Genomic DNA, 72,089 nt, shown 5'->3' on the forward strand with positions numbered 1-72,089 from the left:
GGCCGGCCGCCGTGGCCGAGCGGTTCTAGGCGTTTCAGTCTGGAACCGAGCGTCCGCTACGGTCGAAGGTTTGAATCCTGCCTCGGGCATGGATGTGTGTGATGTCCTTAGGTTAGTTAGGTTTAAATAGTTCTAAGTACCAGGGGACTGATGACCTCAGATATCTAAGTCCCATAGTGCTCAGAGCCGTTCGAACCTTTTTTTCCCCCTCGAGTAGCACCAGTATCAGAGTCCACTTGAGAGATGTTTTTCTCATTCTCGCGGCTGGAAAGGAGATTTAGGGATATATAATACTGCACTTCACATACGCACAGGAAAGTTATTTGCCACAATACTGTATCTGTAATTTTTTCGTGCTTACTGGGGAGAGAGACTGTTGTCTCTAGTCGTACTTATAGAATCAAAGCAACGTTCACATCATGATTATGTCATTTACGTCCCTCTGAAATTCGGAGAACTGCCTATTACACCCTGCAATGATATACACTCCTGGAAATTGAAATAAGAACACCGTGAATTCATTGTCCCAGGAAGGGGAAACTTTATTGACACATTCCTGGGGTCAGATACATCACATGATCACACTGACAGAACCACAGGCACATAGACACAGGCAACAGAGCATGCACAATGTCGGCACTAGTACAGTATATATCCACCTTTCGCAGCAATGCAGGCTGCAATTCTCCCATGGAGACGATCGTAGGGATGCTGGATGTAGTCCTGTGGAACGGCTTGCCATGCCATTTCCACCTGGCGCCTCAGTTGGACTAGCGTTCGTGCTGGACGTGCAGACCGCGTGAGACGACGCTTCATCCAGTCCCAAACATGCTCAATGGGGGACAGATCCGGAGATCTTGCTGGCCAGGGTAGTTGACTTACACCTTCTAGAGCACGTTGGGTGGCACGGGATACATGCGGACGTGCATTGTCCTGTTGGAACAGCAAGTTCCCTTGCCGGTCTAGGAATGGTAGAACGATGGGTTCGATGACGGTTTGGATGTACCGTGCACTATTCAGTGTCCCCTCGACGATCACCAGTGGTGTACGGCCAGTGTAGGAGATCGCTCCCCACACCATGATGCCAGGTGTTGGCCCTGTGTGCCTCGGTCGTATGCAGTCCTAATTGTGGCGCTCACCTGCACGGCGCCAAACACGCATACGACCATCATTGGCACCAAGGCAGAAGCGACTCTCATCGCTGAAGACGACACGTCTCCATTCGTCCCTCCATTCACGCCTGTCGCGACACCACTGGAGGTGGGCTGCACGATGTTGGGGCGTGAGCGGAAGACGGCCTAATGGTGTGCGGGACCGTAGCCCAGCTTCATGGAGACGGTTGCGAATGGTCCTCGCCGATACCCCAGGAGCAACAGTGTCCCTAATTTGCTGGGAAGTGGCGGTGCGGTCCCCTACGGCACTGCGTAGGATCCTACGGTCTTGGCGTGCATCCGTGCGTCGCTGCGGTCCGGTCCCAGGTCGACGGGCACGTGCACCTTCCGCCGACCACTGGTGACAACATCGATGTACTGTGGAGATCTCACGCCCCACGTGTTGAGCAATTCGGCGGTACGTCCACCCGGCCTCCCGCATGCCCGCTATACGCCCTCGCTCAAAGTCCGTCAACTGCACATACGGTTCACGTCCACGCTGTCGCGGCATGCTACCAGTGTTAAAGACTGCGATGGAGCTCCGTATGCCACGGCAAACTGGCTGACACTGACGGCGGCGGTGCACAAATGCTGCGCAGCTAGCGCCATTCGACGGCCAACACCGCGGTTCCTGGTGTGTCCGCTGTGCCGTGCGTGTGATCATTGCTTGTACAGCCCTCTCGCAATGTCCGGAGCAAGTATGGTGGGTCTGACACACCGGTGTCAATGTGTTCTTTTTTCCATTTCCAGGAGTGTAATTCTGTCTCGTAATATTCGTTTGTAGGTAGATCTTTTTTTCCGCAATGCATACGTCATTTAAGAATTATGGAAAATTTGAGGCTTGTCGTGACGTGCAACTGTCCTTCTTTTCGGACAAATATAAGAGAGTTACTTGCTAAGAGACCACTCAATTTCGCTGTTTCACAACATCCCTTTCGCGGTAAATTGTTATACACGGTGTTATAGAGAAATCTTTCAAGTTCTTAGCTGTGTTGCAGAGAACTCAGAGATAGGTTATTTCATGGAATAAACAGGAAATCGCCTTAAAACTCACTAGGGAGAAATGGCTTCTGTTATTTGTTTAGAGATCCACTTGTGTCAGAGACGTACCGTAGAATTGTTTGATTTGATCGAATTTATTTGTTTGTCGTTGAGTATGTGCTTCTTACAGGCTACCGGAAACAGTTATGTGTAACGAATGGTCCGATCAGCAGCACCAGTTTGACTGCTTCTTCGGAGTCTGCATTGGTGCTAAAAATATGTCATTCCATAAAATATCTAATACGTAGTTGACTCTATTGGCTTACAGAAGTATTACAACAGCCATTTCACCAAACATTATTCTTAAAGAGTTATCAGTCTTCCACGAAAACACGCGTCAGTGCCTGTGTCCTCTACTGAAACAGCTACAAATTACGTCTGTCACCCTGTATTACTGGAGAAAGGTTCGAGCCTCCTATACTGTTGGCACGATATATCATATTTTTTGCCTCTCCAGACATACGGTTTCTCCTCACTTAATTAATATTAGCCGGTCGCTGTGGCCGAGCAGTTCTAGGCGCTTCAGTCTGGAAGCGCGCTGCTGCTACGGTCGTAGGTTCGAATTCTGCCTCGGGCATGGATGTGTGTGATGTCCTTAGGTTAGTTAGGTTTAAATATTTCTAACTCTATGGGACTGATGCTCTCAGGCGTTAAGTTCCATAGTGCTTAGAGCCATTTGAACCATTTCAATTAATATTATTGTGATAGCGTCCAGAAACACTATACCAATGTGAATAGAATTAAATGAGGTATATTTACTCGGAACAGAGCTATTAGATTGCGGTAACATTTTTTGATACTTTCTATTACAGTGAGACCGACATTTTTCCTGCTTAGTATCTTCAAGAGAATTCTGATATTGTTTATTGACTCTCCCCAGTTAAATTTCTGGAAATGTGCTGAAGATGTTTAAATGTTTTCACGGATAAATTGGAATGCGAGGTTTATGTAGGGCAAGTGGTAATTGTAGCTAAGTGTCTGCTTACTGTTAAATCCTTACGTGTGTAAAGACGTTCCTCAGTTTTAAGCGATAATCGCAATAAATTGCTAAGATGATGTTTGTGCAATACCAGATTAAGAAAGAAATTTATATTTTAAGAACTAGGGACGATTTTTGAAGCGTTCTCTGCAACAAAATTTGAAATAACGTCCGAAACGAGTTAAGAGATACGATAACCACTATTTAAACTGACATTGGTTTCTAAGGGACTTCCAAAGTTCGCAAATGAATATTAAAGATGGTAAGGAAAGCTATACCAAAGAAGTACGGCTTACTGCATGTTGCACACGTTTCTTTCAGATTACTTTATTATTCCTCTGAATGTTTTCGTACTGGACGAAGTAAAGGTTTCTCATATTTTCTGACGTTGATTCCTATACTACTGTGTATGTTACAAGCTTCACTCTATGAATGAAATATCCAGAAAACGTACTGTTTATTCAATAGCTCTGAATATCATGTGACTCAAAAAAATCACCATTTTTAAGACAACTGTTCATCGTCGGTTTGCACTGAGTATACTTAGTTTATTCAAAGCAAATGCAAATAAGTGTATTTTCAGTGTCTGGAAACGGGTTATTTACCATCATTTTCTTAGCTCTATTGAAGCGAGAGAAACAGCAGCATAATTCCAGAATGTTTCGGGAGGTGGGTCAAGGTGGAGACGCGACACAGTGACAGAAAGGAGCTGAATTGTTTAGACTTGTTCATGTCCACGCCGTGCAAGGAGTTGCCCTATTTGTTGATATCTCGACAGCGGAAGGAACATAGCAATCACTATCTCCGCAGTTTGGTAGGTCTGATGAGTCTAAACTTCAACGATTGGCTTCAGCTGGATATGTCATACTTGAAGAAACATGTGGACTGTCTTCCTCGGCATTATCAGGGCCAGAGGGTATGTTACACAGTATTAGTGTCATGTCTTCTGGTTGAAATAATCTTTACTCCGGTGAGCTTATGATCGTGACTGGCAAACAGTAGAAATATCATAGGTTACACGAAAACGACAAGCCTCCATTTCCTAATGAATCAGCAGAATACGTTTTATTGCTGTATTACATATTAAATCATTACACTGTTACCTCTAACTCGTCACCGCTGCATTAACGTAGTCAGATATAGAGGTATCCTACCCATCAATTGTATTCCGCACTGCATTCTGGAATCGAAGAATCTAAAGCTAAATACAAAAAAAAAAAAAATAATAATAATAATAATTTAAGAACTTCTAAAAGTAAATTAAGAAATACGAGTAAAGTGTATGACTGTTGCCATGAAAGTTACGTCCACGAGTCCCTAATCTCCTAGAATCCACAAATCAGTATCAGGTGCGTCGAAAATCTGTGCACTAAAAGGTTCACAGATAGATTTTGTCATTTGGCGCAGATCTAAAGTGTATTGGGAAATGGCAAGTAAATTATTCAAATGGTTCAAATGGCTCTGAGCACTATGGGACTTAACATCTGAGGTCATCAGTCCCCTAGAACTTAGAACTGCTTAAACCTAACTAACCTAAGGACGTCACACACATCCATGCCCGAGGCAGGATTCGAACCTGCGACCTTAGCGGTCTCGCGGTTCCAAACTGCAGCGCCTAGAACCACTCGGTCACAACGGCCGGCAGTAATTTATTAAATATACTGGATGTGAGTGCTATAAGTGCAGGTATTTCCATTGATGACTGAAAACAGTGTTCTGAAGAATTTCATACGAGTGTTTACTCCACGTGCAAACTAGCTGTTACGAGTAGTATGTTTTTAGGTCGGACAGTAGCTCCAAGTATGCGTGGAACAAGCAAGGCATTAATGTTTATTATCAGGTGGTAAATTATGTGATGTGTTTGCGGGTAGACTGTTAGACGAAAAGTAAACAGAACTAACACACTGAACTGGGGAGGCTATGTATTAAGGTACAAATGATCGTAATACCTATAGCCGAACACCCCGTAGATGAAGTATATCACTACTACCACAACATTTTGGTTCATAAGTCACTAACCTCCTAGATCTACGAAAAAATGAGGCACGGCGGAAACGAGCGCACTAAAAGGTTCCCAGGATAATACATTGAGGCGTGTAACAAAGATGCAAGGTTAATTGCTCTATGGTGTCTCTCTACGGAGTACATGAGTACGGTTTGTGATGGTCTCACATGGCAACACAGGACGCACAACGATAGCCCATACGACACAGCTTTTGGTGTTGTCTACCATTTCTAGATAAGCACCGGTGTGCTGTCACCCAAGGTCCATGGTGATAGTAGGGAATTCCATGCACATTCATTATTCAGTTTCATTTCGGGGAACAGGTAGATATCTCTAGACGCATGATGACATATTGTTGCGGTTGTCAGACCATCAGGGCAGCTCTTTGCCTTGTGATATTATCATCCAAAAGACTGAACCCAGATGCATCTGCACCGCGAGAAAGGCACAATTACGGCTACAGGATGTCGTCCGTGCAGACTACAGCCGTCAGAATACTAACGGGAATCTCACAAAGTGGCGGATGTACTCTTAAAACAATGAAGCGTCGCCATATAGGTCTCTCGAAACAATACTGACGGAGGGTCAATATCTTATTGTCGGCCGGATCCGCAGCATAGAATACATCATAATATGACATTTAGTAATGAATAATTTCAGGTAAGCACCAAATAGTTCAATCAGTAAAGCTTCTTTTTAGGAAATTTGTGGTAAGTCCTATGGGACCAAACTGCTGAGGTCATCGGTCCCTAAGCTTACACACTACTTAATCTAACTTTAACTTACACTAAGGACAACACACACACCCGTGCCCGACGAAGGACTCGAACCTCCGATGGGGGCAGCCACTCCATCCGTGACAAAGCGCCTGAGACCGCGCGGCTACCCCGTGCTGCGCTTCTTTTTACCTACAAGCTTGCTTCGTCTAAAGCGCTATTGTTAAGCATACCTGCAGGTGTTACATTCGATGAGTCTACTTACATGTATAAAAGTTGCACATAAAGGTCAGTTTACATACATAATTACATCTAGTTTAATACATACCCACATTGCATCAGTGAATGAACTGTGGACGGTCTGTATGTTGCAAAATCGTTATAATCACGTGAGTTTTGTTAGTATAGAATAGTTTCGTGAAATAGTTTTACCAGCTGTATTGTCAGTTTGTTCACAATGATGCTTTATGTTTACAGTGTAAATTTTGCTAGTCAGTCAGATTAGTTGCGTTTCGTTGCTATTAGAATTTTGTTATCGTTCGTATCTACGGTAATCTTTTGTTTCCCGTTTATTTAGTTTGCCATCAGTTCTCGTTTTAAGAAAAGTTTATAAATTTTCTAGATAATTTTTGTGTTTGAGATCGTTTTGTTCATCGGTGTGTGTGTGTGTGTGTGTGTGTGTGTGTGTGTGTGTGTGTGTGTATCATTCTACTAGTTCTTCCAAGATGTTCATGGCACGTCTCTTTGGTACTCTGTGTTGAGCCTCTAATGCATTTTCAATATGTTCTGCCATGTAGTTTTGGTTTTTGATATGCCAGTTTTGATTGAATAGCGCAGTAATTTCTTGTGCGTTCTTTGAACCTTAGGCTAAAATTTCGTTCTGTTTGACTGAAACAGAACTTTTCGCAATCGTTAGATGAAATTGCAAGTGTTGACAAAAACCACACTTTTGGTTTTTCGAGATAGAATTTTCGCTCTTAGATCGCTGTTTGTTCGGAAAGCTAGTTTTACGGTTGTTTTGTTTAAGATCTGATTTTATTTTATTCGATATTTGTCTCAAGTACATCGTCGGCACATATGTTTCTTTTTGTTTCCTCTTATTAATTTTGTGTCTTTGTATATGGTTTGGGCTTCAGGTTCGTGTGTTTTTCGTACAGTTTGTGAAATATATTGGGGTTGAATTTATTTTGTTGGCCTATACATTGGACTACTGTAAGCTCATTTTTTATTGTGTGGTGTTGGAGTCGTAAATTGATTACTCTATTGATCATTGAGCTAAAGCAGGGATACTTTTGCGATTTTGGGTGACAAGAACGTCCATTGATTATGCTGTCTTTAGTAGTTGGTTTTCTGTAAATTTTAATCACGTGATGGTTGTTGTTGTTGTTGCTGATTTTGATGTTAAGAAAGTTTATAGATATGTTTGTTTCTGCTTCCGTTGTAATTTTATTTTTGGATGTATGTTGATGAGTCGTTTATGAATTGTCTAGATGTCTTCATCATTTACGTTTACTAGTACCAACGTGTCATTTACGTATCTGTGATAGTATACAATTTTGTTGGGTCGTAGCAATTTAAAGCTGAAAAGTTTTTGTTTCAGTATGTTGATAGATATGTCTGCAGATGCGCTGGCAGCTTTGTTTCCCATCGCCACTCCATCGGTGTGTGTGTAAAATTTTTGGATGAATTCCAAATAATTTTGATTTAGAGTTAGTTTTTTGAGATCTATCATTTCATATGTTCCTGTGATACAAGGTTTATCTCTGTCCTAGGTGACTGGTTTTTATAACTTCAATTTTTTCCTGTACTGTGATGTTTGTGTAGAGGATCGTAATATCAAGGGAAATAAATCTGCTATTTTGTGCTATTTGTACATCTTTTATGGCGTGTGCTAGCGTTCTTGAGTTCTTTATTGAGTATTTCTTATTGTGGGTATGTGGGTAGGTTAATTCAGTGTTAAGTTTTTTGCTTATCAGATAATCTTGTCTGTCAGCACAGGTTACAATCGGGCGAATTGCAGTTAATTGTTTATGTATTTGCGGTTGTGGATTTAGTATTGGTGTAAATGGCTTCATGATGATGGAAGCTATCTCTTCTTGGTCTGTTAGTATTATAATACAATTTTACCTGTATCTCAGAATCCAAAACCACAAAGCAGAACATTTCTAAAATGCATAACTAGTTCTATACACAATACCAAAGAGACTTGCCATGAGCATCTTGGAAGAACTGGAAGTACACTCACTAGCGCGCACGCACACACACACACACACACACACACACACACACAAATTATCCATACGATATGCATAAGTTACAAATCGATCTCAAACATAAAAATTATCTAGTAAATTTTTTTGACATTTTGGAAAACAGTCAGAGTAAACAGGAAACGAAAGACATCCATAGATACAAATGATAAAATTACAACAGCAATGAGGAGCAATTAACACAACTGTATAACAAAGATCGCTTGTAAACATAAATACAGCTGTTCAAAGTATTTAACGAAAATATTCTACACAAGCAAAACTTACGTGATTATGACGATGTAGCAAGAAATAGAGAGTCGACAGTTTATCCACAGCGGCAGTATGTACAACTTTTATACACGTAAGTAGACTCACCCAACGTAACATCTGCACGTTTACTTGAGAATGGGGCTACAGCCGAAACAGGTTTGTAGTAAAGAAGAAACATTACTAATTTACTGTTTGCGCTTTACCTGGAATTATTCATGCCAATTATTGACAGAAATGTAAAGACTCGCAGGACATAAAATGAGGTCCAAGAGGTTGGCGCGATAATTCTATCCGAGGCAGATTCCGTACTGGTTTAACGTCTTCGGTCACTTCAGGCAAGATTAAGGTCGTGCCAATGGGTCGTAGGATTTTGTTGACCTCACACGTACTGCCATTGAATGTTTCCTCCTTCTCGGAAATTCTTCACAATTGTGAAGTGAAGCTACGGATGACACTCAGCTAATGGTGCACCTTGTGAATAACTACGGTTATCTAGCAATAATCGAACGTGGCGTGATGTCTTAGAACTGATTTCGCTGTGTCATCCTGCTTCCCCACGATACTATTCTGTGTACCAAACTCATACAACATGCAGTCACAATGGTGTATATTGCGGCCCTCGCGGACTGTTGAGAGTACGTTAACAAATGAAGTGTTTCCAGTTTTAATCTGATGTCTGAAGTGAGCAAAAGTAATCGCATGCAGGTGATCTTCCACGTAACTAGACCTCATCGGAAAAACATGAAAATTTAGTGAAATTTTACTCTCGATTGATGGCTTATTGAATAAGCTACGTGTCTCGACACTGCACTATGTAACTAGCCTAACCTACAGACAAGCTGCTGATGTAGCCATTCGAGGAGCAACTCAGTGCTGGCCTCTCAAGCGGAACGTAAGGGAATGTGTAAAACAAGATAAAGTCACACAGCAATCACAGTATTTTCTTACAACGGGAAGGGAGAACGGTTATCTTTACCAAAGTGTGTAATGGAAAAGTAATATGACACCACCGTCAATAATTGATGCTGTGAGAACCATGTAAGACTTCATGTTCAGGTAATGTCACGAGTCCCGCCACAACCAAGAGAAGTAATAGGGTTTTCTACGCTACACTACATAGTCGTTTGTAGATGTCTAGTTTTGAGCTGCCAGTTCTGCTCGGGAACAGACTTTGCACCATTGTTCACGAACATCAGAATCGAGATGCCCTATCTTGGATCTGTGTCGTAGATGAGAGTGAAGCGAACAGAAGGACCATCTGCACTGTTGATAATTGAGGAGCGCCGGAACAAAACACGATACATCCACTTTTGCTGTATTCGCGTGTTTGAGCTGAAGGGGGGAGATACATACTGCCACAAAATAATTTTCAGCACAACGCGACATCACGTGTTTTATGGTATGTTTATTCTTTTTATAGCTCGTGGAGCCATTTAGAGATCACTATTTGTTACTTTCTGTATTAACAGCAAATGCAGATTTATCGGTTTTTGTTCCGGGGCTCCTCAGTTATAACCACGACCGCACTAGCCACGATTGCCTCTATCACAGTACGGCCAATGACGTTATGACGAAACACACATTTTGATTTATCAAATGAACTGTCGGTCACAGAGAGATCTACCTGGAAATGAAAACGCGCTTACCTACGACAGTTTACAAATTTAAACAATTAAACATATTTTGTTAAAAAATACTGAGAAGAAATCTGCAGACACTCTACATTTACGATCCTGTACATATGGTTACCATATTAGTACATTTCGAAAGTCGGAGACCCCATGGAAGACTCCCCAAGTAGGATGGACGTTCAAGACGTTCAATAACTAATGCACACGTTTTTGTTATGAAAAGAGGTTCGTTTTAGTGAGTATTTCAATACAGTATATTATTCCCCACTTTTTTGGCTACAAACATAGGTTTTTAACATAATTGCTGTTTAATGCGACGGCTTTACGTAACTTAAGACGGAGGGCCTGTAGACCCACTCTGCTGGTTAATCTTCGCCTTGCTGCATCAATAACCTCCCCATCGTCGACTTGCTACTTCCCCTCTTTGGGCCAAACAGATGGAAGCGATTCAGAATGGAGCAAGAAATTCTGTGAGCTCCTCTGGAGTGCGGAGACCTGAGTGAGGCTTTTGCGTTGTCACGGAGAAGGAAAATTCTTTGTGGCGAAGAACAATCTTAGTTCGTTTGAATTTTTGTCGTGAAGAACAAGCTGAAGTCGTTTCTTCAATTTCCTGGGAGTAGCCCACTACAATTTAGAGTTGATCCTTGCGCAGTGATGGAAGCCTTCATACAGAATAACCACCTCAGAGTCCCAGAGGACTGTCACCATGACTTTACGGGCTGAGAACGCGGCTTTGAAATTTTTCTTCGAGACACAAAAGTGTGCGGCGGACAGCATGTGAGAGATAAAAACAGGCCTTCGCGACCTTGTTGCGATGGTAAGACAGACATCTCATGCAACGACTCACCGTACTTCTGCTCGATGTCATGTTTCCGTAGATTTTATCAAGCGTCAATGAATATATGCGATACCCTGTTTCCCGAAGAAAAAGAAGCTATCTGACAACTCTCTACCTGGAACGCACATCCGTTGCAGAGGCCACTTTAAGGTTCAGTATAGCGCCGCCATCTATCGGAACTTCATGAAATTATAGGTGTTGAAGTAGGGCTGTTCCACGATGTCCCGCAACAAATTCCTCATTTCTTTCACCCGAAATAGCTGGGAAAAGTAGTTGCGTTACTTACTGAACGCCGCTAGTAATTCGCCATGCTCTGATGTGCTTTGAAAACAGGTGTTTCTTGTTGTGCTCCCACGGTCCTTGAGGTCCCTTAATTTGGGCCTAAATGTACCAGTCATACTAACGAAAGTGGAGACTAGAGAAGGAGAAAGGCGCCTTACTACGTCTGCCTACTTTAATCAAACAACAGTTAACTAACTATACTCCAAGATGGTACTGCTGGCAGATGGACAATGAATGTGCGCAACGGAAAATAATGAACGCTAAAGTGATGATTTGGCCGTGTATGACTACCCCCTGAAACAGACCTTAGGATCTCTTAATTCTATAAATTACAATCTAAACGTAGATGAATAATGAAGGCAACCAATCCCACGAAATGATAAACGTTGTTCTTTAATATATTTTTATTATAGATTAAAAGTAACAGTTTAAGTGCAACTGTCTATATTTCGTAACTAAAATTATTAAACAATTGCCCAACTCTGTCCCTTATTATGACTGTGCGACCTAATATCAATAACGCGAAATGACTGACATCATCTACGTACCAAACACTAGAAGACAATGCTTTTAAAAGATGATCTACGGTGGAGTGGAACCTCAGTGGAAATAAACTAACGTGATCACAGTTGTTTAGCTTTATAGCCCTAATAAGCCCAAGCAATTTGCGATATCAGCGTATGTACTACGTCTGGTGCATCGGCGTGCTGGTTCTCGTACACGTCTGCGTCGATGGAACAACTCCAGCCACAAAATAAAGACTAGGACGGTAGAGGGCGGTCCTCTGACTAATATACTCTAATACTGTCTTCTCCGCTCTGTGTTCTACAGACGAGAAACGCGAACTCCCAGCCACAAGGACGGAGTTCAGATAATGTCTCAACGTAAGTATAGGCAGAGGAAGTGCTCTCAATTACTGAACGCTGCGTACTCAACGACGACTTCCAACCCGGAGGTGAAGTCCAGAATCGTAAAGGTTCGCAACAGTACAGTGACTAACTGTTATAACTATAAACTCTCCGGAGAGCAAAAAAAAAGTTCAAATGTGTGTGAAATCTTATGGGACTTAACTGCTGAGGTCATCAGTCCCTAAACCTACACACTACTTAACTTAAATTATCGTAAGGACAAACACACAAACGCATGCCCGAGGGAGGACTCGAACCTCCGCCGGGACCAGCCGCACAGTCCATGACTGCAGCGCTTCAGACCGCTCGGCTAATCCCGCGCGGCTTCCCGAGAGCAAAGACAACAAGTCCGTCTGTACCAACGAAGCTGATATCGAGCGACTGTCACACACGGGCGCTCACAACGGAAGACCACCTCTCTCCATCGCTCTCCTTCCAGCAAGGCTCTGCTCCCCACCCTCGTAATTCCGAAAACGAGTCATATTCCCGAAACCACGGGATATTACCCCTCTCTACAGAGTCTTCTGAACGCCGACCAATCGTATTTTAGTCTTTTGTCGTGCAGCGCGGAAAATTTGCGAGTAAAAACCTATACATCTACATCTACATCCATACTCCGCAAGCCACCTGACGGTGTGAGGCGGAGGGTACCTTGAGTACCTCTATCGGTTCTCCCTTCTATTCCAGTCTCGTATTGTTCGTGGAAAGAAGGATTGTCGGTATGCCTCTGTGTGGGCTCTAATCTCTCTGATTTTATCCTCATGGTCTCTTGGCGAGATATACGTAGGAGGGAGCAATATACTGCTTGACTCTTCGGTGAAGGTATGTTCTCGAAACTTTGACAAAAGCCCGTACCGAGCTACTGAGCGTCTCTCCTGCAGAGTCTTCCACTGGAGTTTATCTATCATCTCCGTAACGCTTTCGCGATTACTAAATGATCCTGTAACGAAGCGCGCTGCTCTCCGTTGGATCTTCTCTATATCTTCTATCAACCCTATCTGGTACGGATCCCACACTGCTGAGCAGTATTCAAGCAGTGGGCGAACAAGCGTACTGTAACCTACTTCCTTTGTTTTCGGATTGCATTTCCTTAGGATTCTTCCAATGAATCTCAGTCTGGCATCTGCATTACCGACGATCAACATTATATGATCATTCCATTTTAAATCACTCCCAATGCGTACTCCCATATAATTTATGGTATTAACTGCTTCCAGTTGCTGACCTGCTATTTTGTAGCTAAATGATAAAGGATCTACCTTTCTGTGTATTCGAAGCACATTACACTTGTCTACATTGAGATTCAATGAGTAAAAATCCTTGGAAATGACCCAGCCTGCATTGTTTCCGAGGTGACGTTTCCTCGTTCGTCTCAGCTGGGTCCAAGATTTTCGTGGTTTCCGAAGTATAATTCTTCCCATCCGGCTACAAACTGGCTGGTCGAGACTCTACTGTGCCCCAGCGCTCAGGTGTCAAGACGTCCATATCTACTTCCTGTGTTTAATCAGGACCAACACCTGTGCGGTCCTTCCACCCAGAGCTTGAGTTGTGCCTGCCGTTTCATGTGCACTGTAGTTCCAATCTCTGCTAGCATAGGTAATCATTCACAAATGGTTCAAATGGCTCTGAGCACTATGGGACTTAACTGCTGTGTTCATCAGTCCCCTAGAACTTAGAACTACTTAAACCTAACTAACCTAAGGACATCACACACATCCATGCCCGAGGCAGGATTTGAACCTGCGACCGTAGCGGTCGCGCGGTTCCAGACTGTAGCGCCTAGAACATCTCGGCCACTCCGGCCTGCGGCAATCATTCATTAAGCCGCTCGGATAATAAAGACACTCCGTCACCTTTCACGCAATACGCATTACAAAACGCATTACAAAACATACGTGACAATGTCAGTGGTCTTTATATATTCATATATACGATGTACAACCTATCACATGATACCTAATTGTGTTTGTAGATCACGGCCCTACCCCCATGAACCATGGACCTTGCCGTTGGTGGGGAGGCTTGCGTGCCTCAGCGATACAGATGGCCGTACCGTAGGTGCAACCACAACGGAGGGGTATCTGTTGAGAGGCCAGACAAACGTGTGGTTCCTGAAGAGGGGCAGCAGCCTTTTCAGTAGTTGCAGGGGCAACAGTCTGGATGATTGACAAATCTGGCCTCGTAACACTAACCAAAACAGCCTTGCTGTGCTGGTACTGCGAGCGGCTGAAAGCAAGGGGAAACTACAGCAGTAATTTTTCCCGAGGCCATGCAGTTTTACTGTATGGTTAAATGATGATGGCGTCCTCTTGGGTAAAATATTCCGGAGGTAAAATAGTCCCCCATTCGGATCTCCGGGCGGGGACTACTCAAGAGGACGTCGTTATCAGGAGAAAGAAAACTGGCGTTCTACGGATCGGAGCGTGGAGTGTCAGATACCTTAATCGGGCAGGTAGGTTAGAAAATTTAAAAAGGGAAATGGATACGTTGAAGTTAGATATAGTGGTAATCAGTGAAGTTCGGTGGCAGGAGGAACAAGACTTTTGGTCAGGTCAATACGGGGTTATAAATACAAACTCAAATAGGGGTAATGCAGAAGTAGGTTTAATAATGAATAAAAAAAATACGAGTGCGGGTAAGCTACTACCAACAGCATAGTGAACGCATTATTGTGGCCAAGATAAACACGAAGCCCACGCCTACTACAGTAGCACAAGTTTATATGCCAACTAGCTCTGCAGATGACGAAGAAATTGATGAAATGTATGATGAGATAAAAGAAATTATTCAGGTAGTGAAGGGAGACGAAAATTTAATAGTCATGGGTGACTGGAATTCGAGAGTAGGAAAAGGGAGAGAAGGAAACATAGTGGGTGAATATGGATTGGAGGAGAGAAATGAAAGAGGAAGCCGTCTGGTAGAATTTCGCACGGAGCATAACTTAATCATAGCTAACACTTGGTTCAAGAATCATAAAAGATGGTTGTATACATGGAAGAATCCTGGAGATACTAGAAGATATCAGATAGATTATATAATGGTAAGAAAGAGATTTAGGAACCATGTATTAAATTGTAAGACATTTCCAGGGGCAGATGTGGACTCTGACCACTATCTATTGGTTATGAACTGTAGATTAAAACTGAAGAAACTGCAAAAAGGTGGGAATTTAAGGAGATGGGACCTGGATAAACTGAAAGAACCAGAGGTTGTACAGAGTTTCAGGGAGAGCATAAGGGAACAATTAACAGGAATGGGGAAAGAATACAGTTGAAGAAGAATGGGTAGCTCTGAGGGATGAAGTAGTGAAGGCAGCAGAGGATCAAGTAGGTAAAAAGACGAGGGCTAGTAGAAATCCTTCGGTAACAGAAGAAATATTGAATTTAACTGATGAAACGAGAAAATATAAAAACGCAGTAAATGAAGCAGGAAAAAAAGAATAAAAACGTCTCAAAAATGAGATCGACAGGAAGTGCAAAATGGCTAAGCAGGGATGGCTACAGGACAAATGTAAGGATGTAGAGGCTTATCTCACTAGGGGTAAGATAGATACTGCCTACAGGGAAATTAAAGAGACGTTTGGAGAAAAGAGAACCACTTGTATGAATATCAAGAGCTCAGATGGAAACCCAGTTCTAAGCAAAGAAGAGAAAGCAGAAAGGTGGAAGGAGTATGTAGAGGGTTTATACAAGTGCGATGTACTTGAGGACAATATTATGGAAATGGAAGAGGATGTAGATGAAGATGAAATGGGAGATACGATACTGCGTGAAGAGTTTGACAGAGCACTGCAATACCTGAGGCGAAACAAGGCCCCGGGAGTAGACAACATTCCATTGGAACTATTGACGGCCTTGGGAGAGCCAGTCCTGACAAAACTCTACCATCTGGTGAGCAAGATGTATGAGACAGGTGAAATATCCTCAGACTTCAAGAATAATATAATAATTCCAATCCCAAAGAAAGCAGGTGTTGACAGATGTGAAAAATACCGAACTATCAGTTTAATAAGTCACAGCTGCAAAATACTAATGCCAATTCTTTACAGACGAATGGAAAAACTAGTGGAAGCCGACCTAGGGGAAGATCAGTTTGGATTCCGTAGAAATATTGGAACACGTGAGGCAATACTGACCCTAAGACTTATCTTAAAAGCTAGATTAAGGAAAGGCAAACCTACGTTTCTAGCAGTTGTAGACTTAGAGAAAGCTTTTGACAATGTTGACTGGAATACTCTCTTTCAAATTCTAAAGGTGGCAGTGGTAAAATACAGGGAGCGAAAGGCTATTTACAATTTGTACAGAAACCAGATGGCAGTTATAAGAGTCGAGGGGAATGAAAGGGAAGCAGTGGTTGGGAAGGGAGTGAGACAGGGTTGTAGCCTGTCCCCGATGTTATTCAATGTGTATATTGAGCAAGCAGTAAAGGAAACAAAAGAAAAATTCGGAGTAGGTATTAAAGTCCATGGAGAAGAAATAAAAACTTTGAGGTTCGCCGATGACATTGTAATTCTGTCAGAGACAGCAAAGGACTTGGAAGAGCAGTTGAACGGAATGGACAGTGTCTTGAAAGGAGGATATAGGATGAACATCAACAAAAGCAAAACGAGGATAATGGAATGTAGTCGAATTAAGTCGGGTGAATTAGATTAGGAAATGAGACACTTAAAGTAGTAAAGGAGTTTTGCTATTTGGGGAGTAAAATAACTGATGATGGTCGAAGTAGAGAGGATATAAAATGTAGACTGGCAATGGCAAGAAAAGCGTTTCTGAAGAAGAGAAATTTGTTAACATTGAGTATAGATTTAAGTGTCAGGAAGTCATTTCTGAAAGTATTTGTATAGAGTGTAGCCATATATGGAAGTGAAACATGGACGATAAATAGTTTTAACAAGAAGAGAATAGAAGCTTTCGAAATGTGGTGCTACAGAAGAATTCTGAAGATTAGATGTGTAGATCACATAACTAATGAGGAGGTATTGAATAGAATTGGTGAGAAGAGGAGTTTGTGGCACAACTTGACAAGAAGAAGGAACCGGTTAGTAGGACATCTTCTGAGGCATCACGGGATCACAAATTTAGCGCTGGAGGGCAGCGTGGAGGGTAAAAATCGTAGAGGGAGACCAAGAGATGAATACACTAAGCAGATTCAGAAGTATGTAGGTTGCAGTAAGTACTGGGAGATGAAGTAGCTTGCACAGGATAGAGTAGCATGGAGAGCTGCATCAAACCAGTCTCAGGACTGAAGACAACAGCCGGCCCGTGTGGCCAAGCGGTTAAAAGCGCTTCAGTCTGGAACCGCGCGATCGCTACGGTCGCAGGTTCGAATCCTGCCTCGGGCATGGATGTGTATGATGTCCTTAGGTTAGTTAGGTTTAAGTAGTTCTAAGTTCTAGGGGACTGATGACCTTAGAAGTTAAGTCCCATAGTGCTCAGAGCCATTTGACCCATTTGAAGACAACAGCAACAACAACAACAGATCACGGCAAAGTATGTGGATGGGTGCTTGTAAGGTGCGAAATTATAGCCACCTTACAATACCCCCACCTCACGAACTATTTTGTACCAGGATGGGGTAATTCTTATGGTATTATCTCTTGCAGTACAAAATCGTATAACCATCAATTGTACAAGCGAACTAATAAGAATACGAGAGCAAAGGAACACTAGAATCATGATATGTTCTTCTACAGTCATTCCGCATTCATTTATGGGTTTGCTGCCATAACTTTACTTATTACATGTTTATTATAATCTGACTACCCCTTATGTTAGGACCACTGTTCCGAGATGGGACAATTGGAATATACAATATAAAAAGAAATATAACTAACATTACAAAACTTTTATTCTCTTTCAAAAATGGTGGTTCCTATCTTTGTTTAGACTTAAGGCCCACGCTCTGTCGTTCATCCATTCCTAAGACATAGGTTGAGGCAAGAAATATTAAAGTAAAGTATCCTAATCTTTTCAAAGTGGTCGTCCAATAAATTACCTGTGCTTCATTTAGCCACTAATATGCAAGACAAGCAGATACGACAATTATTCAAGAGGTTATCTATTGTTCATTATACAAATACATAAAATTCTATCAAACGTTCTGCCTAATTTATCTTGGTCATATGCTCTTGGTTTGCATCACAAAAAAACATCATTTCACTAACTTTTTGAGCAAGTCTAGTGTTTCCCTAACGTGCATACTCTTTAAACATTTCCAAAATCTTATGTTCTAAAGCATTCTTTGACAAACTGCATTTACATTTACTGTGACAATTAATATTTGTAATAAGAGTTCAGATCGACCACCAATTTTAACTAATGTGTTTGTTCACAATGTGTAAAAATGTAATACATAAAAACCCATAGCATCAGTAACAAAGAAATTGACAAACAATTATTTTACATAAATGCATAGACAAATAAAATCCTGGAAATACACAAATATATAAAAACAGTGAGAATGTCAGACATACTTTTCGTAAATACATACAAATATTTTCTTAAGACTACCCTGAAAAATAAGTACAAAATGTTTACACAATGATAGATATTGGAAACTGTTAGTTTGTGGGTGCACCTGTTCAGTGTTCACTACGTTATGCACCTTTTTTATTAAGAGTCACATAGTGATTCGGATTTCACAACACACGTTCGTCTTCATTTGTGTACGGGGATGGAAGCTACAGTTTTTTTTTTTTTTTTTTAGTTTAGAACGTGAATATTATTTTAGATCGGACAAATTTTCTTTACAAGTCAGTCCTTGGATGCTCAGCCCATTGTTGATCTCGTCGGGTTACTAGCCTCTTGCAGAGTTGATGATATGGAAGGATCCTCGGAATATACAGCCGGGTAAGTGGGTGTATGTTTTGAACCAGCCAAGTTTTCATCGAATTTTCACACAGTATGAGGGAGGTACAGTCAGGTAGGATTGTATAGATCATCTAGAATTCTTCTGTGTCAGCTAAGAGAAGTGTAATTGTATCTAGTCTTCAGTTCTTGTATAGATCACCTAGAATTCTTCTGTGTCAGCTAAGAGAAGTGTAATTGTATCTAGTCTTCAGTTCTTCGTGTTTTTTCTTTTACTATGTTTGTGTTCCTACTCTTCTGTTTTTAATGTCGCTTCTTTCTCTTGATATAACTATTGTATTTTGGATAAGGATATCGGTAACTGTGGACAGGTAGGTTATCTGTTTGGCGACACTATACATGGAAGTTGAGTCGTTGTGTGTGACTCAGATTCCTCAGAAGTCAATGCCAGTTGACTGACTGCTAAGGATTATGCCTCTGTCTGGCGGAGGACCACAGCAGAAAAGCAAATACAGTTCACAGTTCCATACAGCTCTTAGCAATTCCGCTGTAGGCTTAACTGACTGTGTTACGTGTGCAATTGGTTTATCTCGTCTCCACCGTGTAGTACAACAGTGGAGACAAGTCATTAGTGGCCGTTTAAACACCAGTGTGCTTCACCGGCTGCGTTACCTGGTGCCAATGTCTGCCGCCCGGCCGAGGTCTTCAGGCAGAAGATAAAGAGCCCAAGTCCGTCACCGGGCTTTGGTTTACAGATGGCATTCCGTTAGCCTCCCATTCTGTCTGCACATCGTGTTGTTGCTCCCAGTGTGTCTCGGAAAGTGTTTTTTTTCTTTTTTTTTTGCATCCTGTGCTCACTAATCCCCACAATGAGTTTCCGATTTACAACAAATACTATACAATACATAACACAATTTACTGACATTTATGAAATATAGAATTTTAAGATGCATTAACTAATGAGGTCATTTACCTTTACATTTATTATTGTTCTATTTGCGTAACTAGCCGAGACACTCACTTATTTACTATTATTATCTTGGTAAAAGTTTTATTTACCAAGTTAATGTTATTTCTAGAGTAATGCACCTCTATCTATGTCAATGAATCTGTCGGCATCTGTATACATATAAAAATACATGTTCATTAGTTGTTCGTACAGTAATAGAATTAATCCTCACCAAATCCCAATGTTAATAGTTGCAAATACTACTTGTTAAACTATTTGTTAAACTACTTGTTAAACACCTTGTTAACTACTTGTTAAACTACTGGCCTGTAGGATGTTTATACTACCCTCTGTGTCCTGTGCTTTGAAAGTACAGCTTCATACTTTTCCTTTATTATATTTTACGTGTCTATATTCCCTTATTACACTTACATTTCATGCTCCTCTAACACTCAAATAATATTTCGGTGCGCTCATACGGAATTCCGCAGAACTGGCCACCACATACACAACTATCCGTCTCTTTGGACAGCATAAATACAGCAACCCATACAGATAACGGTGCACTCTTGCGTATACACATGGAGCTGGCCACCTACTGAATTCCTGTTTCTCTGAATGGAGCCAAATCATTCTTGGACGACACACCTGTGTGTCACAGCAAATCCTATTAGCAAGTCACTCACTTATGGTCCTAATGCTAAACATGTAAAATAGGCACTCAGTTCTAAATATTTTTTTTACTGAGGTTCTATTAATACGTTCTACATCAATTGGTTAACAATATTTATCTATTCACACATCTTTAAAACATTTTTGCAGTACCACACGTCTCTCAATTTCACTTTATTCCTTCATGGACAGATAGCACATCTTAAACTCTAAACACTTTCTAAAATTGTACCCTCAGCTTGCTGTGTACATAGTTATAACCCACCAAGAAACATACCCTGATTTTCTTACCCGTGACATCCTGCCCTTTTATGTACTGTAGTACCTATTTTAACATGATAATACACTCCTGGAAATGGAAAAAAGAACACATTGACACCGGTGTGTCAGACCCACCATACTTGCTCCGGACACTGTGAGAGGGCTGTACAAGCAATGATCACACGCACGGCACAGCGGACACACCAGGAACCGCGGTGTTGGCCGTCGAATGGCGCTAGCTGCGCAGCATTTGTGCACCGCCGCCGTCAGTGTCAGCCAGTTTGCCGTGGCATACGGAGCTCCATCGCAGTCTTTAACACTGGTAGCATGCCGCGACAGCGTGGACGTGAACCGTATGTGCAGTTGACGGACTTTGAGCGAGGGCGTATAGTGGGCTTGCGGGAGGCCGGGTGGACGTACCGCCGAATTGCTCAACACGTGGGGCGTGAGGTCTCCACAGTACATCGATGTTGTCGCCAGTGGTCGGCGGAAGGTGCACGTGCCCGTCGACCTGGGACCGGACCGCAGCGACGCACGGATGCACGCCAAGACCGTAGGATCCTACGCAGTGCCGTAGGGGACCGCACCGCCACTTCCCAGCAAATTAGGGACACTGTTGCTCCTGGGGTATCGGCGAGGACCATTCGCAACCGTCTCCATGAAGCTGGGCTACGGTCCCGCACACCGTTAGGCCGTCTTCCGCTCACGCCCCAACATCGTGCAGCCCGCCTCCAGTGGTGTCGCGACAGGCGTGAATGGAGGGACGAATGGAGACGTGTCGTCTTCAGCGATGAGAGTCGCTTCTGCCTTGGTGCCAATGATGGTCATATGCGTGTTTGGCGCCGTGCAGGTGAGCGCCACAATCAGGACTGCATACGACCGAGGCACACAGGGCCAACACCCGGCATCATGGTGTGGGGAGCGATCTCCTACACTGGCCGTACACCACTGGTGATCGTCGAGGGGACACTGAATAGTGCACGGTACATCCAAACCGTCATCGAACCCATCGTTCTACCATTCCTAGACCGGCAAGGGAACTTGCTGTTCCAACAGGACAATGCACGTCCGCATGTATCCCGTGCCACCCAACGTGCTCTAGAAGGTGTAAGTCAACTACCCTGGCCAACAAGATCTCCGGATCTGTCCCCCATTGAGCATGTTTGGGACTGGATGAAGCGTCGTCTCACGCGGTCTGCACGTCCAGCACGAACGCTGGTCCAACTGAGGCGCCAGGTGGAAATGGCATGGCAAGCCGTTCCACAGGACTACATCCAGCATCTCTACGATCGTCTCCATGGGAGAATAACAGCCTGCATTGCTGCGAAAGGTGGATATACACTGTACTAGTGCCGACATTGTGCATGCTCTGTTGCCTGTGTCTATGTGCCTGTGGTTCTGTCAGTGTGATCATGTGATGTATCTGACCCCAGGAATGTGTCAATAAAGTTTCCCCTTCCTGGGACAATGAATTCACGGTGTTCTTATTTCAATTTCCAGGAGTGTATTATAGAAAATTTGATAAATCTACAGATTAAAAAAAATGGTTCAAATGGCTCCGAGCACTATGGGACTTAACTTCTGAGGCCATCAGTCCCCTAGAACTTAGAACTACTTAAACCTAACTAGCCTAAGGACATCACACACATCCATGCCGGAGGCAGGATTCGAACCTGCGATCGTAGCGTTCGCGCGGTTCCAGACTGTAGCGCCTAGAACCACTCGGCCACCCCGGCAGCTAAATCTACAGATCCCTTTACTGTAATACTTAACAGCTAACTATATACAAGACTACACTTTTGCCATAAAAGCTCCCTTCAATTCTCTCTACTTATTCTATAAATGGCTTGAGATGGCTCACATGATGAAGTCCCAATGATTTTCCTGTTTTCACAGACTGAATTTCAACCGCATTTACGTGCGCTAGTCTTCTTATATGGACAGGGCCGCTGTATCTCTTGAAGAACTTTTGACACAGCTTCATTTGTTTGTTGGACAACCTATAAGACTTAACTAAGACCTTTTGTCCAACTACAAATTCCCTTACATGCTCCTTTTGGTCTCCGCACACCTTGAGCTTCTCACAAGCGACCAGAATATTTCGCAAAGCCTCCTCCACTATGACTTTATGCTGTCGGCGCGTCCTTTGTGGAAAATCGATCAGTCCTCGAATTTCATCTGGAGGGTCCATATTCTTCAGAACCATCATAAGTGGCATCAATGTAGTACTATGGGGGAGCTCGTTCATCACATCCTGAAAATCTTTAAAAAATACATCCCAGTCAGCATGATTCTTTCCACAGTATAATGTACATAAATTACCCAAATCTTTCATCGTTCTCTCTGCGGGGTTCGAACTCGGATGAAACCTACTAATAAATATGGGCTTTATCTTATACCTCCTTACTGTTCTTTTCCATACCTCAGATTTATATTGAGGTCCATTGTCTGAGATATTACAGTCTACCGTACCCACTTCGTTTATGAAGTCTCTGCAGAAGGCTCTACTTGGAGGTGCACCAGTCGCCATTTTTAGTGGTGTCAACGTCACAGATTTGAATGTCAGCTCCAATACTACCAATATATATTGATGGTCCCTCGGTGCCTTGGGTAATGGTCCCATTAAATCCGTCGCTGCCATATGTCTTAGCTTCTCAGGAATAATTGGGTATAAAGGAGCCTGGGTTCCTACAGTTATGGATTTCACCTTTTGGTAGTTTTTACAGATGGCTAGTACTTTCCGTATGCATTTCTCCATGTTTTAAAGTAGCGGACACTCCTCACTTTCATAAAAACATTTTCGTGGACCGAAATGTGCGTAACTTAGGTGTGTATTCACATATTAGCTTATTTATTAACTCATTTTGTATGCACACCACCCACAGCGAATAATTAACGATTGCCCTGTAAAACAGATTCCCTTTTCTCAAAAGGTAGTGATGTCTTATGCGAGCTTGCGTTCGATCCTTCCATTTTTCTTTTATTTTCATTAAATCTAGGTCCTTGTCCTGCTCATTCTGGATATACCGCATCGTTCCAGAAACTAAGTTTTCAAATGCCACGCCTCTGAGGTAGAACAACGAAAAGTACTCTTGCTCTAATGCTTCAGCCGTCTCTTCTGTTATACCAATAGGTGAGCGGGACAGGGCATCAGCGATGACGTATGTCGGAGAAGGTACATAGATTATTGAAAATAGGTACTCCTGAAGCACAGCTACCCGTCTCGCTAGTCTTCCATGCGGAAGTTTGGCGGTTAGGAGAAGTTATAGGACCCTATGGTCCGTATAGACTTTTGTTTTTCTACCAACCAGAAAGTATCTGAACTTTTTAAATTCCCTATAGTATTGCAAGGGCTTCAAGTTAGGTAACAGAGTAATTTCTTTTACTTTTGGATAGTACCCTGCTACCAAAGGTGATTGTTCTGTGTACTAATTTGTCATTTTGTTCAAACTCCTGAAACACCATAACTCCCAGACTAGTCTTCGCGCTGTCAGTGGCCATACAAAAATCCTGTGATAAGTCAGGATGTGATAAAATAGGACCATTGGCGAGGGCCGCCTTCTAATGATTGAATTCTCGGTCTGCACACTCATCCCACACCCAGGGTGTTCCTTTTCCTTCCTATAGAAATTTATTATTCCTAGAAATCCTCTCAGTTGTTTTCTGGTTGTGGGAGTGGTAAACTTTGCAATTGCTGCCATCCTCTCTGGGTCGGGACTAATCCCTTCTCCTGTTATCACGTGTCCCAGAAAGCTAACCCTGCTGCTCCCAAAACAAGACTTCTCAATGTTTGCGATCACCCCATACTTTTTTAAACAGCTTAACACTTCCTCTAAGAGTTTGTTATGTCTAACTCACGTCTTTTCTGCTATCGATATATCGTCTACATAACACGTGAGCTTCTCTTTTAACTCTCCACTCAATATTTTGCTAAAACCCCTGATAAACGTAGCTGAAGATATATTCAATCCAAAAGGGAGCCTTTTGAATTGAAAATACCTTCCGAAGGCAATAAAGGCCGTGCATTTTCGACATTCAGGATCGAGCTCTATCTGCCAAAAGCTCGAGGGCAAATCAAGTGAGGAAAACACCGAAACCCCGTGAAATCTTTGAAGAAGCTCCTCAAGCCTTTCAGGGCGATCTGTCTCTGGCACAATAATAGTATTTATTTGGCGTGAGTCTAACACCAGTCGAATACCACCGTCCTTTTTTTCTGTCTACAACGCATAGTGGACTATTATGCTCAGATCTCGCGGCCTCAATTACGTCTTCGTCCTCCATTCTTCGTAGTTCACTTAGAACCTATTCCCGAAATGACCATGGGATGGCATAATGAGGTACCCGAAATGGCCTACGTTTCTTTACCAAAAATTTATATTGATACCCCTTAATGCATCCGGTTTTGGGTATGAAGATTTCTGCGCTATTGTTGAGTGGAAGCTCCATCCCTTTTCTATTCTTATTATCTATGTTAGCCAGATTCTCGAGTTTCGCATCAATCCTACTGTTAATTTCATTAATATGTTCAAGTCCTGACTTGAACTCTGCTCTATTCTCATTATCTTTTATACACTCTTCCCTCTCAACTGCATGTTGGCCCTGAATTGTAGTTTTAAACAGCTCACCAGAATTTGAGCTTTTATTGCCTTCTCATCAGACCTGATTTTTATTTTATTCTCTTTCCCTAACCTTAACTCCCCTCTTCCTATATCGATGATAGCTTTTTGCGCTGAAAGAATCTACACCGATTATTGTACCAGCTGTTAGTTTCGGTATTATGAACAGATTTGCCGTCATATGGTGTCCTACAATCAATGTCTAGACGTGTTTGTTGCGACATTTCCATACCCTTTCCAACTAACACACCTCGCACCTTTGTTTTTTGCACTGTGAGCACTGGTGGACTAACTGAATCTTTGCATTTACCAAATAGCCTATCTGAAATAGCTGAGAGTTCACTTCCACTATCTATTTCATCTGCCATAGTTCCTCCAATTTGTACTTTTATCACCGGATAGATCTCCTGTTTGGGTAACGTTTCCTTTTCATCAAGTAAGATCTCCCTCATGTCCTCATATTCTATAATATTTATATTATTACTTCCGAGACGATTTACGGGCGCATTTTCTCTAGCGCCCGTCGTCTGGACTAGTCACTGTTCCTTTACCATGTTATTTTGGCGTACTCTCCCAGTACTAATTTCAGTCGATTGTTCCCAATTCCTGTTGTTGTTCATTCCACCCCAACCTTTGTCAGACCGTTGACGAGTTTCTCTATTGTCGCCCCACAATGCGCCATTATTTTGTGGCTCCCATCTCCGGTCATTTTGTTGCCTATATCATCTGCCATAGTTCCTCCAGTGTCCATTATTCCCACTATGATCTCTCTGGTCCATGTTTTGGTGAGGCGGACGATTTACATTGTTTTGTCAATTATGGCCTCTATCTTTCCCTCCGTTGTTCTCCCTTGTTTCACCTTGCATGTCTCTCTCCCTACGTTTTTCTCGCGCCTGCTGCTCGTTGAAAGCGAACTCCAACTCTCTTAGGATACCTTTGAACACTTCTACATCACTTCCACATCGGCCGACGAGCGTTAGCTAGTACGAAATTGGCAACTTCATATAACATAATCTTATGATCTCAGCCGTTGTGCGTGGATCGTCCAGATACTGATCTTTCTTGGTCAAGTTTTCGAAAATCTTCACCGGACTACGGAACCCTGAACTCTCCAAGTCTCTGCTCATCATTATTTCCTGCTTGATCCTTTCATGTGTCTCCTTGGACCAGTATTTGTTTAAAAATGCGTCACGAAACTCTTCGTATGACGTGCACGTTTTTGCAATGTTCCGCATGCATTCGGCCGTTGTTCCTTCGATATGTGAACATATGATGTCCAGTTTGTACATCAAAGGCCAGTGAGGAGGTAGTGATAAATCAAACTGACTAATAAAGGTTTTCGGGTGTAAAACATTACCCTCGTCTTTGTAGTGCTGAAATTTTCGTACAGAGATAAATTGTTTAAAATCGAAAATTTCATTAGAGTTTTTTCCCGCTCGGCCTATCACGTTCTCAGTTGGTGCTAACGTTTCCGGTCTACCATTACTTTGGGCATCCTCTCTTCTACTCCCTGTTACGTTCTCATCAGTGGAGAAATGTTTCGTGGTGCTCATTATTGGGTAACAATTATGCATATGAAATATTTCATTGCTGTTCTCCGTATTCGCAATTTGCGACCCAGATGTGCTCTGTGTAGACGCGGGGCCCATATCTCTAGCGATATTTCGTTGCTCTGCAGATACGCTTTCAGTCTGTAGTTGACGAGCAACTCTTACATTCGAGCACATTCTAATGTCGTCTGGGCTTGGACATGATTGTGAAGAGTTTGAACTGGCTCTTTCGGTTTCCATTGTTCCCAAATCGCCTACTATTTCTTTTCTGAGAAGTGATTTTTGCCTTGGTTGCGACCTGACTTCCTGAGATAGTTGTTTAATTTCGCTTTCTATGTTCTGTTTAAATTGGGAGAGCTCCTCGGTCAATGGCTTATTTGGTGCAATTTCCGTCTTTTGCAGCTGTGTTGTTTCTACTTCTTTCACGCGCCTCTGCAACTTAGTTAATGGACATCTACCTATCTTTGCCGAATTTTCTGTTTTCTCTTTGAAACCCTCGCTAGTAATCACGCCTCGCTCGCGGTTCTTCTGACCTCTGCAATCTCTCATTCTAGTTTTGTGCGGAGCGTCACTATCTCATTTTTCACTTCCCTCGTCTCCTGTTTTATTGTTTGAATTCGACACTAACTTTTTGAATTTTACTTCCGATTTCTGAGCGTACTTCATCATTCCCCCTTTTTATTTGTTCTCCCAATTCATAGCTGACCCTTTGAATTTTATTTCCCATTTCTGAGCTGACCTTCTGCATTTTAGCACTAACTGAGCTGACGTTCTGAATATTTCTCACCATTTCTCTTAGGTATGCAAGGATGTCTGACACACCTGTGTTACCTAAATCTTCTCTTCTATTGTGGCTTTCACTTTCTCTACACCTAGGTCATCTGCCCTTTTCCCTTTCCGTTTCTTGGTATTCAAAAAAGTCGTCATCTCGTGCCCTTTATATGCTGCCTCGTGACGATGTCACTGACGGCGATCTACCATCATTCTTAGTTGTTCTGCGTTCACTTGGACGCCCTACATTATCGTCCCGTATCTTTACGATTGCCTCAGTGTGTTTCTGTTTCTCATCTTCGCTAACAGATTGCTTGGCTGTATCTATCATCCTCACAAAATTCCCTTGGATCGGTATTCCCCTCACAAGTGCCTTGTGCTGCTAACATACCTAACTCTTTCTCATCCCACAGGCTTTCTTGACTATCCAGTGTATCTGCAATTTTTATATCGTTACAACTAGTGCTCTGTTGTGCTGCTTTCGCCCTAGTTAACATGGACTGATACCTTAACAGTCAGTCTACACTACCCACATTTATTACGTAACGGCACGTAGGATAAATATCTACAACAAAATAGTAAACTAATGGCAACGTCGTGAATGAGCAGTGTCGTTACAATACAAGCAAAATACTCTGAAAAATGAGATAACATAAATCAATAAATTGCAGCCAGCGGGCTGAAGAGCAACGCCTCTGAAAATAAATACAATAAAATACACAAAGATTATTTTTTAATGTTATCGCATGACTTTACCACTGCGAACCATATACGCAAGCTGGTGATCACTATCAATAACACGTAAACATTATAAACGGTACAAAATTTTTTTTTGAAAATTTCTGAAGTTTCAAACCACTTAATGATTACTATCACAAGAGTCTAAGTAGTATCCTGGCAGGGTAAGCCATATCCAAGATGGTACTCCTGGCGGGTGTGAAATGAATGTGCACAACGGAAAGTAATGAACGCTAAAGTGATGATTTGGCCCTGTCTGACTACCCCCTGAAACAGACCTTAGGATCTCTTAATTCTATAAATTACAATCTAAACATAGATGAATGACGAAGGCAACCAATCCTACTAAATAACAAACGTTGTTGTTCAATATATTTTTATTATGGATTAAAAGCAACCCTTTAAGTGCAATTGACTGTATTTCGTAACAAAATTATTAAACAATTGCCCAACTCTGTCCCTTATTATGACTGCGCGACCTAATATCAATAACGCGAAATGACTGACATCATCTACGTACCAAACACTAGAAGACACTGCTTTTAAAAGATGATCTACGGTGGTGTAGAACCTCAGTGGAAATAAACTAACGTGATCACAGCTGTTTAGCTTTATAGCCCTAATAAACCGAATAAATTTGCGATATCACCATCTGCACTGCGTCTGGTGCGTCGGCGTGCTGGTTCTCGTACACGTCTGCGTCGATGGAACAACTCCAGCCACAAAATTAAAACTAGGACGGTAGAGGGCGGTCCTCTGACTAATATACTCTAATACTGTCTTCTCCGCTCTGTGTTCTACAGACGAGAAACGCGAACTCGCAGCCACAAGGACGGAGTTCAGATAACGTCTCAATGCAAGTATAGACAGAGGAAGTGTTCTGAATTACTGAACGTTCCGTACTCAACGACGACTTCCAACCCGGAGGTGAAGTCCAGAATCGTATAGGTTCGCAACAGTACAGTGCCTAACTGTTATAACTATAAACTCTCCGCAGAGCAAAAAAAAGTTCAAATGTGTGTGAAATCTTATGGGACTTAACTGCTGAGGTCATCAGTCCCTAAGCCTACACACTACTTAACTTAAATTATCGTAAGGACAAACACACACACCCATGCCCGAGGGAGGACTCGAACCTCCGCCGGGACCAGCCGCACAGTCCATAACTGCAGCGCTTCAGACCGCTCGGCTAATCCCGCGCGGCTTCCCGAGAGCGGACAACAAGTCCGTCTGTACCAACGAAGCTGATATCGAGCGACCGTCACACACGGGCGCTCAACGGAAGACCACCTCTTTCCACCGCTCTCCTCCCAGCAAGGCTCTGCTCCCCACCCTCGTAATTCCGAAAACGAGTCATATTCCCGAAACCACCGGATATTACCCCTCTCTACAGAGTCTTCTGAACGCCGACCAACCGTATTTTAGTCTTTTGTCGTGCAGCGCGGAAAATTTGCGAGGAAAAACTTGTACTCGTACAATGGTACGCTTCTGAGTAAAAATCCTTGGAAATGACCCAGCCTGCATGATTTCCGAGGTAACGTTTCCTCGTTCCTCTCAGCTGGGTCCAAGATTTTCGTAGTTTCCGAAGTATAATTCTTCCCATCCGGCTACAAACTGGCTGGTCGCGACTCTACTGTGCCCCAGCGCTCAGGTATCACGACGTCCATATCTACTTTCTGTGTTTAATCAGGACCAACACCTGTGCGGGCCTTCCACCCAGAGCTTGAGTTGTGCCTGTCATTTCATCTCCACTGGCGTTCCAACCTCTACTAGTATAGGCAATCATCCATTACGCCATTCTGACAATAAACACACTCCGTCACCTTCCACGCAATAAGCATTAAAATTATTTGCAAGGCATATGTGACAATATCAGTCTTCTTTATACAGGGTGGTCCGTTGATCGTGACCTGGCCAAATATCTCACGAAATAAGCGTCAAATGAAAAAACTACAAACCACGAAACTTGTCTAGCTTGAAGGGGGAAACCAGATGGCACTATGGTTGGCCCGCTAGATGGCGCTGTCATAGGTCAAACGGATGCGCTTTTTTAAATAGGAAACCCCATTTTTATTAGATATTCGTGTAGTACGTAAAGAAATATGAATGTTTTAGTTGGACCACTTTTTTCGCTTTGTGATAGATGGCGCTGTAATAGTCACAATCTTATGGCTCACAATTTTAGACGAACAGTTGGTAACAGGTAGTGTTTTTAAATTGAAACACAGAACGTAGGTACGTTTGAACATTTTGTTTCTGTTGCTCCAATGTGATACATGTACCTTTGTGTACTTCTCATTTCTGAGAAATGCAATAAATGCTGAAAATTATGTTCGTCAACCTCAATGCATTTGACAATACGCGTAACGACATTCCTCTCAACAGCGAGTAGTTCACCTTCCGTAATGTTTGCACTTGCATTGACAATGCGCTGACGCATGTTGTCAGGCGTTGTCGGTGGATCACGATAGCAAATACCCTTCAAATTTCCCCACAGAAAGAAATCCGAGGACGTCAGATCCGGTGAATGTGCGGGCCATGGTATGTTGCTTCGACGACCAATCCACCAGTCATGAAATATGCTATTCAATACCGCTTCAACCGCACGCGAGCTATGTGCCGGGCATCCATCATGTTGGAAGTACATCGCCATTCTGTCATGCAGTGAAACATCTTGTAGTAACATCGGTAGAACATTACGTAGGAAATCAGCATACATTGCACCATTCAGCTTGCCATCGATAAAATGGGGGCCAATTATCCATCCTCCCATAATGCCCCCATACATTAACCCGCCAAGGTCACTGATGTTCCACTTGTTGCAGCCATCGTGGATTTTCCGTTGCTCAATAGTGCATATTATGCCGGTTTACGTTACCGCTGTTGGTGAATGACGCTTTGTCGCTAAATAGAACGCGTGCAAAAAATCACGGCAAAGTATGTGGATGAGTGCTTGTAAGGTACGAAATTATAGCCACCTTGCAATACTACCGGATAGAATGCAAGGTCATTTTATTCTCAAGTAGGTGACAGGCAGTTCATCATAGTAGGAGTATACGAGAACAGTTTCAGACCAAATGAAACACACATGTCACAGTAAAGGGCGCCCACACAGTCGCATCAACACCGTTGTCACTGTAAATGATGATAAAGGTGCCGAATGGCAATCTGCGATAGATTGTCGCAAGCACCTTTTATTTGGTTCCTGCAGGCCCTGCAGAACGATTGCTTTCTCGTTTCATCATTTCCTATGCGTGTTCAGTTGTTAAATGTGGTATATCGATTCGTAACAGAACATGCAGACTACAGCAACATTTGTTGATCAGAACATGCAGACTACAGCAACATTTGTTGATGCTTTCTGTTGTACATAGACCATCGTTTTTTTGTAAGTGATACGTTCAAGAAAATTCTGATGACCTTAAGTTGCCTGTCACCAGTCCAATTTCTAGAATGAGCTAAAGAAGTTTAAATGTTGTTAGGAAAAAATTAGAATGCATGAACTGTGTTGTGCAAGTGGTAAATTTTAGTTAACAGTCTGGTTACTGTGCAGTCCTTACGTCTGTAGAAAAGCTCCTCAGTTTTAAGGGATAAACGTAATAAATCACCAGTGGCGTAGCGTGGTTGTAAAGGCTGGGGAGACTCTGCAGTTATTATATGGAGACAAAATGGTACAATAAACAATAATTTAAACAAATGAAACAAAATGCATCAAATGAAACAACAACATCAACTACTACTACTACTACTACTACTACCACTACCACCGCCACTAATAATAGTAATAATAATACTAACTTGTTCAAGAAACGATGACAAATTTATAGAACTCCAGCAGCAAGAAAAGAAGCACTTATATTTTCTTGTACACAAGTGCAACGCGCCTGTCATTTCTTTCCATGAATAAGTCTATAACTCGGTCTATAAAGATCTGATCACTGGATAGCTCTCCAAGTAGTGTCTTTTCTATTGCTAATGTGCTCAAACACGACAGCCGGATGTTGGACACTGAATTCCTTAAATAATTCTTCACTCGTTTAAGAGTACTCATGCTTCATTCACTGCTTGCTGTTGTTGCGATTAGGGTCAAACACCCAGTTGTTTCTTCATAAACAGAGTCTAAACCATTGTTGACAATGTACTTTAAGAGGATTCTTGCAGATAAGTGTTTTTTCTCATCAGCGTATATGTTACACAGCTCATTTTCAAGTTGTTCTTGTTTGAAAAAAGGGTACTGTTCTAATAAGTGAAGCAGTTTCAACTTTGGGAATTGTTTTTGATAGTTCTGGAAACACTTTTAGTTCAAAAGTTAAACAAACTGAATCTGGGAAAAGTCTTGAAACCTTCTTTCCATCTGAATAATTTGCAAATCCAATATCTCGTAAGTTAGTGACCTGAGAGATATCTTTTGACTGTCACAGAATGATAAGTTGCCATTCAAACAAAACACAAGCTGCATTTAATGCATTCATCAACGAATGTTTCCGTTCTTAACTGTCGTAAGTTTCTCAAAACAGGTCTTATTTCGTCGTGGCTGAATGTTATACTGACAGATTTTGACTGAAGAACATTAAAGAGATGATCAACATAAACAAAGCACCCTCGGTAGAAGCAAAGCAAGTAGACAAACGTAGGATCATCCAACCGTCGTTTCAATCCCACAGCACAACTCAAAGAGTCTGGGTCCCACAGAGAGTCTGTATCATCAAATATATAATTAAAAACGCTATATAGCCCTGAGAAATTACTAGATGTTGCTGAAACTGCCCTGGATCGAGTGTTGCTTGCATGTGGCAGCTTAAATCCTTTCTCAGTTTGCAATACAGTTCGTTTTGATGATTTGCTGAAAACCGAATGGAATACAGTAAGATCACTTACAAACATGCGTACTTGTCGTATGATTTTGGAGGCATGTAACAGTACCAAATTCAGTCGGTGTGCGTAACAATGAATAAACAGCGCATAGGGACAGAATTTCTTTACCAATTGTTATAGTCCTCTTTCTCTGCCCGCCATTACTGAAGCGCCATCATATGTTTGAATAACCACTTTTCCTTCCACATTCCATTCTTTCAATACTGCATGAATAGTGCTTGACAAACCTTCAGCAGTTTTATCTCCAGAAACATCGTAAAATCCAACAAATCTTTCCTCAATTTTGTCTGCAATACAGTACCTGAATATTATACTGATTTGACTCTTGCATGACACGTCTAATGTTTCATCAGCCTGAATCGAAATGAAACTGCAGTTCTGAATTTCAGATTTTATTTTCTCATTAACTGCCAGATTTATGATTTCTATTACATCATTCTGTATGTCTGGAGAAGTTCCTTTAAAGGTTGAAGATGATGACAGATGCTCTCGGCTTAACTGCTCTCCTTGGGCTAGTAAATCCAACAATTGCAGATAGTTAGTTACCTTTGTTGCTGGAGGATTCGTCTTCTCGATGGCCGCGAAAGGCTAGTTCTTGTTTACAAAGTAATACAATTTCCTGAATAAGACGAGCCAATACTCTCCTGCTGGATGCAACTTGTTCGTTGTATTTTATTGCTGTCAGACGAGCGGCTTCAGAAAGGGCGTGCTCATTCTACTTTTGCCGAATAACTGAAATAATTTTTTGTTCTGCAGGTGACGTTTTCATATCTGTTGCTTTTGTGCTTTCCTATCAAAGTTCTTTATTGTACAAATGCCCTCATTGCATCATTCCTTTTCACCACCAAACAGAAGACATATACTCCTGGAAATAGAAAAAAGAACACATTGACACCGGTGTGTCAGACCCACAATACTTGCTCCGGACACTGCGAGAGGGCTGTACAAGCAATGATCACACGCACGGCACAGCGGACACACCAGGAACCGCGGTGTTGGCCGTCGAATGGCGCTAGCTGCGCAGCATTTGTGCACCGCCGCCGTCAGTGTCAGCCAGTTTGCCTTGGCATACGGAGCTCCATCGCAGTCTTTAACACTGGTAGCATGCCGCGACCGCGTGGACGTGAACCGTATGTGCAGTTGACGGACTTTGAGCGAGGGCGTATAGTGGGCATGCGGGAGGCCGGGTGGACGTACCGCCGAATTGCTCAACACGTGGGGCGTGAGGTCTCCACAGTACATCGATGTTGTCGCCAGTGGTCGGCGGAAGGTGCACGTGCCCGTCGACCTGGGACCGGACCGCAGCGACGCACGGATGCACGCCAAGACCGTAGGATCCTACGCAGTGCCGTGGGGGACCGCACCGCCACTTCCCAGCAAATTAGGGACACTGTTGCTCCTGGGGTATCGGCGAGGACCATTCGCAACCGTCTCCATGAAGCTGGGCTACGGTCCCGCACACCGTTAGGCCGTCTTCCGCTCACGCCCCAACATCGTGCAGCCCGCCTCCAGTGGCGTCGCGACAGGCGTGAATGGAGGGACGAATGGAGACGTGTCGTCTTCAGCGATGAGAGTCGCTTCTGCCTTGGTGCCAATGATGGTCGTATGCGTGTTTGGCGCCACAATCAGGACTGCATACGACCAAGGTACACAGGGCCAACACCCGGCATCATGGTGTGGGGAGCGATCTCCTACACTGGCCGTACACCACTGGTGATCGTCGAGGGGACACTGAATAGTGCACCGTACATCCAAACCGTCATCTAACCCATCGTTCTACCATTCCTAGACCGGCAAGGGAACCTGCTGTTCCAACAGGACAATGCACGTCCGCATGTATCCCGTGCCACCCAACGTGCTCTAGAAGGTGTAAGTCAACTACCCTGGCCAGCAAGATCTCCGGATCTGTCCCCCATTGAGCATGTTTGGGACTGGATGAAGCGTCGTCTCACGCGGTCTGCACGTCCAGCACGAACGCTGGTCCAACTGAGGCGCCAGGTGGAAATGGCATGGCAAGCCGTTCCACAGGACTACATCCAGCATCTCTACGATCGTCTCCATGGGAGAATAGCAGCCTGCATTGCTGCGAAAGGTGGATATACACTGTACTAGTGCCGACATTGTGCATGCTCTGTTGCCTGTGTCTATGTGCCTGTGGTTCTGTCAGTGTGATCATGTGATGTATCTGACCCCAGGAATGTGTCAGTAAAGTTTCCCCTTCCTGGGACAATGAATTCACGGTGTTCTTATTTCAATTTCCAGGAGTGTATTTGCCACGAAACTTACAATCACAAGTCATTAATCTCCTAGATCCATAAATCAAAATGATGTGCGGCGGAAGCGTGTGAAATAAAAAGTTCATTGGAAAGCATGTGTCATGTGACGCAGATACAAAGTGTATCGGGAACCGTCATTGTTGTTCAGGTGGAATTTACCGTGTGCGGTGTCTCTCCATGGATGGCACACACCATGAAACCTGAATTGCATCTGTTTGCCGGGGGCACGTTTGAATTGGGAGCTCACCGTATCTGCGCCACAAACGTGTGCATCCATCATTCGCAAGCATATAGAACCTCCTCTCATCACTGAAGACAACAGTGCGTCATTTCATTTTCCAGTCATCTCTCTCGTGAAACCAGGGAAGTCATGCCTGGCGGTGTCGTGGTGTCAAATGTACTTGGACGGGGGCACACTTGATCGTAGTCTTTCTGACGGCCCTGATGACACAGCAGATGAAACATATGAACCTATGTCTTCCTTGCATTATGTTTTGTCAGCCAATGACGCTCGCACAGTGCGTCGATCTTGACAAGCGTCTGTACTTCACGGACGCTCAGATACTGGTCTAAAAGTGTTGGAATGTTTCGCAGACCACATCTCAAACCAGCGACACAACGCTGATACACTGTCCTCTGAGGTACAGCATTTAGTCGATACGTCTATTTAGCTTCACGCAGGACCTCGAAGCGACCCTGTTCATATGGCTACACCAGTTCTGCAGAAGTACGTACTTCGGTGGGACATGGTTGCACCTTAGAATGAATGTTGCAAACACTGTTCACCTCTAAACTCAGCACACTTACTGAATGCAGCGTCAAAACAGTGAGTGCTCAGAGAGGCTTCTTCAGAGCCACCTCTCGATGATGTCTGTGACAAATGAATCACTATTATCACCACCACACAGTACACAAATATCATGCCCCAGTGCCAATGAAGCATTCTTTCCGGCATTGTGTATCCACACCTGTGTCCGAGTCTACCTATAAAGGCTGAACGTCACACGTCGCGGTGCGCCCGCCCTAGACCCCCGATAAAGATAGAAAATAGTAATATTCCAGACACATGGAATGTGATTGTAGATTCAGACCCCTTGCATAATGCAGAGCACATGTGTACTCATAGCTTGGTATAAACTTCGTTTCGAGTTCTTGCAATATTCAACTGTGGTTTAGATCGTTAACAAAAATTTGGAGAGAGAAGAAACATTATGATTAGTACGGAGAACCAGTAATCTGGAAACGGATTTTTGCTGCGTAATTTTGAATGAAGTTGTTAATTTACTCAAAATGGTAGCAACTCTTCAAGTTTTAGAGGGTTCCTTCTTCTTTCACATGCAGTCATAAGAACACAGTGAGGACCACTTTTCCAACTGTTGAGACTTAGACGAATGCGAAACTACCGTCGCTTTGGCACCATTTGGTTCACACAGCTTGCCTGACCACATCGCTGCATAACCACACAATGACTTGGCAACTGTGCGGTAAGATTCCACCGTGACCTCTTTATCACCTGAATCAAAATCCCATCTCTGAGTTTAAGGGAAAAGTCCTCCAGCACCCGCCTTCTAGCACGACACCAGCCGGTAGCTCATGTAAATTTGCATCGAGTGGATGCTGTGTACTTATCTGAGTTTTCTATTCATGTACTCTTCTTTAGTAATGGTTAACGACAGTGAAATCTGCTCTCTACTAACTATTATGAACTTATGATCTCCGAATACATCGGTTTTCTTGTTAACCCCTTGGTGGGCGCGCCTGCGGCAGATAGCCGCAAGATTTAGTTTTCTGTTAGTATCACAGGTAATGCTATAGTTGCGTCCAAGTCCGGATATGTATTTGTTATTCTCAACGGATGTCACCACTTACTACATTTTTGCTATTCATGCTTTCAACTATTGTTGTTCGAAACGTGAGTGTTACGTTTGCGGTGTGTTTGCCGCTACGCGCCTTATGATGTAAGTATTTTCTATATTTGTGTTTTTCTTTCGCGTCAAGGCAATCTTTCTCTTACAGTAGTATACAATGAATATTCGAATCGAATCAAAATTCCCTTATGCAATTTTCAATACTTTTTACATTCTTGGATATTGATTTGCTACAATATATTACTTTTACAAAAGCACGTGTTTCATTAGGTCTCATAAAAGCGTGGAAATGGAGAAAAAGAAGGCATTTGGCAGGTACCGTCTAATTGTACGTTCTGAAGACTATGAGAAAGTACTGCGAGAATTGTCAGAAGAAGAATTAAAAGAATTGTCAGATTCATGTGAATCTGAGTCGGAAGAGGAAGTTATTGAAGAATAAAACTACAGCAGTGTCTCCAAACAATCAACAGAGGAAACAGATGACCACCTAGTTGAAGATGGGAGACAACAAACAGAGGATTACCGATTTTACGTAGGAAAAGATAAAGAAACTATTTGGATAAGTGAACCGCTTCCTACTTCTCCTAAAACCAAGGCCAAGAACATCCTAAAAGTTTTGCCAGGTCCAAAAGCAAGTGCTGAAATTACGGAAAAAGAAATTGATGGATTTTACCTATTTATTACTGATGGGATGATTATTTTTCCTTGGGTTAAAAATGTAAAACTAACTGCGATGCAAAAGCCGCAGCGCGTACACTCACGGAAGTATCAAAGCCGCGCTCACCGAACGGTTAAACTTTGCGTACGTGTCTCGAGATGAGACAGTTGTGACAGAAACGCTTAGGATACCTGCTGCCACTCGGGTAGCAGCCGTTCTGAAGTCGACTTAGCGACTTCCCTCGCTTTCTTGCAGCTGAAAGGGAGAATTACGGGTATATATTGGTGTTTTTCACATTCGCGGAGGAAATTAATGCGACAGTGTTGTAAATGTTCTTCACACACTTTTCGCGAATATTATTCTTTCTGGAGGCTGTTAACTCGAATCGTACTTGATTAAGCGAAGTATCAGTTCCCATTGTGATAATGTCGTTTACGTCTCTCTGAGATTCGGAGAATCACTATTACACTCTGCACTGACAGATTTCCGGCCGTGCGGTTCTAGGAGCTGCAGTCTGGAACCGCGGGACCGCTACGGTCGCAAGTTCGAATCCTGCCTCGGGCATGGATGTGTGTGATGTCCTTAGGTTAGTTAGGTTTAACTAGTTCTAAGTTCTAGGGGACTAATGACCTCAGAAGTTGAGTCCCATAGTGCTCTGAGCCATTTTTGTCTGACAGATTTCCGTCTCGGCCAAGTAACTCGAGTTTTCCGTTTCTCAGTAGACCCTGTTTTGCCTCTTCGTTCGTCATTTATGAACTGTGAAAAGTTCGCGCCTTATTGTGGCGTGCAATTGTCGTTTTTCTCGGACAGAACATAGAGATTTACCTGCTAGCAAACTATTCCATTTCGTTCATTCATATTTATCTGCACAAGGTAAATTGTTATGCACCGTGTTATGGGGAAACGTTTTAAGCTCTCAGGTGAGTAGTACAGAATTCAGAAGTAGGTGATTAAATTGAGGCGGCCGGGGTGGCCGAGCGGTTCTAGGCACTTCAGTCTGGAACCGCGCGACCGCTACGGTCGCAGGTTCGAATCCTGCCTCGGGCATGGGTGTGTGTGATGTCCGCAGGTTAGTTAGGTTTAAGTAGTTCTAAGTTCTAGGGGATTGATGACCTCAGAAGTTAAGTCCCATAGTGCTCAGAGCCATTTGAACCATTTTTGATTAAACTGAGAGCACTAAGTATTTCATAAACGGGGAAACGCCGTAAATGTACCTACGGAGAAATGGCTTCTGTTATTTGTTTAGAGGTCCAGTTACGTCACAGACGTGCGTAGGGTTGTTTTATTTGCTAGAAAGTAAGCGTTTGTTTGCTAATGATTGCTTCTTACAAGTTTCCGGAAACAGCAACGTGAAACGAATTACCCGATCAGAGGAGCCACTTTGAAGTCTTCTTCGAAGTTTGCATTGGCGTTAAAAAGTCGTCATTCTATAAAAAAAACTTCTGATATGTATTTGGCTCTATTACCTTCCAAACGAATTGTAACAGTCAGTTCTTCAAATATTAATCGAAAGCGGGTTCCCGTCTACAACGAAAACCCATGTCATTCACCAAGTCAATGCATGTGTCGTCTGATATGCTAGGCCGAGCTATAAATTTCGTCTACTGGCACCGTGCGTCAATCCAAAAGTTTGATTCCTTCTATATTGTAGACACGGTATAAGTATTTTCTGCCTTTCAGGTCACACAGTTTCTCTCCTCTTTATTAACACTACTGAGTTAGCGTCCAGAAATACTGTACGAATATTAACAAAATGAAATGAGGTATATTTAAACGAAATTGAACGTGTAGACTGCAGCAACATTTGTTGAAACTTCCTATTATAGTTCGACCATCGTTCGTCCTATGTAGTATCTTCAAGCAGATACTGACGCCGCTAGTTGCCTTTCCTCAGCCAATTTTTAGAAATGTGCTAAAATCTTTAAATGTTGTCACGAATGACTTAGAATACTGGGAGATGTGTATCGTAGTGGCTGACGCGATATTTCTATCCGACGCAGATTCCGTACTGGTTTAACGTCTTCGGGCATATCAAACGTGATTACTGTCTTGCAAGGTGGACGTACTGCCATTGAATGTTTCCTCCTCGGAAATTCTTCACAATCGTGAAGTGATACTACAGATGACACTAACCTTGCTGTCCACCTTGTGGTAACTACGGTCATCTACTAATGATCGAACCTGGCGTAATGTCATACGATGTTTTCGCTACGTCACCCTGCTTCCACACAATACGAATACTGTGTACCAAACAAACACAACACGCAGGCACAAACCTTATGGTCAAGACATCGGCCGTCACTGACTGTTGAGAGCACGTTAACAAGTGGAGTCTTCAATTTTGACCTCGGTTTCCGAAGTGAGCAAGAAAACATTTAGGAGATCTTCCTAGTAAGTAAACCTCATCCAGAGAATCAAGAAATTGTAGGGACATCTGATTCTCGACTGATAGGTCACTGAATAAGTTATGTGTTTCGCCACTGCGCTCTGTGATTAGCGTAACGTACAGACAAACTGCTGCTGTAGCCCATCTGGGAGTAACTCAGCACCAGGACTCTCAAGTGGAATTGAAGCACATATCTACGACTCGTTAATACCACAAAGCTTTCACAGTATTTTATTACAAAGGAAAGACAACGACTATCATAAAATGGTTCAAATGGCTCTGAGCACTATGGGACTTAACATCTATGGTCATCAGTCCCCTAGAACTACTTAAACCTAACTAACCTAAGGACATCACACAACACCCAGCCATCACGAGGCAGAGAAAATCCCTGACCCCGCCGGGAATCGAACCCGGGAACCCGGGCGTCGGAAGCGAGAACGCTACCGCACGACCACGAGATGCGGGCTGACTATCATAATGGGAATGTTTAATGGAAAAGTAATATGACCGTATCGTCAGTGTTTGACGTTGTTTGATTCATCTCATTAACCACAAGATACTGTGTTCACGTAATGTCAGAAAAACTTTTATCGATATGGAGGTGTTTATTGAAACGTGATACGACAGTGTCGCCACTATTTGAAATTTTTCACTTCATCAAAATGACCGTTTTCATGTAATGCCACGACGTACCATAAACAAGTAAAATAATGGGATTATTTCCACTAATTGCAAAAGGCAAAATAGTCGTTCGCAGATTTACAATTTTGTGCTATAAATTCTGTTTGGAAGCAGGCCTTGCACAGCTTTTCACAACCAAGAGAATCGAGAAGCCGTATCTTCGAACTGTGTTGTAGCTCTTAGGGAAAAGAACAGAAGGAACAGTTGCACTGCTGACAGTACCAAACACGACCGCACCACTCACTATTGCCTTTATCACAACACGGCCAACGACGTTATGATGAAACACATATTTTGGATCTATAAAATAAACTATCGGTTCTTGAAGATCTCGTAAGTTGGGACTAAGTGTGCCGTTACTAATGACAAAATGGAGATTGCAGGAGGAGGAAGCAGTCTGACGATGTCCTTCACCGACAAATTAAGCTACTTGAACTACATTTAATTAACTACACTGACGGAGATCAAACTACAAATACGGAACTGGCTTAGAAGACAGCTCGTAGAATACTGGACTAAGGTTTATAAACAAAAACATGGTGAGGTAATGATGACAAAGCTGTGTCTTAAAAGAAGCTCTGTAATCCTGGGCTTGAACAGGAAAGGGATTAAACTCATGGTTGGACTGATGACCGGCCATGGCAATTTCAAAAAACACCTACATACAATTGGTATAGCGGAAGAAGACACTAAATGTAGGATCTACGATGAGAGTGAAGAAACTGTATCACACCTAATCTTCGAATGCATGGCATTGGAGAGCAAGAGACACAGAATTTTCGGGACAACTAGACCTGTAGGAATTGTGTCTAACAAAGAACTGGTAAAGAGACTCGTTGCACAATTTAAGGGCATTGGTTGGCTTTACTAGATATACAGGGAGCGATACCACACAATAAACTCGGTTTCGGTGTGTGCAGTGGCGGGTTACACCAAAGCTGTTTTAGCTTCCCTGCCAAAATCAAATTCGTGCGGTAGCGTTCTCGCTTCCCGCGCCCGGGTTCCCGGGTTCGATTCCCGGCGGGGTCAAGGATTTTCTCTGCCTCGTGGTGACTGGGTGTTGTGTGCTGTCCTTAGGTTAGTTAGGTTTAAGTAGTTCTAAGTTCTAGGGGACTGATGACCATAGATGTTAAGTCCCATAGTGCTCAGAGCCAAACCAAAATCAAATCACACTGACGGAAAAGATGCAACAACTTCAAGGACAAGGTTATTTTGTTGAAAAGTTGGTGACAGGTAGTTCATCACTGTAGGAACGTGCCCGAGTGTTGTCGGCAAACGCAGTCTGGAATAAACAGCTTACTACGTCTTCGTCATACACGTGTACCTCCATGACTTGCATACAGGCAGAACCTACTCTCATTACTACATGAAGACAACAGAGCCCCCTTCCACTTTCCAGCCAACTCTTTCACAGCACCAGAGTAGCCACGCTTGGTGGTGTCGTGGTGTCAGGCATAGCCTGGGCAGAAGATCGTATGATCATAAACTTGCTGGAAGCAGACGGTTCTCAATGGTCTATGATGGCACAGCTAGTGCAACATGTGGCCGGATTTCGTCTGTGGACGATGTTAGGTCGCTCAGCGCTGCTCTCGCAATGCGTCGATCTTGAGGTGCCTCTGTACTACGCAGAGCTCTAGGACCTGGCCTAGAAGTTTTGGAATGTTGTACCCTACAGTGAGTGTTGCAAATACTGTTCACCTCTAAACTGGTCACAGTTACTGCCTACAGAATTAAAACACAGCGGCCGCTGACTGGACTCCTGAGTGCCAACTGATGGCAATGAACGTGACAAATGAATCACTACTATTACAACCCCATAGTATGCCCATATTATACACTGGGGCCACTGGACACAGTCCTTGAAGGTGAAGAATTTTTTTTCCAGCAGTGTATATCCACATTGTTGTGTCCGAGTCTACGTGGAGGGGCTGTAACGCCAAACGTCGTGATGCTCCCGCCCTACCACCCAGACAAAAAAAGAAAATAGTTATTTTCAGGAATCATTTTGTGTGATTATAGATTCGGAACCCTTTGATAATGAACAGCCCACCGGTGTACACATTTTCAGTAGGGGTTTAGCTCGTTAACAAAAATTCCGGGAGGGAAGAGGCGTTATTATTATTACTCCTGAAGTACTGGGGAACAAAAGTCCGGAAATGAATTTTTTCTGGGATTATTCCGAGAAATATTGTTTATTTGCTCCAAATGGCAGCAACACTTCAAGTTTTAAACCATTCCTTCTTCTTCCACATGGAGGCACAGGAACACAGTGGCGACTACTTTTCCGGCTCTTCTATTTAGCCAGTATGTGAAAGTTCAGTTCCATGGCCCTTGTCGTTGGCAACGACCATACTTTTGGGGGTGACAAGTCCTCCACAGACTGTCACCTCTGCAATCATAAATATTCGGACTGCCGCCGCTAAAGCAGCATTCAGTGTCAGCTCCGATGCCAACCAACAGATGCAGCGTTTTGCTGTAGGCACTTGCCGCCTTGCTACGGTCGCAGGTTCGAATCCTGCCTCGGGCATGGATGTGTGTGGTGTCCTTAGGTTAGTTAGGTTTAAGTAGTTCTAAGTTCTAGGGGACTGATGACCACAGCTGTTAAGTCCCATAGTGCTCAGAGCCATTTGAACCATTTGAACTTGCCGCCTTGGATTTAGTATCAGTTTAACTTGAACAGAACTTTGAAATGTCGGTAACGCACTTAACCCATTTCTTTCACACACCATCTCGCGGTACGGCCACAGAACGAGGCGGTAGCTATACTGTGAGATGCCACCATGACCTCTTTGTCATCTGAATCGGCGTCTTATGGTTCGGTATCCTGTCACTGTTTAAGCGAATGTCCTCCAGTACCATTCATCTAGCACACCACCATCCGGTAGCCCAAGTAAATATGCAAGGAATTACGTAGTTGGTGTGCACCTGAGCCAAGTTTTCTGTTCATGTACTCTTAGTACAGGTTGCTGAATATTATGAGCCTATAGTCTGCGAATACGTCTATTTTCTCCAGTTAAACGTGGTACACGTGTCTCGTGATGTGACAATTGTGACAGAAATGCTTAGGATATCTGCTGCCACTCGATTAGCAGCCGTTCCAAAATCGACAGAAGAGACGGCTTTCTCATTCTCGCATTTGAAAAGGAGATTTATTCGTGTATATCGCTGCACTTCACGTATACACCGGAAACTAATCGCAAGATAGTCTATCTGTATTTATTTCGCGCTTTCTGCAGACTGTTGTCTCTAATCGTACGTATAAAAACAAAGTGTCGTTTGCGTTGTGGTTTAGTCATTTACCTCTCTCTGAAATTTGGAGAGCTGGCTATTATTCTTTGCACTGACAGAATTCCGTCTCATTAAAGTAACTTGAGAAAAGCTTAAGCTCTTCGTTTGTCAGGTGATCTTTTTTTTCCGCAATGCGTAAATCATTTAAGAACTATGGAAAGTTCGAGGATTGTTGTCACGTGCAATTGTCCTTTTTCTCGGACAAATGTTAAGGAGATACTTGCTAGCAGACCACTCACTTTCGTTATGAAGATGGCATCTGTTCTTTCGACATGTCCGAAAGAACAGATGCCATCTTCATATCCTCTAAGGCTAACCGGCTGATGACCTTCTTCAGTGCTGATGCACACGATTTGCCTGAACTCTTACGGGACTCGGTGGATTGTCAGCTGCGAGTAATGGGTATAATGGCAGGGGCACTACGAACGTAGTGTGTGACTATAAGTTGAAGATGTGGGTCTCACGGAGAGAGTGTCGGCGATAAATGCCTGCAGTCGCGCTATCCTCTGTGCTCTAGGTCGCTCAGATGGGTAGAGCGCCTGCCATATAAGCAGGAGATCCCGGGTTAGAGTCCCGGTCGGGGCACACATTTTCAGCTGTCCCCGTTAATGTATATCAACGCCCGTCAGCAGTTAATAGTATTGATTCAATTGTAATTTCACTCAATTTCGTGATTTAACATTTTTCTGGCAGCGGTAAATTATTATGCACGGTGCTATGGTACAACCTTTCAAGTTCTTTGCTATCTCGCACAGAATTCGGAGATAGATAGTGTGACAGCGAGCAGTAGGTACGTCACAAACGAGGAAACGACTTGAAACAAGTGATGGATAAGTGGCTTCTGCTATTTGTTGAGAAGTTCAGTTCTGTCACAGACGTGCCGTAGAGTTGTTTTATTTGTTCGAATGGCTAATGATTGCTTCTTACAAGCTGTCGTAAATAACAGTGTGTCACGAATTACTCGATTAGCGGCGCCAGTTTGAAGGCTTCTTCGAAGACTCCATTGGTACTAAAAGAACGAAGTCATTTCATAAAACATCTGTGTGACTTGTGTTTTGCCCGCATCTCGTGGTCGTGCGGTAGCGTTCTCGCTTCCCACGCCCGGGTTCCCAGGTTCGATTCCCGCCGGGGTCAGGGATTTTCTCTGCCTCGTGCTGGCTGGGTGTTGTGTGCTGTCCTTAGCTTAGTTAGGTTTAAGTAGTTCTAAGTTCTAGGGGACTGATGACCATAGATGTTAAGTCCCATAGTGTTCAGAGCCATTTGAACCATTTTGACTTGTGTTTGACCGAATCGGCTTCCAAATGTGTTACGACTGCCATTTCTCTAAACCTTACTCTAAAGAAAACGCGGGTCTTACTTCAAGTGAATGCCTGTGTCTACGAACAGCTATAAATTTCGTCTGCTGGCTTCCTGTACTACTGCAAAAACTTACACACCTCCTACATTTTTGCACAATATATCATCTTTTTTGCCTTTCAGGACATACAGTTTCTCCCTTTACAATTAATATTATTGAGTTAGCGTCGAAAAACACTATACCAATGTCAACCGAATTAAGTGAGGGATATGTACTCCAAATAATACGAGTAGATTGCGGCAACATTAATTGATACTTTCTATTACCGTTAGACTTCCGTTTTACCTACGTAGTATGTTCATGATAATTGTGATGTTACTTGCCTCTCTCCAATCAAATTTCCCAATAACGTGCTAAAGGTCTTTAAATGTTGTCACGAATAACTTAGAATGCGATATTTGTGTAGTGCCAATAGTCGCTTACTGTTAAATCCTTATGTGTGTAAAGACGTTTCTCAGTTTTAAGGGATAATCGAAATAAATCACTAAGATGGATTTTGTGCAGTACCAGGCTAAGAAAGGAACTTGTGTTCTAAGAGAAAGGGGCGATGTCTAAAGCGTTCTCTGCGACAAAGTTTGAAAGAGCATTTGAAACGAGTCGAGAAATACGATAACCAGTGTCTAAAATGAGATAGGTTCTCAACGGACCTCCAAGGCGCACTAATGATTACCAAAGACTGTAAGGAAAGCTGTACCAAAGAAATGCAACATCTAAATGCTGCCAACGTTTATTTCAGATTACTTCATCATTCCTCTGAAAGTTTTAGTCGTGGACAAAGTATTGCACATAAACTAAATGTTTCTCATACGTGCTGACGATGATACCTAAACTACTGTATATATTACAAGCTACCATCTATGTATCAAATATTCAGAAGACGTACTGTTTGTTCACTGTTTTTTATGCCATTTGACTCAAACAACTTACCATTTTTAAGATAACTGTTCTTGATCAGTTTCCACTGAGGCTAGTCAGTTTATTCAAAAGTCATAAGAAGAAGTGACTAGCTGGCTATGAATGGATATGCTGTGCCTGGAAACGGGTTATTTATGATCATTTCATTATTTCTATTCAAGCGAGAATAGTTCCAGAAGGTTTCATGAGATTGTTTCGGAACAGAAGTTGCAGCGCTCTGCTTATCTTGCAACATCCATCAGACGTTTCGCAGGACCATTGCAAGGGACGAAGCGCCTCAGCAGTACTTGTTGTGCCTCCCAAATCAGGACAAAGTTTTTCCGAAAATGTAGCAGTCATAATTGGGCCTATTTGCACTTACCTATTTACACCGGACTCAGCGAGAGGGCTAGAACGAACAATAGTGGTAAATTGCAGACATAAAAAGCCTAGGAATTAAAGTATCTGAGTGAAACTTGCGTAATTTGTTTGCGAGTTTACTTTCACTGTGCGGAATAGATGTTCGCATCAAGAGACGCTAGAAATGGTAGTGACATTTTATTCACGACTGATATAGCTTATTTGGTAAGTTACGTGTATCCCCACTGAGCTAAGTGATTGCCTTAACGTACGGACAGGCTGATGCTGTAGCTGTAACACTATATCTTTGAAGCGAAATGTAACCCAATGAGTAATACAGTTTCATATCACACAGCAATACCAGCATTTTGTTACAAAGGAGAAGCGAACTGCTATCGCTGTGATACTTTTTAAAGGAAAAGTAATATGACCGTACGACCTTGTCAACTATTTGATTTTGTTGGATTCTTCTGAATGACTATTATACTCCATGTTCAGGTAAAGCACGGGACGCAATACAAATTAATAAAACAATGGGGTTTAGTGCGCCATTTACAGAATGAAAAATATTCATTTGTAGATGTACACTTTTGTGCTCCCAATTCTGCTCAGAAACAAACTTTGCAGCATTCTCCAGAAGCATAAGAATCGAGAAGTAATATCTTCGAACTCCGTTGTAGCTTGCAGTGAAGCGATCAGAAGGAACCTCTGCTCTGCTGACGAGGCTAAGCAACACAACTCCAGTCACAATTGCTTCTATTACACTAATAACTATGACATTATTACGAAACACATGTTTTAATTTACGTAGTACACGGTCGGTCCTAGTCTCAAATGTTGTTACACCTTTTTGTTACTCTCTGTGAGAGCCATTTAAAAATAAAACGTTCGTTGCTACCAGTGTTTACAAAATTAAAAATATGAACGTGTTTTGTGAAGAAACTACTTGGAGCAAATCTGCACAAGTATGCAGACATACCACATTCACGATCATCTGTATGTGGTTAACATGTTAGTACGCTTTGAAGGTCTAAGACCCAGTGGAAGACTCTACTTGTGATTCGTCACACTCTATTGCGCACTGTATTTCTTGTTGTACGTTGACGGTTCTTGAAGATCCCGTAACTTGGAACTAAGTTTACCGTTATTAATAACAAAAGTGGTGAATGCAGGAGGAGGAAGCTGCCAGAGGATGCCTTCCACCGACATATACTCTACGCAATATATACTTAATTAACTTCACTGACGGAAAATGATATAACATCGTCATGGACAATGTTGTTTTCATTGACAAGGAGGCGACAGGTAGTTCATCACTGTGGGAGTATACGATAACAAATTCAGTCCAACTGAGACACACGTCACAGTAAAGAGCGCCCAAACAGTCGCATCAATACACAGTTCTCACTTGCAAACGAAAATAAAGTGGCGAATACCCTCCTGCCATAGATTGTCTCAAGCATCATGCGCATTTTGTTGCAATTCGGCAATGGTTATTTTAGGCCCTGGAGAACGAGTAATTTCCCTCCTCATCATGTGCCATAAGTGTTCAGTTGGCGAAACATCTGGTGATCTTGCTGACTAGGATAGTTGCTGTACACCACCCAGAGCACGTTGCGTCGCAGCAGCCGCGTGTGAACGTGCGTTGCCCTGCTGAAGCATATCACCTACCTATCGAGGAAAGGGTGGTACAACGGGAATAACAGTGTGTGCAGTATAATGGAACACTGGTTACTTTACCCTGTAGAAACTTTAAACGTTACCGCGCGTTGTAACTGGTGGCCGCCTCACACCATCAAACCTGGAATGAGATCTTCGAGTATGTGTCGTGGGCGAATGCACTTTGGAATATGCAGCTCAACAGCTTTACACCGTACTTGTGTAAATTCATCATTCGCAAGCAGACAGAACCTGCTCTCATCACTGAAGACAAGAGAACGTCATTCCACCCTCCAGTCATCTCTCTCGCGAGAGGGACGTGCTTGGCGATGCCGTTGTGTCAGTTGTAGGCAGCAGACTACTCTCTGTGCTCCCTGATGACACAGTGTGCCCTGATTTCGTCCCTGTATGATGTTCTGTCAGGCTCCGACGCTCTCACAATGCCTCGATTTTGACAGGCGTCTCTATGTCGCGGACGTCCGCAACTAGTCTATGGATGTGGGAATGTTTCACAGACCACTAATGAAAGCAGCGACACGTGATCGATACACTGTGGTCTGAGGTGCCCCAGTCGATACGTCCCTCCACCTTCACGCGTGCCTCCAACGCGATCCTGTTCACAGGGTTGAAGCTGTTATAAGGGAGTACGTACTCGCCATACAACGGGACGGACGCGTGTGCGCCCTCCATAGCCCTCAAACAATGAAAGAAAATAGCAGTATTGAAAAAAAATCATCATACAACGTGATTATAGATTCAAAATCCTTCCATAATGAACTGCCCGCCGGTGTACTCATTTTTTGGTATAAACTTTATATCGAGTTATTTTGATTTTCAGTGTTTGTGAAGCTCGTTAACAAAAATTCGGAGACAAAAGAGACATTATACTGATTATTCCCGAAGTATTGAATCGAGGAAACGAGATGTGGAAACAGATGTTTGCGGCGATCATTACAAGAGAAGTCGTTAATTTGCTCAAAATGGCAGAAGCTCTTCAAGTTTCAGGCGGGTTTTTCTTCTTCCACATGAAGCCATAGGTACACAGTGAGGACCGCTTTTGCAACTGTAGGTTCTTAGCCAGAATGTGAAACTTCTGTCGCTTTCACCCCGCTTGGTTGACACAGCGAGCCCGACCATCTCGTGGTATTGCCGTAGACTGAGGCGGCAGCAATGGGGTAAGATTCCATCGTGACCTCTTTAGCACTTGAACAGGTATCTTGTGGTTCAGTACACTCTCTCTGGTTTGAACAAATATCCTTGAACATCCTCCATATAGCACAGCACCATCTAGGTGCTCAAGTAAATTTGCTTCGAGGTACATAATAGCAGTGCTCTTGAGCTAACTTTTCTGTTCAAGTGCTCTTAATTAGTAATGCTTAACGTCAGTGAAGGCTGCTCTCTGCTGAATATTACGAACCTATAATCTCCAAATACATCACTTCTTTCTGTTAATCTTGGTATACGAGTCTCGTGATGTGATAATTGTGAGAGAAACGCTTAGGACATCTGCTGACACTCCAAAGTCGACTTCAGCAACGTGTCTCTCATTCTCGCTGCTGAATAGGAGATGTGGGGATATTTGTTTATACTCTTCACACACACGGAGGATACTAATGCTACAGTGTTTTACCTGTTTTATCACACTATTTTTCCCAATTTAGTGCTTTATGGAGACTGTTCACTCGAAACGCACTTATAGAAATAAAGTATCGTTCGCAAGTGGTTATGTCATTTATATCTCTCTGAAATTTGGAGAACTGGTCATCACACTCTGCACTGACAGAGTCGCGTGGAAATAACATCTACAGTTATTCGCTTGTCGGTGGAACTCTTTTTCCCGTATACGTCATTAAAGAATTTTTTAAAGTTCGAGGCTTCTTGTGACGTGTAGTTGTCCTTTTTCTCGGACTAAAGTTAGAGATTTACATGCTAGTAGACCATTCACTTTTATAGTTCCATATTTTCCTGGATGCGGTAATTGTTATGCACGGTGTTACGGGGAAACAGCCATATGTCACGGGCCCGATTAGCTGCGCCAGTTTGAAAGCTTCTCCGAAGTCTGCATTGGTGCTAAAAAGAAGACATTCCATAAAAATACATGAGATGTGTTTGTGGCTCTATTGTCTTAGTTACGCATTACAAAAGTTATTTCTTCAAATCTTAATTGAAAAGGGGTTTCTTTCTCTGACGAAAACACGTAATATTCATTAACTCATGTCTGTTTCTTCTGGTATGCTACGAAGAGCTATAAATTTCGTGTACTGGCCCCCTGTATCACTCACTGCAAATGGTTGGTCTCTCCTATATTGCTCACACGGTATACAATATTTGTAGCCTTTCAAGATATACAGTATCTTCCCTCTTAATTAATATTATTGAATTAGCGTCCACGAATCCTATACGAATATTAACAAAATTAAATGAGATGTATTTGTGCGAAATAGAACGTGTAGACTACAGCAACGTTTGTTGAAAATTTCTATTGTAGTTAGATGACCGTTTTTTTACGTAGTATGTTCAAGAATATTCTGATACCGCTAGTTGACTCTCCCCATCCAAATTTCTAGAAATGTGCTAAGGATCTTTAAATGTTGTCCGAATGACACACCGGAATGCTGCAGCGCAAATGGTAATTTCAGCTAACAGTCTGCTTGCTGTGTAATCCTTACGTGTGTAAAGACGGTATCAGTTTCAAGGGATCTTCGTAAAAAAATGGTTTTTGTACAATACCAGATTAAAAAGGAACTTGCATTTTAAGGGGAATCAACGATGTCTAAAGAGTTATCTGCGGCAAAATTTGAAAGAACATTTGAAACGAGTCGAGAGATACGATAACGACTATCTAATAAGCGATTGGTTCCTAAGGGACCTCCAGAGTGCACTAATCAATATTAAAGGTTTAAGGAAAGCTATACCAAAGAAATGCAGCTAGCTGCATGACGGACACGTTTGTTTCAACTTATTTCACTATTTCTCTGAGTGTTTTAGCATCGGACAATGCATTACACATAAACAAAATGTTGTTCACATTTTCTCATATTACAAGCTATCATCGATGAATTAAATATTCGGTAGGTGTATTGTTTATTCAGCAGTATTATGCATCATTGGACTCAAAAAACTTTACATTCTTAAGACAACTTTTCGTCTTCATATTCCACTGAGTGTGTTTAGTTTATTCAAATATAATAAGAATATGTGATTATCTCGGTATGAGTGGATATGCAGTGTCTGGAAACGGGTTATTTATAAGCATTTGATTAGCTCTATTCAACGAGACAAACAGCAACATAATTCCAGATGATTTTGTGAGACTGTTTCGGGAGAGAATTTATAGATCTCCATTTAACTTACAATGCATGCATTATCCATTAGACGTTCCAAAAAACGCAGAACCATTGTAACGGACGAAGGGCCTCAGCAGTGCTTGTTTCGTCTCCCAAATAAAGAAAGTTTTGTCTCCACAATAACAATTATAACTGGACCTGTTTTCATATCCGTAAATCTATTTACACCGGACTCGAACGAGAGGGTTACAACGAACAATAGCGGAAATTTGTAGACTTAAAATGCTCTGGAATTAAAGTATGTGTGTGAAATTTGTAATTCATTTTTGAGTTTATTATTCCAGTGCGGAATATTTATCACAGAGTAGCTTCGGTTATTTCACAGCACAAACGCCGTGCCATGTGTTCTACGCTTGTGTGTACATTTTGAATGTTTCATGTAATGAATAATTTATTGCGCGTTGTTTGGTTGAAACTACGTTTAGAAACAGCTCTTTATTTTGCACTGTTTCATCTTTTTCCTATATAATGTTAAACAAATATTAAGATACTTCATATGACGAACCGATTAGATCAAAATTTAGAATCTCAGTCGATCAATGCCAGGTATATACAACAATCAACTCTATTTCAAGCTCGAATACGTGATATCGATAACGAGTATTAGAGACTCGATTTTAAAACTATGCTAGTAAAATATAATCACACTAATAAGAATGGTAAAACATCAAGTTAGATGGCCAATCGGTCTTCAAAACCTGAATGAATTAATCATTATGACAATAATTTAGGATTTAGATCAGATGGTGCACAAAACTGTACTTATATTAAGACATTAGCCTCACTGTCAGCTAAAACATAGCGGACATCAATTCGTAAACTGATTCCTATACTTCTATAATGAGATAAAAATACAGTAAGTCTAATTTAGGCTCGGCGAGATCTATGCACCACAAACATTGTACAGATATCATACGCATGTCATTTTGAAGAGAAACCCTGAAAGTTTGTGTTTGTCTACTGCCATACATTTAGACAGATTAACACCACATCACTTTGAATGGCTCAAAGGAGGAGTAGTGTGACCGGTGGTTGACTTTACCAGCCACAATAATGGTTCCTTAAGCCTAACAGTTATCCTTCCATCTACACATGACCTTACACCTCAACGGCGTTACTTTGCACAAGCTCAAAAAAATGGCTCTGAGCACTATGGGACTCAACTGCTGTGGTTATCAGTCCCCTAGAACTTAGAACTACTTAAACCTAACTAACCTAAGGACATCACACACATACATGCCCGAGGCAGGATTCGAACCTGCGACCGTAGCAGTCGCACGGTTCCGGACTGCGCGCCTAGAACCGCGAGACCACCGCGGCCGGCGCACAAGCTCAAGTACGCGACGTAGCTTTTTACCATCGAAGTACACACCCTTTGCTATGGTGCTGTTCTGTAACTAACTTTTTCCAAAATTCGTTTCTATTATGCCACCAAATGTAAATATCACTCGATAACTGGCACATGTGTAGACTTATTTCAGGTATTTGTTTACATCCAGTAAAGACAGCCTGCTATGCTGAAGACAACACGGACTTGTAGTAGTTAGATCTCCCAGTCGAGTGATAGCTCTCCCAGCAGTAGAGCATTAGAATAGTGTGAGCTGACACAGATTCTTATAAAAAGTGACGTACTTTATATTTCGTCAGTGTTCTTTAGCTTGAGTTCCTATGTTTCGAGGGTGTCTGTATATTTATCAGGTTGTCTTTAGTAAGGATACGAACTGTGATATCTGTATTCAGCTGGGAGCCGATTTGTGACCCTTGGCTCACAGCTCCAGACGGTGTTGGTCATGCATCTTGAGGCTGTTGCTAATGGGCATCACTTTGGCAGAGGGAGGGGGGGGGGGTATGGCGGGAGGGCTGGGGGGTGGACGATCCGAGTGACGTCCAGCACGACCCACGTGTTGCATTACTGTGCTACTGTGGCCGCTATGGGTACTGAGGTTGATCCCTCACCCGTGGTCGAATCGGAGATCGTTCCAAGGTGTGTGGCCGGCAGCGAAAGAATTTACGAGGGGCCGGTCGTCTGACGAACAGCTTTCGGGCGCTATCTGTGGCTGACCAAGTCCCTGAGCCAGATGAATTTGATCGCTCTGTTTCAGAGGAATCCTCTCGGCCTGCTAGGTCTGAGTATTCACGAAGGGTGAAATTACTGGTAGCTGGAAGCTCCAACGTGAGGCGCCTAATGAGGCCTCTTAGGGATATATATGCGAAGTAGGGAAAGGAATGCAATGTGCACTCTGCGTGCATAGCGGGAGGAGTCATTCTAGATGTGGAACGGGTGATTCCTGGTGTCATTAAGGGCACAGAGTGTAGCCAACTGCAGCTGATGGCTCGTGCTGGTACTAATGATGTGTGTCGCTTTGGATTGGAAGAGATTCTAACTAGTTTCGTGCAGCTAGCTGAAGTAGCAAAGACTTCCAGCATTGCTTGCGAGATGAAAGAGGAGCACACCATGTGTAGCATCGTCGACAGAGCCGACTGTGGTCCTTTGGTACAGAGCCGAGTGAAGGATATAACTTAGAGTCTCAGATGGTTGTGCAACCGTGTAGGTTGCAGATTCCTTGACTTGCTCTATAAGGTGGCGGATTTCTGGGTTCCGATAAATAGGTCAGGAGTCCACTACACGTAGAAAGCGACTAGACGGGAGCGGAGATTGTGTGTAGGCGACTGGGCGGTTTTTTAGGTTAGAGGGTCTCAGGAAAATACGACCGTATCATAAATATTTCTTGTTGTTAAACTCGTCTGAATGACCACTAGATTCATTGTTCATGTAGTGTTACGTGACGTACCTTAAACAAGTAAAATAGTGGAATTTCTTCCACCAGTCGCTGAATGCAAAACAGTCGTTGGTAAATTGACATTTTTATGCTGCCAGTTCTGTTCGGAGGTAGGCCTTGACCCATCTTTCACAACCATCAGAATCATGAAGACGTTATCTTGTACTGTGTTGTAGCTGGTACTGAAGTGAACAGAAGGAACGTCTGCACTGCACAACCGCACCACTCACTATTGCCTTTATCACAGTAAGGACAAAGACATTATGACGGAACACTTTAGGAACTAAACTATCAACCCTAGATTAAAATGTTATGACGCTTTCGATATTTCTCTGTGATTCTACCTGGGAGAAAAAAATACAACCATCCAAAAATGTAAAAAATTGTATGTGTTACGTGAACAAATCACTGGGAGGAAATCTGCTCAAATTTGCAGACAGACTAAATTCACTACCTTCTGTATACGGTTATTGTGTTTTCACACTTCTAAGGTCGAAGACCCAGTGGAAGACTCCCTTTGTAAACCGTCACTCTCTGACGTGCACTGAAGGCATTTATTTCTTGTTGTCCCCCATGGTTCTTTAAGATCTCGTAACTTGGAACTAAGTGTGTCATTACTAATATCAAAAACATAGACTTCAGGAGGAGTAAGCTTCCAGGCGATGTCTTCAACTGACAGACTAATCTACTCAAACTATCCTAAATTAACTACACTGACGGTAAAAGGTATAACATCCTCAAGGACAATGTTATTTTTATTGACAAGAAGGCGACAGGTAGTTCATCATAGTAGGAATATATAACAAATTCAGACCAAATGACACACTCAGGTCACAGTAAAGGCTGCCGAAACAGTCGCATCAATTCACTTATTTCACATGAAAATGATCATAAAGATGCCAAATGGCATCCTGCAATAGATTTTCCCAAGTGTCTTGCACCTTTTTTTCCAATTCGGCAATTGTTCTCGCAGGTCCAGGAGAATGAGTAATTTCATCCTGCATCATGTCACATACCTGTACAATAAGCGACACATCTTGTGATCTTTCTGCTCAGGGCAGTTGTTGTACGAACACGAAGAGTACGTTGTGTCGCAGCAGACGTATATGAACGTGCATTATCCCGCTGAAGCACATTACTTTCTTATCGAAGAGGGAGCAGCAACACTGGTTACTTTACTCTGCTGAAAAACTAAACGTTACTGCTAGATGTAACTGATGGCCTCCCTCACAGTGAAGCCTAGGAACGTACTCGAGTGTGATGTGCAAATGCACTCTGGAATAAACAGCTTACCGGGTCTACGCCATACGCGTTTGCGTCCATCACTTACATACAGACAGAACCTACTCTCATCACTGAATGAAGACAACAGAGCGCCCTTCCACTTTCCAGCCAACTCTTTCACAGCACCATGGTAGCCATACTTGGTGGTGTCGTGGTGTCAGGGGTAGCCTGGACAGAAGATCATATGATCTTAAACTTGCTGGAAGCAGACCGTTCCCAGTGGGCCTTATTGACACAGCTAGTGCAACCTAAGGCCAGATTTCATCGCTGGATGGTGATTAGTCAGCCACTGCTGCTCGCACCATGCGTCGATCTTGACGTGCGTCTCTACTACGCACACCTCCAGGACCCGGTCTACAGGTTTTGGAATATTCCACTGACCACTGTTGAAGCAGCGACACCACCGATACGTTCGCGCCGGTACAAAAGCTGAAGAGCCCAGTTTATCTGGCAACATTCATTAGACGTTTCGCAAGAAACACAGGACCATTGTAAGGACGAAGAATCTGAGCAGCGTTTGTTTTGCCCCCCAAATAACTAAATATCGATTAAATTTTTCCTTGAATTGTAGCAGTCGTAACTGGACCTGTTTTCATTTACCTGTTTAAACCAGATCCGGCATGAGGGCTAGAAGATATAGTGTGGTAAACTACAGGCATAAAAAGCTTAGGAATTAAAGTATATGAAATTAAGGGGGAGCTCACCATCTGCAACTTCGATAGAAGCGACTGTGGTCCTTTGGTACAGAGTCGAGTGGAGGGTCTGAATCAGAGGCTCAGGCTGGTCTGTGACCGTGTAGGCTGCAGATTCCTTGACTTGCGTCATCGGGTGGTGGGTTTCCGGGTTCCGCTTAATAGGTCAGGAGTCCACTACACACAGGAAGCGGCTACACGGCTAGCTGGGGCTGCGTGGAAGGGACTGGGCGGTGTTTTAGTTTAGAGGGTCTCAGGAAACCACAGAAAGGGCGTCCGTCTCAAAGGGAGCAGTTAAAACAAAGTAAGGTAGCTGTAAATCCTCGTAGCTGTGTTGGGAAAGAACCAGAGCTGCAAGCCCTAATAGAAAGCACTGAAGCTCAAATAGTTACAGGTACGAGAAGCTAGATAAAGCAGGAAATAAGTTCAGCCGAAATTTCTTCAAACGACCTAACAGTATTCAGACAGGATAGATTAAATACAGCTGGTGGAGGACCCTCTGCCTGGCACTTTATTGTGAATAGCAGAGTAATCACGTAGATATAGATTGTGGTGAGTGAAATTTGTAATTTATTTTTGATTTTCTGATAGCTTATTTGACAAGTTACATGCTTCCCCACCACGCTAGGTGATTTCGTTAACGTACAGACAAGCTGTTGCTGTATTTATTCGGAAAGCAACTCAGCACCAAATCACTTACGTGGAATGTAAGTCAATGAGTAATATAGTTTAACACCACATAGCAATCACAGTATTTCGTTACAAAGAAAAAATGAAGTGCTATCGGTATGATGCTGTTTAATGGAAAAGTTGAGTAGAGTGTGGTAAGTCGCGAGGTGGGTAACACGGCCCAACACTTGTCTCTCTGTTTTAATATTCCTGTAGTTGGCTCCTCTGCAGGGCACGAAATAGTCTCTGTGTCTGACTCTTTGTTGCCGTAGTTTGGTTGTTGTGATGTTGACGGCTGTGCAAGGGGGATAAGAACTGCATTACGTTATTTTCATATACACTTTTTATGTTGCGGAAAGAAGCTATAACTTAGGCAACAATTATCTTACGAATTTTAACTTTATTCCATTGTCTACTACGATGTATTGTCTGTCATGTGACGTATTAACACATCGATATTCCTACAAAGCGTTTTCATGTGGAGACGAAAGCCGCAATGTCGTAGTACGGGGCAAGTTCACGCGTCGCAGGTGGGTTCATTAGCGTTTTCGTTGATATGGAGCTAGAAATGTTTATGAACGGTACAGGTGGATTCTATACATCGATAGTAGTCTTCGGAGAGTCATTTCTTCTATTTTAGGGTCTGGAAAAGGAAACCCGAAGCCATTGACTCTAGAAATGCTGGAAGCTGCAAAAGAGAGCCTGGAAAAAGGGATGTCTAAACGACAAGTAGGGGGCAAGCTTGGAATAAGTGAGGCTGCCCTCGGAAATCGCCTTAAAGATGTACGAGGACCTTTCAACTGTACTTTTATCTCTATATTTTTTATTTTGGAAGCTTTTGCCTACGTAAAGATAAGCCTAAAATTAATACTCCTACTCCTACTTTTTTCAGAGTTTTGGGATAAACAAACTGGGAAGATTCGGAAGAACTTTTAACGATGAGGAGAAACCGGAATTTGCTGAACACTGCAGATCTTTGGAGAGATGTCATTAAGGTATGACAGTATGGTACTGAAAGATTTCAAAAGATTAGTTCTTCAGTACTCTGACAGGAATAATATAAAAACAAAATTTGATATAAACACTAAGATGGCCGGAAACGACTGGGCTTATGATTTCATGCAGAGGCGAAACCTTGGCCTTCGGATCCCACAGAAAACTAGTCTTGGATGTGTGATAGCGTTCAGAAAACAGCAAATGAGCATCTTCTTTCATAATATTTCGTCGCTAATGGAGATATATAGATTTATACCTTATCACATATTTAATGTGGATGAGTCGGGGATTATAAGTGTTCCTAACAAAGTTCGGAAAGTGAGTGTATCATGCGGCAAGACGTACATAGACAAAATTGCATCTTGAGAAAGAGGTTAGCTGATAACGGTTTTACGTTGTGTGGGAGTTTGGGGGAGTTACATCCCTCCAGGAATAACATTTCCTCAGAAAATGATGAAGAAGAGTTTGAAGAATGGTGGCGCTCCTGGGTCACAAATGATGTGTTCGGACCCTGGGTACATCAACTCACATTTAGATCTGTATCTCACATGGCTACAACATTTTGAGAAACGCACATAGCAAACATAAGAAAAACCAATTTTGTTAATTTTGGGAATCACTCGTCACATCTGAGTCTGAATGCCGTCCTTTATCGCAGGGGCCATAACATTTATGTTTCTACCATTCCTCCATTCAGCAACCACAAACTGCAGCCGCTGGATCGCAGCTTTTTCAAGGCACTGAAAGACTTTTATTTACAAAAACGCGATAAGTGGCTCATTAAGCACCCTGGATCTGTAATTACGCAAGAATTTATTGCTGCATTGTTTGAAAACACTTCTCAAAGGACGGCCACAATGACTAAGGCAACAAAGGCGTTCAAGATATGCGGCATATATTCACCGAGGAAGATTTCTTGCCTTCGACTGTTACAGACCAAAACGACAAATTTAATGATGCATCTACAGACATCTACAAACAAACCGCAACCAGTACCAATTAGCTACGTTTCCCCAAAAGGAATAATTCCCTTGCCAAGAGGAAAAGATTGCCAAAAAAGACAGAAGAAAGGGAAGGAGTTAGAAATAGTATCCGGGACCCCATTTAAGAAGCAACTGGAATCCCAATCAACGGAACAAGAAATGAAGGAACCAAAGAGGAAACTTTGATTCAGCTCAAGCAAACAAAAAGGAAAGAAAGGAAAACTTAATATTTCGATGAAAATCCACAAACTTTTCACTGCCAGGCCATACTGAAAAGTACAATAATCCACCAACAGAAGACTGGATTCAATGTCTCAAGTGCGAGGAGTGGTGGCATGAATGCTGCTCGTGTTGTGAAGGTTCTGGACACTTTATTTGTGATCTCTGTTAAATAGTTTTTCCCCCTATTGAAATATTTTTGCAGATTTTTGTTCACAGAACCTAGAATTGTTAATTACATCAAATCTTGTATCAACAGTAACTGTTTTATGCTGAGAAACAAAGCATATTATGTGTATCTACACTACAAATTAAATAAAGAAGAATAACTGAATGGCACATATTTCTTTCTCATTCAGTTTTAGTACGCAAATTTACCCCACCAGATACTCACTCTATCCCGACGGTCGGGTAAGACTGAGCAAATCGTTCAAATGGCTCTGAGCACTATGGGACTTAACTGCTGAGGTCATCAGTCCCCTAGAACATATAACTACTTAAACCTAACTAACCTAAGGACATCACACACATCCATGCCCGAGGCAGGATTCCAACCTCCGACCGTAGCAGCTGCGCGGTTCCAGACTGTAGCGCCTAGAACCGCTCGGCCACAAAGGTCGGCTAAGACTGTGCATTTGCATTACTTTTTTCTTAAGTGCGAATTACAGTTTAAATCGTACATACACTACTGTACATTTAAAATTGCTGCACCATGAAGATGACGAGCTACAGACGCGAAATTTAACCGACAGAAAGAAGATGACGTGATATGCAAATGGTTAGCTTTTCAGAGCATTCACACAAGGTTGGCGACGGTGGCGACACCTACAGCGTGCTGACATGAGGAAAGTTTCCTACCGATTTCTCATACACAAAGAGCAGTTGACCGGCGTTGCCTGGTGAAACGTTGTTGTTATGCCTCGTGTAAGGAGGAGAAATGCGTACCATCACGTTTACGACTGTGATAAAGGTCGGATTGTAGCCCATAGCGAATGCGGTTTATAGTATCGCGACATTGCTGCTCGCGTTGGTCGAGATCCAATGACTGGTGGATCCCAACGGCCTCGTATCACTAGCAGTCGAAATGACAGGCATCGTATCCGCATGACTGTAACGGATCGTGCAGCCACGTCTCGATAGGTGAATCAACAGATGGGGACGTTTGCAAGACAACAACCATCTGCACGAACAGTTCGACGACGTTTACAGCATCATGGACTATCTGCTCGGAGACCATGGCTGCGGCTACCCTCGACGCTGTTTCGCAGATAGGAGCGCCTGAGATGGTGCACTCAACGACGAACCTGGGTGCACGAATGGCAAAACGTCATTTTTTCGGATGAATCCAGGTTCTGTTTACAGTATCATGATGGTCGCATCCGTGTTTGGCGACATCGCGACGAACGCACATTCGAAGCGTGTATTCGTCATCGCCATAGTGGCTTATCAACCGGCGTGATGGTATGGGGTGCCATTGGTTACAAGCCTCGGTCACCTCTTGTTCGCATTGACGGCACTTTGAACAGTGGACGTTACATTTCAGATGTGTTACGACCCGTGGCTATAACCTTCATTCGATCCCTGCGAATCCCTACATGTCAGCAGGATAATGCACGACCTCATGTTGCAGGTCCTGTACGGGCCTTTCTGGATACAGAAAATGTTCGACTGCTGCCCTGGCCAGCAAATTCTCCAGATCTTTCACCAACTGAAAACGTCTGGTCAATGGTGGCCGAGCAACTGGCTCGTCGCAATACGCCAGTCACTACTCTCGATGAACTGTGGTATCGTGTTGAAGCTGCATGGGTAGCTGTACCTGTACACGCCATCCGAGCTCTGTTTGACTCACTGCCCAGGCGTATCAAGGCCGTTATTACGGCCAGAGGTGGTTGTTCTGGATACTGATATCTCAGGATCTATGCACCCAAATTGCGTGAAAATGTGATCACATGTCAGTTCTAGTATAATATATTCGTCCAATGAATACCCGTTGATCATCTGCATTTCTTCTTGGTGTAGCAATTTTAATGGCCAGTAGTATATGAGTTTCGGACTCTTGTTATATAATGGGCGAAGTTCAGATGGAATTCAAGTTAAGATGTAATTGTAATTTGTGAAGTTTCCTTCAGTATATCGCTAATTAAACCTCAACTGTGCAATCTTGCCCATAGGATAGTGTCAACTATTTGATTTTAATGTATTCGTCTGAATCACTGTTAGACTCTCTGTTCGCGTAATGTCTCGGAACGCAACACAAACAGCTAAAACAGTGGAGTTTTCCATGCCATTCACGGAATGGAAAATAGTCGTTTGTGGATTTACTCTTTTGCGCTGTCAGTTCTGCTCGGAAACAGAGCTTGCACGATTCTTTTCAAACATGAGAATCGAGCACTCATATCTTGAAACAATGCTGACAAGTCTAACCACGACCGCACCAGCCACGATTGCCTCTATCATAGTATGGCCAATGACGTTATGACGAAACATTTATTTTAATTTATCAAATAGACTACATCTACATCTACATTTATACTCCGCAAATAACCCACCGGTGTGTGGCGGAGGGCACTTTACGTGCCACTGTCATTACCTTCCTTTTCTGTTCCATTCGCGTATGGTTCGCGGGAAGAACGACTGTCTGAAAGCCTCCGTGTGCGCTCGAATCTCTCTAATTTTTCAATCGTGATCTCCTCGGGAGATATGAAACGTCCCCTTTGAACAATTAAACATGACTGTGCTTAACCTGACACACAATATTTTGTTAGCGCAACGCAATCTGACTTTCAAAATTCCCTACAAAAGAATGGCCCTGACTAACATTAAACTATACCTTTCACAAATCACTTACATCACAAAAATCTTCGCTGCTCAAGCTACTGCAATACAGCGAGCGCCACTACTGCCAGCTAAATAAAAGATTCAAACTATGGAAGGCACTAACTACTCATAGGGATAGTTAGCAAATGAAAGATATTAATAGAGAACAAACAATGTATTTACCTTGATATCATCATATATAAATATAGCAGTTCATGACAAATTTCAAAACTCCGCCATCTCTCTCCCCACATCCACCACTGCTGGCGGCTCACCTCCAACTGCGCAACGCTACGCGCTGTTCACATCCAGCTGCCGCTGCCCAACACTACAATGGCGAGTATTACAACAATGCAAAGCAGCCACAGACTGCACACAGCACAGCCAGTGATTTTCATATTGAGCGCTACGTAACGTTGCCAATAAGAAAACATAAACAGCCTACTTACATAGAGAAAACATAAACAGCCTACTTACAGATATAGGTAGGGGGAAGCAATATATTCGATACCTCATCCAGAAACGCACCCTCTCGAAACCTGGCGAGCAAGCTACACCGCGATGCAGAGCGCCTCTCTTGCAGAATCTGCCACTTGAGTTTGCTAAACATCTCCGTAACGCTATCACGGTTACCAAATAACCCTGTGACGAAACGCGCCGCTCTTCTTTGGATCTTCTCTATCTCCTCCGTCAACCCGATCTGGTACGGATCCCACACTCATGAGCAATGCTCAAGTATAAGTCGAACGAGTGTTTTGTAAGCAACCTCCTTTGTTGATGGACTACATTTTCTAAGGACTCTCCCGATGAATCTCAACCTGGTACCCGCCTTACCAACAATTAATTTTATATGATCATTCCACTTCAAATCGTTCCGCACGCATACTCCCAGATATTTTACAGAAGTAACTGCTACCAGTGTTTGTTCCGCCATCATATAATCATACAATAAAGGATCCTTCTTTGTATGTATTCGCAATAGATTACATTTGTCTATGTTAGGGGTCAGTTGCCACTCCCTACACCAAGTGCCTATCCGCTGCATATCTTCCTGCATTTCGCTACAATTTTCTAATGCTGCAACTTCTCTGTATACTACAGCATCATCCGCGAAAAGCCACATGGAACTTCCGGCACTATCTACTAGGTCATTTATATATATTGTGAAAAGCAATGGTCCCATAACACTCCCCTGTGGCACGCCAGAGTTTACGTTAACATCTGTAGACGTCTCTCCATTGATAACAACATGCTGTGTTCTGTTGGCTAAAAACTCTTCAATCCAGCCACATAGCTGGTCTGATACTCCGTAGGCTATTACTTTGTTTATCAGGTGACAGTGCGGAACTGTATCGAACGCCTTGCGGAAGTCAAGGAAAATAGCATCTACCTGCGAGCCTGTATCTAATATTTTCTGGGTCTCATGAACAAATAATGCGAGTTGGGTCTCACACGATCGCTGTTTCCGGAATCCATGTTCATTCCTACAGAGTAGATTATGGGTTTCCAAAAACGTCATGATACTCGAGCAAAAAACATGTTCTAAAATTCTAAAACAGATCGACGTCAGAGATATAGGTCTATAGTTTTGCGCATCTGCTCGACGACCCTTCTTGAAGACTGGGACTACCTGTGCTCTTTTCCAATCATTTGGAACCTTCCGTTCCTCTAGAGACTTGCGGTACACGGCTGTTAGAAGGGGGGCACGTTCTTTCGCTTACTCTGTGTAGAATCGAATTGGTATCCCGTCAGGTCCAGTGGACTTTCCTCTGTTGAGTGATTCCAGTTGCTTTTCTATTCCTTGGAACTTATTTCGATGTCAGCCATTTTTTCGTTTGTGCGAGGACTTGGAGAAGGAACTGCAGTGCGATCTTCCTCTGTGAAACAGCTTTGGAAAAAGGTGTTTAGTGTTTCAGCTTTACGCGTGTCATCCTCTGTTTCAATGCCATCATCATCCCGAAGTGTCTGGATATCCTGTTTCGAGCCACTTACTGATTTAACGTAAGACCAGAACTTCCTAGGATTTTCTGTCAAGTCGGTACATAGAATTTTACTTTCGAATTCACTGAACGCTTCACGCATAGCCCTCCTTACGCTAACTTTGACATCGTTTAGCTTCTGTTTGTCTGTGAGGTTTTGGCTGCGTTTAAACTTGGAGTGAAGCTCTCTTTGCTTTCGCAGTAGTTTCTTAACTTTGTTGTTGAACCACGGTGGGTTTTTCCGACCCTCACAGTTCTACTCGCCACGTACCTGTCTAAAACGCATTTTAGATTGTCTTGAACTTTTTCCATAAACACTCAACATTGTCAGTGTCGGAACAGAAATTTTCGTTTTGATTTGTTAGGTAGTCTGAAATCTGCCTTCTATTACTCTTGCTAAACAGATAAACCTTCCTCCCTTTTTTTATATTCCTATTAACTTCCATATTCAGGGATGCTGCAACGGCCTTATGATCACTGATTCCCTGTTCTGCACTTACAGAGTCGAAAGTGCGGATCTGTTTGTTATCAGTAGGTCCAAGATGTTATCTCCACGAGTCGGTTCTCTGTTTAATTGCTCGAGGTAATTTTCGGATAGTGCACTCAGTATAATGTCACTCGATGCTCTGTCCCTACCACCCGTCCTAAACATCTGATTGTCCCAGTCTATATCTGGTAAATTGAAATCTCCACCTAAGACTATAACATGCTGAGAAAATTTATGTGAAATGTATTCCAAATTTTCTCTCAGTTGTTCTGCCACTAATGCTGCTGAGTCGGGAGGTCGGTAAAAGGAGCCAACTATTAACCTAGCTCGGTTGTTGAGTGTAACCTCCACCCATAATAATTCACAGGAACTATCCCCTTCTACTTCACTACAGGATAAACTACTACTAACAGCGACAAACACGCCACCACCGGTTGCATGCAATCTATCCTTTCTAAACACCGTCTGTGCCTTTGTAAAAATTTCGGCAGAATTTATCTCTGGCTTCAGCCAGCTTTCTGTACCTATAACGATTTCAGCTTCGGTGCTTTCTGTCAGGGCTTGAAGTTCCGGTACTTTAGTAATGCAGCTTCGACAGTTTACAATTACAATACCGATTGCTGCTTGGTCCCCGCATGTCCTGACTTTGCCCCACACCCTTCGAGGCTGTTGCCCTTTCTGTACTTGCCCGAGGCCATCTAACATAAAAAACCGCCCAGTCCACGCCACACAACCCCTGCTACCCGTGTAGCCGCTTGCTGCGTGTAGTGGACTCCTGACCTATCCAGCGGAACCCGAAACCCCACCACCCTATTTCGCAAGTCGAGGAATCTGCAGCCCACACGGTCGCAGAACCGTCTCAGCCTCTGATTCAGACCCTCCACTCGGCTCTGTACCAGAGGTCCGCAGTCAGTCCTGTCGACGATGCTGCAGATGGTGAGCTCTGCTTTCATCCCGCTAGCGAGACTGGCAGTCTTCACCAAATCAAACAGCCGCCGGAAGCCAGAGACGATTTCCTCCGATCCATAGCGACACACATCATTGGTGCCGACATGAACGACCACCTGCAGATGGGTGCACCCTGTACCCTTCAGGGCATCCGGAAGGACCCTTTCCACATCTGGAATGACTCCCCCCGGTATGCACACGTATTGCACATTGGTTTTCTTCCCCTCTCTTGCTGCCATATCCCTAAGGGGCCCCATTACGCGCCTGACGTTGGAGCTCCCAACTACCAGTAAGCCCACCCTCTGCGACCGCCCGGATCTTGCAGACTGAGGGGCAACCTTTGGAACAGGACAAGCAGCCATGTCCGGCTGAAGATCAGTATCAGCCTGATACAGAGCCTGAAACCGGTTCGTCAGACAAACTGGAGAGGCCTTCCGTTCAGCCCTCCAGAATGTCTTTCGCCCCCTGCCACTCCTCGAGACGACCTCCCACTCTACCACAGGTGAGAGATCAGCCTCAATATGGGCAGTATCCCGGGCAGCCACAGTCGTAGTCCGATCGGGGGATGCGTGGGACGAGCTGGCAGTCCCCGACAAACCCCCATCCGGACCCCCACAGTGATGCCCATTGGCAACAGCCTTAAGCTGTGTGACCGAAGCCAACACTGCCTGAAGCTGGGAAAGAAGGGATGCCAACTCAGCCTGCATCCAAACACAGCAGTTGCAGTCCCAACTTGGCACTAATTGTGATATTACTACTAAGAAACATAGTGACTGCAGAAGGAGAAAGCTGCCTTACGATGTCTCCCATCGACAGACTTCTCTGCTTAAACTATGCTTAATTAGACTGAAATTCTATTATACCTTTCGTTCCTCTCAGTGAGACCTACCTGGAAATAAAAGCACGCGTTGTAACAACTTTTTACAAGTGTAAATAAATGAACGTCTTTTGTGAACAAACTACAGAGAGGAAATCTGCACAAATTTGTAGACACACTACGTTCACGATGCTCGGCATGCTGTTGTCATGTTAGTTTACTTCGAAAGGCGAAGACCCAGTGGAAGACTCCCCTTGTGATTCGTCACTCTCTGGCGTTAATGGAAGTCATGTTATTCTTCTTGTAATTTTTGAAGATCCCGTAACTTGGCACTAATTGTGATATTACCACTAAGAAACATAGTGACTGCAGAAGGAGAAAGCTGCCTGACGATATCTCCCATCGACAGACTTCTCTGCTCAAACTATGCTTAATTAACTACATTAATGAAAAAGAATACATCCTCAACGACAACATCATTTTATTGAAAAGTAAACTGACAGATAATTCATAATTGTAGGAGTGTATGATAAAAATTCATACCAAAGGAGACACACAGGCCACACTGAAGGGTGTCCAAACAGTCCTGTCAATACACAGTTCTCGTTTACAAACGAAAGTAAAGTGCCGAATGGCATCGTGTCATAATTGTCCAAAGGATAATGCATTTTTTATCGCAATTCGGCACTGTGTCTTATAGGCCCTGCAGAACGAATAATTTCCCTCTTCATCATGTCCCATACGACTACAGTTGGCGAAATATAATGTGATATTACTTATTATATCTCCGTGCTCGTCGTCAGATGTGTGGAGTCTAGGAATCCTACGTACTCGGTTCTCTAGCCAAATATTTCAAACAAATAGTATTAATGAACTTTATTACAAAATGAAAAGATACAGTACTTAACTTCGCAATTACAAAGATGTGTCGCAAGCAAAGGGCGACCTACGAAAAAATGAATCTTCTTCAATGTAAACAATTCCAAATCTGTGCTACATAGAGTGCACAAGCGAAATAATTAGAGCTGACGCTTCTATCCAAGTCGATAGTCTTGAAACTGCTATTCAACTGGGCCGTTACCAGTCGGTCGCGGCGCTTCACATAGGGGCTGCTGCTGTAACGTTGTCGTCCTGGAGAGGGGTCGGTCAGCGTGCGATTGGCTGACGTCTTCTCATAGCCATCTCTTCTCTATCGTTCCCGACTGGCGTGCCGACGCTCGGCTTTACGCCGTAACATTCATTACTGACCAGGGCAGTTGTGCACCACGAAGAACACGTTGCGTCGCATCAGCCGTATGTGGACGCGCACAGTCCTGCCCAAGAGCTACGTCACCTTCTTGCGATGAGATAACGGTAGAACCGGAATAACACACTGTGGACTGTAACATAATCTCGTTACATTACCGTGCAGAAATACCAAATCTTACCGTGAGCTTTAACTGATGTCTCCCCATACTATGAAACCTGGAATAGGAATTACGTGCCGTTGGAGAATGCACTTTGGAACAGACAGCTCACTAGGTCTACGCCACACACGTGTACATCCACTGTTCACATGCAAACAGAACTTGCTCTCATCACTGAAAACAACAGTGCACCATTCCACTTTCCACACATTTCGCTGATAACGTTAGAGCGGCCATGCTTGGTTGTGTTGTGGTGTGACGGGTTCATGGACTGAGCCTTACGAGGTCTTAGTCCTGCTGCAAGCAGACGGTTCCAAATGGTCCCTGCCGACAGAGCAGGTGCAATATATCCCCGGATTTCCTCGCTGCATTATGTTCTGTATACCTCCGACGCTCGCTTACGTCGTCTGTAATTCTCGGACGGCCAGAACCTGGTCTAAAAGTGTGGGAATGTATCATAAACCACTTTCGAAACCGACGACACACTATCTCTAGATTGTGCTCTGAGGTACAACGTTCCGTCGGAAAGTCCATCTAGCTTCACTTATGTTCAATATACGACATTGGTCATATGGCTGAAGCTATTCTATAAGAGTACGTACGCGTCGGGGGAGCTTAGTTGTACCCTAGAACGAATGTCACGAACATTGTTCACCTCTAAACTCAGAATAGTTACTGAACCCTGAGTCAAAGCAGAGGTTGCACAGACAACTTTACCCAGCACCATCCATCACCGATCACCGTGACAAAAGAATCACTAACATCACAATCCCACAGTACCCACAAGTTATACCCTGGTGCCACTGACAACAGTACATCAGGGGCCGCTGGGGCCGAGTGGTTCTAGGCGCTTCAGTCCGGAACCGCGCTGCTGCTACGGTCGCAGGTTCGAAGCCTGCCTCGGGCATGGATGGATGTGTGTGATTTCCTTAGGTTAGTTAGGTTTAAGTAGTTCTAAGTCTAGGAGACTGATAACCTCAGATGTTAAGTCCCATAGTACTTAGATCCATTTGAACCATTTTTGAAGTACATCAGCGTATAACATGTTTTTTTTTCAGAAGTCAGCTTACAGAGTCTGCAACGCCACACGTCGACAATCACGCGTGGGCACCCGCTCTAGCCTCAGACAAAGAAAGAAAATAATAGTATCCAAAATCCATGCAATGTAATTATACACTCCTGGAAATGGAAAAAAGAACACATTGACACCGGTGTGTCAGACCCACCATACTTGCTCCGGACACTGCGAGAGGGCTGTACAAGCAATGATCACACGCACGGCACAGCGGACACACCAGGAACCGCGGTGTTGGCCGTCGAATGGCGCTAGCTGCGCAGCATTTGTGCACCGCCGTCGTCAGTGTCAGCCAGTTTGCCGTGGCATACGGAGCTCCATCGCAGTCTTTAACACTGGTAGCATGCCGCGACAGCGTGGACGTGAACCGTATGTGCAGTTGACGGACTTTGAGCGAGGGCGTATAGTGGGCATGCGGGAGGCCGGGTGGACGTACCGCCGAATTGCTCAACACGTGGGGCGTGAGGTCTCCACAGTACATCGATGTTGTCGCCAGTGGTCGGCGGAAGGTGCACGTGCCCGTCGACCTGGGACCGGACCGCAGCGACGCACGGATGCACGCCAAGACCGTAGGATCCTACGCAGTGCCGTAGGGGACCGCACCGCCACTTCCCAGCAAATTAGGGACACTGTTGCTCCTGGGGTATCGGCGAGGACCATTCGCAACCGTCTCCATGAAGCTGGGCTACGGTCCCGCACACCGTTAGGCTGTCTTCCGCTCACGCCCCAACATCGTGTAGCCCGCCTCTAGTGGTGTCGCGACAGGCGTGAATGGAGGGACGAATGGAGACGTTTCGTCTTCAGCGATGAGAGTCGCTTCTGCCTTGGTGCCAATGATGGTCGTATGCGTGTTTGGCGCCGTGCAGGTGAGCGCCACAATCAGGACTGCATACGACCGAGGTACACAGGGCCAACACCCGGCATCATGGTGTGGGGAGCGATCTCCTACACTGGCCGTACACCACTGGTGATCGTCGAGGGGACACTGAATAGTGCACGGTACATCCAAACCGTCATCGAACCCATCGTTCTACCATTCCTAGACCGGCAAGGGAACTTGCTGTTCCAACAGGACAATGCACGTCCGCATGTATCCCGTGCCACCCAACGTGCTCTAGAAGGTGTAAGTCAACTACCCTGGCCAGCAAGATCTCCGGATCTGTCTCCCATTGAGCATGTTTGGGACTGGATGAAGCGTCGTCTCACGCGGTCTGCACGTCCAGCACGAACGCTGGTCCAACTGAGGCGCCAGGTGGAAATGGCATGGCAGGCCGTTCCACAGGACTACATCCAGCATCTCTACGATCGTCTCCATGGGAGAATAGCAGCCTGCATTGCTGCGAAAGGTGGATATACACTGTACTAGTGTCGACATTGTGCATGCTCTGTTGCCTGTGTCTATGTGCCTGTGGTTCTGTCAGTGTGATCATGTGATGTATCTGACCCCAGGAATGTGTCAATAAAGTTTCCCCTTCCTGGGACAATGAATTCACGGTGTTCTTATTTCAATTTCCAGGAGTGTAGATTAAGAACAGCCCACAGGTGTTCTCACTGCCTGATATAACTTTTATTTCGAACTCTTTTAATTTTCAGTTTAGCGCGTTAACTAAGATTTCGAGAGAAAAGACAGATTATAACGATTATTCTTGATGCAATAAGGAAACGAAGTCAGGAAAAATATTTTTTGCAGTTGTCATTTTGAATGAAGTTGTTAATTTACTCAGAATTGCAGCAACTCTTCAAATTTTAGGCGGTTCGTTGATCTTACACATGAAGGCACTGGAACACAGTGAGGACCGCTTTTCTAAACTTTGGTACTTAGCTAGAATGCGAAACTTGCGTCGTTTTGGCGCCACTTAGTTCACGCAGCGAGTCCGTTCATCTCACGGTATGGCGGCAACTATGCTGTTAAGTCCTCTTTATCATCTAATATCGGCGTCTTACGGTTCAATATACTCTATCTGGTTGAAGCGAACGTCCTGCAACCTCCTCCACTAGCACAGCACCATCCAGTAGCTCAAGTAAATTTGCATCGAGTTATGTAGTTCCAGTGCATTTGAGCTAAGTTTTCTAACCATGTAATCTTCTTTATAATGCTTAACCTCAGTGAAGGTTTCTCTCCAGTGAATATTATGACCCTATATTATCAGAATACATCTATTTTTTTTGTTAAGCTTGGCATACGTGTGTCGCGTTGTGACAATTCTGACAGAAACCTAGTGGTAGTTTTACTGTCCTTCTACTTCTTTCCGCATATGCTCACGACAGTAGCACAGGAACGTTCCACCAGTCATCGAGATACTCTTTCACACGTTCTGCGTAATAAAAATCTGCCCTTTGTCAAAGTTGCTCATCTCAATGGATTTCGCCATCTGCAGCTCATATCTTTGCTAGGGGGATCCACTGTCCGTGTCTGCTCCGCTTGCTTGCCCGCATCGCCGCCAGGCGGCACCCAGCGTCGTTGTGGTTAGTAACTATAAACTTCTGGCTTATCAGCGTAGGACGGCCATTGATCGCATCGGGGCTGATGTATACTAGGCTCGAACTCATTCGTGAATCGGTGAAATGTGGCGAGTAATGAGGATAATGAGCAGGGGTCATTACATTAGTAGTGTGTGGATGCGCCGAGAATTTTCGTCTGACGGGAGGTGTGCTAAGGTAGTCCAAGCAGATGCATGTCCACTGTGTCCGGGTGGCGCAGTGGTCAACGCATCTGCCTAGTAAGCAGCAGATTCCCGGTCCTGCTAAATTTTCAACTTTCCACATTAATTTAACCAGTGCCAATTCGCAGCCCTTGTCTGCAAATCCTTTGAGTCTTAATATTGACAGAGTTTTAATGGCTCCCATGA

The sequence above is a fragment of the Schistocerca serialis genome, chromosome 3 (assembly GCF_023864345.2).
Source record: "Schistocerca serialis cubense isolate TAMUIC-IGC-003099 chromosome 3, iqSchSeri2.2, whole genome shotgun sequence".
NCBI classification, from domain to species: Eukaryota; Metazoa; Arthropoda; class Insecta; order Orthoptera; family Acrididae; genus Schistocerca; species Schistocerca serialis.